This window comes from Amblyomma mixtum, chromosome 3, assembly GCF_055824585.1.
Source record: "Amblyomma mixtum isolate Tamu chromosome 3, ASM5582458v1, whole genome shotgun sequence".
NCBI classification, from domain to species: domain Eukaryota; kingdom Metazoa; phylum Arthropoda; class Arachnida; order Ixodida; family Ixodidae; genus Amblyomma; species Amblyomma mixtum.
In genome coordinates, this window is record NC_143014.1 from 403,144,911 (window position 1) to 403,216,010 (window position 71,100).

At 49.6% G+C, this 71,100-nt stretch overlaps 2 protein-coding genes and 1 pseudogene across 2 annotated transcripts; 2 read left to right on the top strand and 1 right to left on the bottom strand.

Annotated features, from left to right (window-relative positions):
* Positions 1 to 3,209: 3,209 nt before the first annotated feature.
* Positions 3,210 to 20,234, top strand: LOC149357417 (uncharacterized). The gene is made up of 8 exons (XM_089576585.1): positions 3,210 to 4,889; positions 4,973 to 5,014; positions 7,138 to 7,224; positions 8,926 to 9,173; positions 11,283 to 11,442; positions 11,995 to 12,063; positions 15,058 to 15,288; positions 19,311 to 20,234. Exons 4-8 carry the CDS (start codon positions 8,949 to 8,951, stop codon positions 20,180 to 20,182), a joined length of 1,557 nt encoding a protein of 518 aa, XP_089432711.1. The 5' UTR covers positions 3,210 to 4,889; positions 4,973 to 5,014; positions 7,138 to 7,224; positions 8,926 to 8,948; the 3' UTR covers positions 20,183 to 20,234.
* A 3,343-nt stretch (positions 20,235 to 23,577) lies between these two features.
* On the top strand, positions 23,578 to 25,249 carry LOC149357418 (uncharacterized). The gene is made up of 2 exons (XM_089576586.1): positions 23,578 to 24,991; positions 25,173 to 25,249. The coding sequence occupies exons 1-2, from the start codon at positions 23,740 to 23,742 to the stop codon at positions 25,247 to 25,249; spliced, it is 1,329 nt and encodes a 442-aa protein (XP_089432712.1). The 5' UTR covers positions 23,578 to 23,739.
* Positions 25,250 to 33,777: 8,528 nt separating this feature from the next.
* On the bottom strand, positions 33,778 to 36,922 carry LOC149357419 (uncharacterized; annotated as a pseudogene).
* Positions 36,923 to 71,100: the final 34,178 nt, after the last annotated feature.

Consider the following 71,100-nt stretch of genomic DNA (forward strand, 5'->3'; position numbering starts at 1 on the left):
CAGTGGTGTAGTGGGTAGTGTAGTGAGCTGTAGATCTCTAGGTCAGTGGTTCGAATCCGGAACGGCGCGTAGTTTTTTTTTTCGCGTCCGAATTTTTTTTTTACTTTCTTTAGTTTACTAACTTCAATGGAAGCTATTTTATTGTTAATTGCCTTATAATTCCACCCCAGCCCTTCCCTTTCCTTTCCCAAAAATTGTAAACCAGACACATATGACACATATGTGTCATATGACACATACGAGATATTCCATAATCATACGAGATATTCCATAATCTCGTATGAACCAGACACATATGACACATATATACGAGATTTTTCGATAGGGACGTATTAATCGCTATCGGTTAATCGTCTTCATATTGATTACGGTCATAGATTTCAATCACGCGTCTTCAGCGCGCACTTCGCTTCTGCGTCGCGTGGTTGCTTCGGACGGTAGCAAGAGTTGGGGGGTGCGTACGTCGACTGATGTTTCGGAGTGCGATCGTTTCCTGCCGCCTTGATCCAAGCTTGAAGACGTAGATGCGACCGGCCGTTGTGAAATACCGAGATCTTGCAAGATCTCACGGTATTCTTTTTCAACGATACGGTACTTGCGTTGCTTTGCATTCATGGCGAAATGCAGAAGCTTTGCGGTGAAAGACGAGGACCGCAACAGCCGCACAAAGGGACAGCAGACAGGCAGTACGACCAACACCTCCACACCACAAAAGAAAAACAAGCGCGAGCACTCGCGGCATGACTCGCGGGCAGGGTTGCCGTTGGGAACATTTTAAAAGGAGCCAAAACTTGAGCTGAAAGTAGTCAAAAGTAGCCATGCCATTCCATCTTAGCTGTCGCGTAAAATACGATGTTTTGCTCATTAATAAATTGAAGTGTAAAAAAATTGATAAAAATTATTCTTGGCGGTGTTGTCAACACTAAGCTTCAAAGAAATTTTCCGAAACTAAACGTGTGTTTATCCACCGCTTTACGCATAAACGTAGGCATCCGCTCTCGCTCCCACGTGCGTTCCAAGCCAATCCCAATCCATAGCTTGTGGTCATTTCGTTTGGACGTTTGGCAGCAAAGCGCTCGCTTGTGAATTTTTATTTCTTCAAGCTTTTTGAAGTTTGGTGGCGGCACGCGTCAGTCACCGAGGGGAACCAGGAGGCACTGCTTGCGTAAGTATACATTCTGTCCTTTTTTCCCTTTCATGTTAGTTGTCAGCTAATATTTACTTGTGAACTTGTCAAGAGTGAGGACAATGAGCACGCCTCGTGTGTCGCCCCTTTATCTAACTTGTCTGTAGGCATCTGTCAGCAGTTGTCTTTTGATTAACTCAGCGGCGCATTGCAAGGTGTAACTGCGTGTAAGGGTTGGGGTAATGTGAAGTAACACACACGTACACGAAGGGAAGCGCTTCTAAATGTCGTGTGTGTTTGTGTGTTCCTTCATCAGGGTGAACGCACTATCCCGGCAAATCTTGTTGGCGCATTGCTTCTGAGAGGGTTTGTTTCTCACGGCACATCGTACATTTATGTATGTGTATAGATATTATGATCATGATCGCAATGACAGTCGTCACGTGGTTACGGCGCTCGGCTGCTGACTCGAAATAGGCGGGTTCGATCCCGGCTGCGGCGGTCGAATTTCGATGGAGGCGAAATTCTAGAGGCCCGTGTACTGTGCGCGATATCGGTGCACTCTAAAGAACCCCAGGTGGTCGAAATTTCCGGAGCCGTTCTCTGCGGCGCCCCCCATGACCAACCAGTTGCCACGTGCGATGCAGTTGAGTGTTTTTCATCGCCAATTTTTGCTTTTGTGTGGCTAATCGCTTGGTTCAGGCATGCATGTCAGACGTCATAGAGTCGCAGCCTGCATGCCTTGTGCTTGATTGACAAATGCTTCCATGGCAGTGTTGACATTGTTGCGTTGCGAGTCTCCGTGCGATGAGAGAAATGTGACAAGAACAGGATGAATGAACACAATTCTTCTGTACTGCCAGAAGTAATGCTGCTCCTGCCAGTGATCGGTTACAGAAAAAAAATTGAGAGTACTTTTTATTTATGTGTGTCCCTTCCCGCTACTGAGAGCCTTGTATTACAAAGTCTAGATCAGTGTGACTCTACATATAGCGAGTGCTAGTTTCGAGCTCGCTAATTGAACGCGCTTGTTTTCTCTCTTCCTCATTTGGTCAATCTTGCGTTTTACTGGTTTCTTTTTTCATCACTATGCTCCTGGTAGACTGCACTCAGTTTGATGTTCAATGCAGTGAAGTTGCACGCCACTATTGCTGGCTGTTATTTGGTTCACATGACAGCAGGCACAGAAATATTGTTTAAATAAGTCCCAAATTGCAGGCGCTCGTGACACTTGTAACTCTCAACTCATGAAAGTTCAGAAGTGCGTTGCGAAGTAGAACGAGATGGTTGTAAGAGTACCTGTCAGTTGTCATGGTAGTGTGAAGTTTTCGGCACCCAAACAGGCAAATGCCAGTAGAGTATGGCACAGACAGTGTCTGGTAAAAATCTTTGTTTCCCCATTAATCTTTTGTCGTGTTTCCTCTGTGCAGCATGTCGAAACCATTCGCTGTGGTGAAGTTTCCTCTTGAGGACGACTGCCTTGCAGTCATTCCTGTCGGATGGCTCACAGAGACAAAAGAAGAGTGCTACTGGCCTGTGGCCAGGAGCTCGGAGGTGACGCGGCTCGCAAAAGCTGAGGCCGAGCCAGCTCTCGGAGGGGAGTGGATGCGTTGCCCAGTGGTCGTCGTTACCACTTGCCATAAGTGGTCTTATTGCAGACATATTGATGGTAGCTTCATCAGCGATTGTAAAGGCCTCTTTGCTAGATTCTGTGAGTCTGCACCTCTGCATGGCTAAATTACGACTAAGAAGTCATGTTGATAGCCACCGCTTAGCCAGCTGTCAAAAAGAGGAGCAGAATGAACTGTTAGCTATTGCACTTGTAAGCTGATGAACTACTTCTGAAACTCATTAGTGCCTTGTTTTTGAAGACCTGTAGTTCCCAGAATTAGTGCTGCACTCAGTATGCTTAATAATATTTAGTACAGAAAGGTTTAGTATGGTCATTTTTTTTTTGCATTATGAAACATTTTTTGGCACACAAAAAGCACAGACAAGGAAAGAGCACACAATACAAATGCCAGACATCAATTGATGCTTTGCGTTGTGTGCTCTTTCCTCATCCATGTTTGTTGTGCACTGAGACAGTGTTTCATAATGAAAATTCAGAACCAACTCATCCAGCTGTTTACATTTAGTTCAGTTTGAATTGTTAGCCTGTCGCAGTGGCTGAGTGGTCCATGCTGCTGAGCCGAGGGCCCAGGTTACATCCTGTCTGTGGTGAAATAGAGCAGTGCAGAATGCGCTTGTGCTCTGTAATATCAGTGCATGTTAAACAACCCCATGTGGTCTAAATTAATCTGGAGTCTTCCGCTACGTCATTCTTCATAGCTTAAAGCTGCTAAATCCTAGAAACCAGAATCACACTTTTAATTGTAAACAAAACAATGCCTCTGCCACATGAGTGTTTCACAGGCTTTCAAACTGATAGTCTGTTGGCCTGAGTGTTGCTATACAGGCAGCTGAACGGGCATCAAGTCAGCAAAGCAGCCCTCGGACATATTTTGTAGTGACAATTCTGTTAAGTATGGATATGTGTTTAATTATGAGGAATTATGTGAGTTAGTTTTTGAAACCCATAGTTTGTACGAGATTTTGGTGCATGGTATTGAGGGTGCCTAAGACTGTATGCTGTTTGGGCAATTAAATATGTGCTCTCGAAAGTCTGCCAGTTTCCTTTCATAAGGTTTCTGATATAAACAGCAAGCTTCTTGTGGTAAGCGGCCGTGATGGTTAGCAGTCTATGGTTGAGGAAGGAAGGACCCGTGCTCTCACTGTAATGTAAGTTATCAATTGCTCGTACAGCTCTTTTTTGTAAAGTAAGTACTTTCACAAAATTGGTTGAGGTAGTCGTTCCCCAGATCAACAAACAATATTGTACATGCGAAAAGACTAGAGAGAAATAAATTTGTAGTTTGAATTTTCGAGGCAGTATTGTGCGAAATTTATTTAGGATACCAACAGAGCGAGCCATTTTAGTGCAAATGTAGTTTACACGATCTGTCCAGAGTAAATGTTCTTCAAAAATGACTCCAAGGAACATTGTAGAGCTGACACGAGTTATAGGAGCTTGCTCGAAGTGAATTTGGAAGTTGTTCGGAACTTCCTTATTTTTGGCTCTAAACAGTATGTACTTTGTTTTCCTGACATTAAGTTCTAACCTATTTGATTTTAACCAAACAGACAATTGGGATAACCAACTATTGGAGGCTGCTTGCAAAATATTACTATCTTGCCCTGAAAAAAATACGTTAGTATCGTCTGCATAGATTATAATGTTGTCTGCTGGATGAAGGTTGACGATATCATTAATATATAATAAGAACAACGGTGGTCCTAGAACGGAGCCCTGTGGCACACCAGACACAATCTGACCGATCCCAGATGAAATACCGTTAATGATAGTTGTTTGAGATCGGTTGTCAAGGTAGCTAGCAAATAAGGTTAAAGGAACGCCGCGTATTCCATAACACTGCATTTTTTCAAGCAATATCTTATGGTTAACCGAGTCAAACGCTTTCCTCATATCAAGGAATATGCCAACTGTTAGCAGTTTATTTTCTATGTTTTCAATTAGCTTTTCTTTGATTTCCAGTAAGGCGGCCTCAGTTGTTTTGTTTTTTTTTAAATCCGTACTGTTGCTTGGAGATGACATGGTTTTTGTCGAGATATTGAGAATGTTTGCAGGATCCTACAAGAGCGCCGAAAAAAAAGGTGCGGCGCTACGAGTTCACTTCAGCCCTAGAAAGCTCGGCAGTTTCTGGTAATTGAAATTCTCATATTTCTTTATTGATGAGAAATTATTTTGCATACTCAACAAGACGTTCATGTGCAATTCTTTTTTAGGAAATGAGGGCCACAACGATGTTGTACAGCTGCCGTCACCACGTAAGACATGAATTCTCATTTGTTAAGCCGCCGCGGTGGCTCAGTGGTTACGGCGCTCGGCTGCTTACCGGAAAGACGCGGGTTCGATCCCGGCCAAGGCGGTCGAATTTTGATGGAGGCGAAATTCTAGAGGCCCGTGTGCTGTGCGATGTCAGTGCACGTTGAAGAACCCCAGGTGGTCGAAATTTCCGGAGCCCTTCACTACGGCGTCCCTCATAGCCTGAGTCGCCTTTGTATGTTAACCGCCTTAAAACTAAAACACCATTTCTCATTTCTATTTAATGTAAGGTCGACATTGTGTTAGTTTTGATTGGGGATTTATGGTAGTATGCTTGCAAAATCTGGGAAAAAAACTCCACCGTAGCTAATTGCACTTGCAGAGAAATGGAACGTGCTCAGACTTGGCATCAGCTTTTTACATTTGCCATGCTCTCAGATCAGCAGTGAATCTGCCAGTAACCATTTCGTGGCAAACTCTCTTACCCACGTTAACAGTACTGCGAACAGGTTTCTATTCACATGACATATATTCCGCTCTCTGTTTTTGGTTTCGCCATGACAGTTTCTTTTGTGTCCTTAAATGTACCGCATTTTCCAGTGTATAAGACGCACCCGCCATATATGCAGGCTGTAATTGAAAAAGTTGCTATATAAGACGCACCCTTATATAAGACGCACCCCAGTTTTCCCAGTTGGGCTAGTGAGGATCAATTAAACACGCTTGCGCAACCATCACGAAATTCACCGTACTTGTGAGAAATTCTTAAGCAACGCTAAGTGGTCGAAAAAGGCAACACTCACGCCATTCCTGCCCACGTTTTGGAAAAAAAGAAAGAAAAACGAAAAAACTCTCCCACATGTCCATAAGAACATTTTATTTCTACTTAAAACCTTCGAAGTCTTCACCTTCGGATGCGCTATCAAAAAGTTCGCCCATTTCTGGTGGCAACGCGACTGAAATATTCTCTTCGCACTACGTACATGGAGCAAACAAAGTGGCAAAGGGTGGCTGAAAAAAGAACGCCGGCTTGTCCTGGCTTGTCTTGACAATGGCGAGAAGCGTGATTGTCGTCATCTTTTGGCATTTCACATTACTTTTGCTTGGGGCCTCCGAAACGGTGGTGTGTTTGTGATCCCGGAAGTCGTCATCCCCGTCGTTTCATGATAAAGTTCACCTAAAAAAAGTTGCGCACGGTGGTCCCCGTATTGAAGTATTAACCGTGTTACAACCGCTTCATTGCTAGTGATATTTTTTCGGTAAAAAAGGCTTGAACATGAACCTGAGTAATTTCTGAACTCTCTAAAAAAAAACGAAAAATTCGCATATAAGACGCACCCTTGTATAGGACGCACCAGCAAGATTTTTGAAAAAAGCCGCGTCTTATACACCGGAAAATACGGTACCAATGCACCATGCTGGTGCATGAGAAATGTAATTATTGAAGTACTATAGACACATATTTAAAAAATTGAAAACTGATTTTTCAGGAAAGAAAGTGGTGCAGTAATTCTCTCGCATTTCGGTGGACATTCATAAGAGAAGGGATAAAGGAGGGAGTGTGAGAAGAAAGGAAGAAAGAGGTGCCGTAGCGCCCTGGGATAATTTCAGCCGACTGGGGATCTTTAACGTGCACTGACATCGCACAGCACACGGGCACCTCTTGCGTTTCGCCTCCATCGAAACGCGCCGCCGCAGTCGGATCACAATGTTCTTTTATGTGTCATAGGTATCTGCATGATGTGACATTGTTTGTCACGTCAACTACTTGTCATGGAGGTGTCGGTTTTGATGGGTTTTGAATTATGAAGTCTTTGTACAGCCTGTGATTGAAACCAAATTAAAATATCTTTTCGGCCAAAGGAAGTGTTACTATTGCCTGGGGGGCATCTCTATATAACCAGGAATTTGTTTCTGAACTTCGTAATTTTGTGTCTATTGTGTTTTAAAAAGATCACCTGTATGCAAAACAGCCTGGCCATGCAACTGTTCTGTCCCTTCTCCAAAAATATCCTGAAGTAGCATTTCTGCATTCAATTAGGATAGAAATGTGACATTGTGGTTGTACACAGTAGTGTGTTCTGTACTTCCTGGATTGCCATCAATGACGCATGTTCATCTCCAGCCCCACTGAATCACGCTGGGGAGAGCGTGAACGAAAACAGTGCGCCACCCAGCAAGCTGGAGGGGTCGACAGCTGGGACTGTTGATGGTGAGATTTTCACTTTGTTTACTTTTGTGCAAAAAGAGAAATGCAAGCCAAACATGGGGACACAGTGAGAGGACAGAACAAATGCTGCTTGTCCCGTCTTTTCACTGTGTTCCTTTCTTTTAATTGCACTCCTATTTTGTCTAGTATCAAGTGACACAACAAAATATAGAAGCTAGATCTGCTTTGCCTTAAAGAAAAACAGCAAATTTTAAATTTCTCATTGTACCTGCTGCTGCCGAGCAGCAGTCAACGGGCCCAGAAAGACCTAGAGAATATACTTATTCAGGAAGATATTTGCACGGAGTTCTCCTCAGTGGCTCTTGAAACGGTGCTAGGAGCACATTTCTAGTTTCAAACTATGTGCTTTGAAAGGGGTCACTCTGAAAATCATCACATGTATTTCTCAAAAACGATTGTATTGAACTGAAGTGGTACTGGAATTTACAACCTAGTACTTCCATTGCTTTCTCCTCTTGTGATTCATAGTGGAGTGGTTGTTGTGTGCCCTTCCCAAGAGCTGTATGTTGTGCTTTTGTTGGGTTCTTTTGGATCCTTGCATTTCTGTTGCCTCTCTCGGCCTACATCACCACCAGGAAGCCACTCCTACGAATTGCACTCTACACAGTAGTCCCATGTTCTGTGCATTTGTTTCCTTACCAGCATAATTTGGTCGCTTGGTCGCGGTTGGTCAGCAAGGCCCATATTGTAATTTTTCAATGTCTTTCAAAGTATTTTAAAAGTTTACTGGTTGGAAGTCAATGCAGTGCCTTGGATGCAGCGAAATGTGCTGAAAAAAAATTAATTGCGCTATCACAAAGCTCCCATAAAGGGTGCTGAAGGAGATAAGCAGCCAATAATAGTGGCATGCTCTGAAGGAGGACCTCTTGCTTAGGAAAGAACTGAACAGCCTAACTGCCTTGTGGAGCACATCAGCTGGCTCCTAGTCTTGTCTTGCCTGCAGCAAAATGGATGCGTGGTAAGAGATAAATGTGACCTTGTTTTATGTCTCAACGGTTTGGCACCTCCTGTGCCTAGCAAGAAACATTTGGTCCATCTCTTTGTTGCATTTCGCCTGTCAGCTAAGGGCTATAATTCCATAAGGGCTATCTTTGTTGCAGTTTTAATGCATTGATCCCTGCCAGCACTTGCAGTTAGAACAGATGTCTACCTCCAGCATTTTGGCCAATGTGGGTTTTGCCGTGAGCAATACTTTCCAAATGGTGCAATGCTATATTAAGGGCACAGGCCTGCTCTGCTTTCTCGCTTCTATTAGCACATGCTTCTCATGACACTGGAAGAATCCATTTGCGACTAACTGCTGCCATCTCTGCCATGGTGCAATAGCAGTGGAAATGCCCATGAAGCAATGTAAAAATTGGCGAAGCTCATAGACTGAGAAGTCCTTTACACAACAAGGCTGCAGGTTCTGTGCTAGCTATCACACATAGAGCAGCTCCATTTCACCTAGGGGTTTGTCAGTGCATGGTGACATTTATGGCATTTAAATTAGGCTAGCAAGGAATATAACATGAATTAGAAGTGTCCTGGAGGATAAAAACTGGTGGAAGTTTAGGAGCATAGTACAGAGTGTGTTGCTGCCTACTGTTAGCCTCATACTGTTCTTTATTGTACCTCAGTGCGCAAATGATATTATTGCGCCCAGGTTAACCCTGCTCTCACTGAAATTGTTGATTGCTTCAGTTTCAGCTACCCTGCTGAAGCTGATGTGCCTGGTGCTGGAGATCCGACAGCAGCAGCGCGACTTAATGCAGCGGTTACAAAGGCTGGAGGATCATGTGCTGCTGCGGTCGGACCGGCAGCTGGAGCAGAGGACTCGGCCAGTGTCCCCCTCGCCACCGCCTCCCACCCTTGCACTGCCCGCATTCTCCCCCGAGGAGTTGGACACTGTGGAAGCTGCCGTCCAGGACGACAGCGTGGCTGCTGGACTGGTGATTTAATGTTTCTGATAATTCGTGTCTGGAAAAAATGAATGCCTACTAACGATTTGCATGCATAATGTAATTCCGAGGTTTGTGAAGAAATCTTGAGCTCCAAGAGTATTTGCATGCCGTGCTCTGTGAATAACATGCTCTTCATAGATATAATTCCTACTGTTGTGCTGGAGTGTGCTGTCACAGTGTGTTTTGTTAATGTAAATGTCTTGTTCATGAAAGTTGCTTGCTGATATACACACTGGCTGTTTCAGTGAACATTTTCAGGAATTCCTAAGAATAGGGAGTTCAAAATAGAAGAAATATTTGCAGGTACACACGCACAGTTATGCAGTAAATTATGTCCACCACTGCTGAGAGATCGTTCCTCCAAAAAAAAAAATTGTTTTCCCATATCGAACTTGCGCTTCTTTAGGAATTTTTGAGAGTGTTCACTGGAACGCCCTGTCGATTCCTTGTGTGGTGAGATTTACTGTTGGAAGCAAAAGTGGTACGCAATGCCCAGCCGGTAGCAGAGCTTGCAAAAACTGCATCACGTGTCGGGACAGCTGTTAGGGGACTCTTTATCTGCTCTTTGGCTCCTATCAATTTGTTGGGCTCAGTAGCAGTGCTGAACATGTGGCGCTCGCAATATTGCTTACGGCAAGTGCCAGTTGTCACATCATGTTTCAGCCACGCAATGCAAAGAAAATGCCACCTGCGAGACTGCTGTCGCATCAGAGCGTTTAGGCGAGAAGGAGCGCTAAACAGCAAACCAAGCTACTGATGCTGGTTCTGTGCGAAGCATTGCACCTGTCACATCTTGTAGTAGCTTGGTATTTGGCGGTGCAGTCACAGGCTTTTTTGGGGCAGTTGCTCTCAGATGGTGTCACTAAATGTCATTCGATATAGTTTTCCAGAGCTCTGCCGGTGGCCGGTCGTTGCATAACAGACTTGGTTCCAACAAACTTTTTTTCTCAGTCAAATATTTCTGTGATTACATTATTGTTTTACATCGATCAACAGCAAAAAAAAATCCCCTATGCTTTTGTTGCCTGTGGCTGCCTTTCTTCGTAGGTGTCTCATAACGAGCCCCTCATTTTCCTTACATTTGTCATTTATTGTTGTGCTGTTTTAATTTAGTTCAGCAGTGGACTTTGTAGCTAACATTAAGGATGTTGTAAGGTCTGTTTTACAGGAAGCTGAGCTTTCGGTTAATATACTGTTGCATGAACTGCTGTGAACACAGCTGGAAGTTGGTCCTCTCTCAGCGCGTCTTAATTTCGGCTAGGTTTCCCAAATAATGGGGCAGCTTTAACCCACCTCTTCCCTGTCTTTTGCTCACATTATGCACATTTCATTACTTAATCTGCTGCCAAAAACAAGCAACATCGTTTAATGAAATGTGGTTGCTAAGCACGCAGCTTTACTCAGGTGCTTGGGGATTTAAATAAGCGCCCTTTGTATAGCATTAATTAGACTGCTCAATTTCAGGGTAGTGAGCCCCGCCATGGTGGCTGAGTGGTTAGGGCACTCGACTGCTGAACCCAAAGACTCAGGTTCAAACCCAGCCGTGATGGCCAGTTTTCCATGGAGGCGAAAAGCAAGGCGCCCGTGTGCACTGTGATGTCAGTGGCGCATGTTAAAGACCCCACGTGGTCGAAACTTCCGGAGCCCTCCACTATGGTGTCCCTCATCATAGCCTGAGTCACTTTGGAACTTTAAGTTCTACAAACCAAATCAATTTTAGCGTAACGGCTGTGCAGAGAAAACACATCCAGCACATAGATATCTGCAAAAAGCATTATAGTTATAATATAATAATGTCCAAGATGCAAAGCATAATGGGTAGGAGTTGGCCACCTTTGCTTAATCGCTAAAGTTTCCCTGCTCTTAGTAAACTGGGAAAAAAAAGAATGTCCATATTGGTGGTGGTGCTTTCTGCTGATAGCAACTAGTCAAGCTATTGTATCATACAGAAATTATGCATTATGATTGTAGGTACTCGCATGGGCTGTTGACAGGTAGTCACACAATTGTCTTAGCTATTCGATTCTGCTAAACTAAATGAAATTATAATTGATGTTTGTGCCTAATAGCTTGTGCACCTGTGGTGTTTCTTTTCAGCGAAAGCAGCTGGTCCGCCTGGGGGGCAAGGGCCTGAGGGAGGTGGGCTCCAACATAATGACCGCCATCATGGGGGTGGCTGTACAGAGGATGTACAGCCTCCATGGCCGCAAGGGCAAGTGGTCATTTATTGCCCTGAAGTTATGCAAGGTGGCAACAGGTATGTTGTTGCAGTAGCTTTTAACTGAATTTTAAAAGATGAGTGGAAGAACATGCACCAGGTTCTGCTGCGCTTTGTTTTCTTTTCTTCTTTTCAGTTGATACTTTACCAGTTTTCTTTTTCATTACAGGTGAATATTTTGTTACTGTTTTTATGGGGGTAGTCATCTGCAGTTTTCTTCCATGTGCATCTGAAGATATATGAGTCAGCAGATGCCTTTCAAAGAAAGCCCTCCCACCAGTCACATCCATCTCTTGTCATGGATCGTAGTCGTGCCTTGTATCTGCCAGCCATTTGTGCTCCCATATGTTAGTAGTGCAAAGTGGTCGTCCGTGATGTCGCAGCAGCTTTATACAGTTGGTTAGAAGAGCTTTCAGGTGGATTTTCTCCTCAAGTTGTATTTGGATACTGTAGGCCTTTCATTTTGGCACGCACTTTGAGTTAACATGTACTTGTGGCCTTTTCTGTTTTCTCTGTTGCTGAAATAATCTTGATTTCTGTTAACGAGCAAAGTTTTTCTGCTGGCCTAAAATGAACGCTTATCTTATGCAGATGCCATCTGTGAGAAGACGGGGGCGGATGTGGTGGAAGCACAGGGGTTTATTAGGAAGTGGTTGCCAGGTTCGGTGGACCGTGGCGGCGGACGCAAAAGGCGTTTTGCCGAAGCGTTTCTGCCAAGTACCGCTGCCGGCCTGGCAACCACTGCGAGCCCCTGTGCTTCAGCCCCCAGCACAGTGCCCTCCCTTCTCCAAGCGGCCCCCACCTCCCAGAAATCCTCCTCCCGCGCGGCCTTGGCTCCTTCCCAAGGTCCCGCCTCCTGCGCGGCCCTCGCTGCCTCGCAGGACTCGCGCAACCGCGCGCCCCCAGCCACGGTGCCTAATTATTTAATAAATTGTTTCTCAGTTGGATTCTTTCGTTGCCTCATTTTGTTGTGCATGTGTATAGAAGAGATGATTGCAGCTTTGCAATGCCAAAACCCATGGCTTTCCCAATGCGAACATTAACTGGAATGTGAATATTCGCTGAACTGGAAATGCAATGGCATAAACTTCGGGCAAGCGTTAGCAGAAAGGCTGAACAGTGGCCTAATTGTGGTATGTCAAGCCGGTGTTGGTAGAGCGGCTGAAAGTGGGTACAATAGCGGCATGAATGTCGGTTCAGTGTTGGTAGAGCGGCTGAACAGTGGTCTGATAGTGGCATGAATGTCGGCTCAGTGTTGGTAGAGTGGCTGAAAGTGGGTACAATAGCGGTGTGAATATCGGTTCAGTGTTGGTAGAGCGGCTGAACAGTGGTCTGAGAGTGGCATGAATGTCGGTTCAGTGTTGGTAGAGCGGCTGAACAGTGGTCTGATAGTGGCATGAATGTCGGTTCAATGTTGGTCCGCACATCAGGCCAAGGTTGGAAAAAGTAACTTTTTGCCCCAATGCCGACGTCGGTACGACTTTCGAGCCGTTTTTGACCAGCATTATGCCAGCGTCGGTCCATTGTTGGTGTGCTGCTTGGGCCTCTCGCGCTTTGCCGTGGTGACTTCTAGGATGTCAAAGTCCGCGTCTTGCTGTTCTCGCACTTCACTGACCCCGGCTGACGCGCAGCAATTTGCGAAATGGTTCAGCTTGTGACACAAACGACACTTCTTTCCAAAAGCTGGGCATTGCTTAGGTTTGTGCCAGCGGTTGCACTTACGACAACGAAACTGTTTTTTTGCTTCTTTCCCCTCTTTCGAGGGAGCCGCGCGCCTCGAAATCGCGTCGACACTGTCGTCCCCTCTGTGCCAAACTTCATTCCGCTGTGCTAGCGTCTCTGCTGCTCTGCACATTTCCTCTGCTTTTTTCAACGTCAGCTGGTTGTCCCGCAGCATCTTCTCACGTAGTCGAGGATTACACGTGCCAAATACAATCTGGTCCCTTATCATCGATTCTTGCAGCGTGCCAAAGTTGCACTGTGCCGCTTGCTTTTTCAAGTCACGAACAAATTTTTCAAAAGGTTCTCCCTCCGCTTGCTTTCTTGAACGGAATACGTATCTTTCATGTACTTCATTGCTAACTTCGGCACAATAAGCATCAAACTTGCTCACCAAGGTGCTGTAGTTCGTCTTGTCTTCATTGTCGCCAAACTGGAAGTTGTTGAAGACGTCCAAAGCGTCGTCGCCAGCGATGCTCAACAGGAGTGCCGCCTTGGATGCATCCGATCTGGGCTGGTCCTTAGTCTCCGTCGCCTGCAGAAATAACTCGAATTTCTGCTTAAAACGCTTCCAGTTTTCTGTTACGTTACCAGTCAGCCGCAATGGCTCTGGTGTCTTCAGCAGGTCCATAGCACGCCGGACGCAGGGTCGATTTCCATAGGCCTCAAAGGGCCACTTCTGACACCATGTAACCAGCCGGAGGGACGACGCTTGCCGGCGTTCTGGGCCAGCCGAGTGGGACGCGCGCCGGCGTTCTGGGCGAGCCGAGCGGGACGCGTCCCACTCGGCTGGCCCAGAACGCCGGCAAGCGTCGTCCCTCCGGCTGGTTACAATTTATCACTCCAGATTTTTTCTTTTGTTAAAATACTGGAATGAATAGCAGACACTTTACGCGGAATTTATTTTGAGGCACTAGCCGCAAACCATCCGAGCAAAGGTTTTTTAAGCACCTCTATCGCATTGCGCTCTCTCAGTAGATGTTTTTCTTTATGCATTACTTGAAATGAATTTGCCATTGTTTAAAACTTTACCTTTTTTCACCTAGTTTTATGAACCACAGTGATAATGAAGAATTAAACACTCTCAATTAGCTTCACAACTGCGTATGTGTATTTTTATTGGAGATACATGCATTTGTTCTAAGATCATATTTTAAATGAATACGATCCCTTGAGGTGCTTGGCTTAGAAGTATAAGACGGGCATCCCGGAAACTTTGATGGGATTGCGCCTGGGCGAAGGCGCAGATGCGAAAGTGGTGCAGTGGTGGTGCGCCCTGTAACCTCGTCGATGTCGGAGGCCTCTCGCACGGTGTCAGACTCAATGAAGTGAAGCTGGCAAGCCTAGAAGGACGTGTAATTTTAGTTTAGCAGCTGTAACTTGGAAAGAGAGTTTTCTTGAAAGGCTGCATTCGCTACCTGCAATGCTAACCAGCGGCTTAGTTTAAATACACTATTTTTTACAGTACATGCGCTTAAGCTTATCGTATTTTGCAAAAGTAACTATTCTTTGAAGAAGCTTCGAACATCTAAGCCCCGTTTCACATGCTGCGACTAGAACGAAAATAGTCGTCCTAGTCGGTGACGCCGCAGTGCGATTTTCGGTCAGTGCCTTCACATGCAACGCTGTACTCAACGAATTCGGTCGGCGTGACAAGCAGGGTTGCTAGATGTCTGCTTATGCAACCCGTGAATAAACACGACTGTAATGCAACATGGAATGTGTTTATATTATATTATTCATGCGTACTTTTAGATACCAGGTAACATTTCATATGTTTTTAGTAAAGTAAACAGTTTTGAATTATTCAAAAAGTACGGTGGTGCGCTGAATGAAACCCTTGAGACGTGAAAATAGTGCGGGCCACCAAGGCGTCGATATAACGCTTGGGCTCGCGCTGCTCGGGCTCTCCCCGCAATTTGGCAATGGCGACAGTCGGAATGTACGATCCCGAAGGCGTGCGCCTTTTGATACTCGAGGAGTACTACCTCCTCGAGAAAAAAAAGTTGCTGATTGCCATGGACCCAGACAGCGTCTGTGAAGCGGAAGACGTCGACACGCCGGCGCTTTCCGCTTCCTTCGATGCCGAAAATCGCCGGCTCCTGTTGCTCGAGGAGCACTGCCTCCTCGAGAAGAAGTTGTTGGAGGGCCTGCCGACACCGAGGCGTTGGTGGGTGCGGCCAGTCTGGGAGAACAGGAAGGCGGAGTCTGAATTTTACACAGCCGTGAGTTGAGAACTTTTAATGCCGCCTTGTGTGTTTTTTCGCATATTTGCTGCTTGCTGAGTCTAGCCATAATCGTGGTGTGCAGATGCCACTCCTGATCTCGGGAGACCGAGATTACTTTCGGGGCAATTTCCTCGCTGGCGTCCCAGAACCCTCCTCGCATCGCCGCCCGTCCTCCTCCGCTCCCCTCCTCGTCCTCTTTTTTTCTTTCACGGCTGTTGCGCTCTTAGGTCTATTCCTCCGGCGAGTCTGCCTCCGCGCACCGCCGCCACGAATCTGCGCGTCTTCTGGACCACGCGGTCTGTGTTTAATATTTTTCATGTTTTATAGTTTAATTTCTTTATTATTTTGTTTCTTTTCATATTTGCATTTTTTTATTTGTTTTATTTCACTCACGAAACCCGTGCGTTCACTAGATGTGCCTTTTCTCTAATATTTTTCGTGTTTTATGATCTAATTTATTATATTTTTGTTTCTTTTCATACTCGCAATTTTTTCATTTGTTTCATTTCACTCACGAAACCCGCGCGTTCACTAGATCTGCCTTTATTCTTGCTCAAACCGTGTTCGTGGCGGCGACTACCATTGAACTGCCAAACGCCCTGGTTCGATTCCCAGTCTCAATAAAGTTTTTTTTTTTGTTTTCTTCGCCGGAACTCGAACACACTTGCTAGCATTCCCTGCTCACGGCGGTATGAGGCATTAAAGGCTTTCGCCTTAATAAAGCGATTCTGCTCGTATTTTCTTTCACAGGTGTTCTGCTCCTGGCGAGCTTCTAGGGCGTCTGGCTCGCGATTTTCGCGTTGCCCTTCGAGCCATTTGTGTGGCCGGCACGTTCCTCGCGCAAAGAAGGCGACTGCGCACGTACTTAAAATGGCGTTAAAGGGCGATTCACACGACGGTCCGTTCGCCCGCGGCCCGCGCACTACCTGGTCTCCTTCCGTGATATTCTCTCGTATTACCGAGACAAACGAATGGAATACGCGCCCCCCGCTCCGTCCCTCACCATAGCGCAGGCTGCACATTGGCGACAACTACAAACCCGGACTGCTCAATACCCAATACTGCTGCATGCCCGATACCCAGACCAATTCTCGTCATCATGCAAACTTTTGCGGCAAACCAGGCGCCCCTACGATTTACATCATTGGCAATAAACGTTTCCACCACCACCTACGTGTTCATGCGTCAGCACATTGAGAGGCGCGCTGACCAGGCCGCGGTCCAGAAGACGCGCAGATTCGCGGTGCGCGGAGGCATAGCCTCCTCTATTTTTTCTGTGCCTGGTCAAAGGCTGCTGAAGCGCCGTCTGACTCCGCCGTGTTTCTCCGCGGGGCGGCGCTGCCATCCCAGGATGGATAGAGTTCCTGTATATGCTCCCGCAGGGAGCAGAGTTGCGCGAAGGTCCGCCATCATGTTCTAAGCTGTGCGGGAAAGCCACTTCTCGTACGTACAGGGGCTGCGTAGCTCGCTGTGTAGGGCGCTTGGGCTTTTTTTTTCTCCTTTAAATAGATTGACTTGATGGCAAGTTTCTAAACGTAACGCTGAAAACTGATCTGTGATTTGGCCAGGGTGTGCATACAGCACGAAAAAAAAATCGCCAAAGGTTAACAGCAAATCGTAATCATGACAAACTGACGAAAAAAGACTGGAAACGGCCTACGAGTTTTTTTTTTCTTTCTGGAACTAGTAATTTCAGAAGAACAAGCAGTTCTGTTCCAGATGAGACAGCGTCTGTCCCATCCTGTCTTCCTGCGTGCACGTCTTAAGAACAAAAAGAGTATAGCGATGAATTACTTTTTTTCACAACTAGCACAGCCGTGTCTGTACGAGTTATACGCGGAAAATACGAAAACGCATCTCTCTAGAATCACATTAAAATAATTGTGGAACTTGTTGTAGGCAAGCAGACTAAAGCAATGGGAATGCATTGAACAAGGCGAGTCTGACATAACGAAAAAATTAACACTCAATTGCTTGCCCAACACATTTCACAAAATGTATCCCGTTGGTAAATGCAGTGATAGTTCGGATCTTTAAAGGACCTTGAAAGTACTCTTACACGTGGATCTTATTTAACTTTCCTCATTTTTTATCGAAAAGCACTATCGTTTCACCTTAGTTATTAAATTGCAATAGTTGTTGATTCCTGTGGTAGGTTTTCGTGCCTGCTTCATCCTTATTGTTCGGAAAAACTAATTTAATGTTCCGCTTTGCATTTTTGTGCTCCTTCTTCGTAGATTCGGCTTAGTTCGCAGTATCAAGACATTTCGGGACTCCTGGGTTTTTTTAAAGCCGGGGTTATAGGCTGATTTGCTGTCTTCTAGCTGAAATTATTCGCGGCATCAAGATTTGCGACACTTGTTTACATGCCATTTTCGCCTATCCTATCGTCACATCTCTCACTTAATCCTTTTTTAGATGGTTTTTAAGGGCATTTTTACTAAGAACAATACTTTATAGCGTAGGCAGACAAATGGTTTAGGGGGTTATAACTGCCCAAAGCGACTCACGCTATGACAGGGAACAGTACATGGCCTCTAGAATTTCGGCTCCATCGAAATTCGACAGCCGCGGCCGGGATCGAACCCGCGTCATTCGGGTCAGCAGCCGAGAGCTATAACCACTAAGCCACCGCAGCGGCTGCATAGGCAAATTAAATGTTTATGCAGGTGAGACTGGCATCGAAATGTAGCAAAACTTTGCATGGAATTTGCTTCTCAAACATTCATTGTCCCTTATATTTCACCTCGAACCATCACTACAGAAGGCTCGAAGCAGCAGTAGAGTAAGCAGAGCCTGCCCTAGTGAAGGGCCAAAGAGTTGCAGATGCAGACTGTAAATTCTGTACAATTTTAATGCAGTGATATGCTACAAATACTTCTTCGAGGGACAGGTATAGGCTCAAACTAGTATCCATAAAAGGACACTAAGTGAAAGATATAGACAAACAAGATTTTCGTTGCCTGTTCCTTATTTGATAATGTGTGTAAGAAAAAAAAAACTAGTGATTTGTTCAAGGTAAACAAATGTCGACAGATGAAAAATGTTTCTACCAATACAATTCTGATCTCGCTGTCGAAACAGGCAAATGTTGGTTGTGATGGCACTGGTAGATCGTGAAACATGTTACAAATTTTTATTTATTCATCAGTACTGTAAGCCTTTCAAAGCCGCAAACAGGAGAGGTTCATTCTCAAGAGCCACTTGAGGCGCCGACGCACTTCGGCCGCCGACCTTCCACATGGCACTGCGTAAAACGCTTTGCCGTTTCCCTGTGCGGTTGCTGCAGTTTGGCGCACTGCACCCAGTCATAGCTGACGAGTGCATCCGTCACTGCCACTTCAGAACACCAAACCTGACGCCACAGGTGTGCACGGAAAACAAATGAATGTAGCCGACGGCGCGGGCACACTGAGGCGTCGAGCTGACAGCTCGCTCGGCGCTGCACCTGTGAAGTCAGCTTCTCCGCGGAGGGTAGAACACATGACGTCACGAAAATCATGTGACCGCCTCTCGGCGAATGGCGTTCGGAGCGGCGAGGGAAAACAGACGCGCAACTCTGCTACCTTAGGTAGCATATACAGGAACTCTAAGGATGGATGGGCGTGCGCGTAGTTGCGGCCGGCTGCAGGGGCTTCGGCGGCCGCGGAATAAATGTGGCCTTTGCCTACTCCACAAACGACCAACTCGTCCTAAGCCATTACCAAAAGTATATAAAAGCAAACATTCGACAACACAAAAACGACGTCCGCAACTATGCAAGAAAGCGCGCAGTCCTCTAACCGAACATTCCTAAGACACACAATCAACATCGACGAAACCAGCACACTCAGAGCCGGAACAAGTTAGCAAAAACGCGCCTAATCCTTGTGCACTGAAATGCGCAGCAACCCGGAATAAAGCGGCGCTAAAAACAGATTTCGAATTAGCTGAATGAAGCCCGGCCGGCGACCGAAGCAGACGGCCTGTACAAGGCGCCGAAGAAAAACAACAACACAAGCAAAGCGACAAAATCAAACGTTGAATGCGTCAAATACCTCATTGCTAAAGAGGGGTTCAAGTTTGTTCTGACCAGAAAGTTTTCTTCGGACCCCATAGAGTCGTTTTTTGGCTGGTTAAGGCGGTCTGCAGGAAGCAATGATCAGACAGATGCTAGAGCGGTACTCGCTGGCGTAGAGGCCTTAAAAACTGGGTTAGTGTCTGCTTCCCAACACAGCAACGTAATAGAAGCGGAAAGGCAAGCACTTGGAGCACTGAACAGTGCACAGAAACTTGCAGTCACCCAGCGCGCGGACGACTTTCCACCGGAGGCGAAAAGTCTCCTTGAAGACCTTCTCAGGACACAGAAAACGTTGCTGCCAGCGCCAGACACTGCAGCACTTGCGATGTTAGGAGGTTATTTGGCTCGCGTCGTTCAAGAAAAAATTGATTGCAGCAGCTGCAATGCTCTTCTCACGCGACCAGCCTCATCTGCGCCCAGTGACAGTTTGATCCGTCTTCAGGACAGAGGAGGCCTCCTTTATCCTTCAACGCAGTTTTTGTATGTTCTGTACGCCCTCAAGAGCTACGTCGAGGTGTTGCTCAACAAAAGACGGTTCTTATCAAAACCCCTGCAAGCTGCAGTCAACAATGCAGTTGAGGCTCTTGCAGAACATGGAGCACTGAAATGCGAGCTTGCGTCCAATGACCACCACAGCCAGCTTCTGAAACTCATCTGCGGAAAGTTTTTCCGCCCTGTTTTTGCGAACTATGCCTTATCGGTGACGGACAGGAACGATGTAGTGAAACCGCTGACATCAAAGCCTCTATCTAGAAAGATTTTGAAGTTGTGAAAACATTTTTGCATGTATGTTTTATTCTATATACGACAGTAAAATTTTTTCCATTCACTCATCTGCTTATATATTGGGTCAGATACGACCTATGCTAAGAATACGTGTTTTGTACAAAGAGGCACAGTAACAATTACCGTCGATATAGCTGTAAACTTAGGCATTCATCTCGGTACTGGAGCAACGTTCGATATGTATGCCCGGCCGCCGATTTCATATTTTCCTTGATGAGCAGCTTTTACTGAAGTACATGTGCACATGGCTTAACAAAAACAATTTAGCACTTTAACCATCGTGTCCGCACATCAATCTTACTAAACGGAGAGTAGTATACACAGTAGCAGAATTGCGCGCCGTCTTTTACGCTGCGTGCAACTCCTGCCGCGTCGTCTGCTCCATCCTTAAAGCCCCTCGATAATTTGAAAGTAGCGACACTCTCCTCCACTCCGGCGTTTTCCTCCTCGAATATCCTCGCCCGCCGGCTGCGCGCGCTGCACACGGCACGCTTTTTTGGCCATCGCTCGCTCGCCGTCCGGGCAGTTGGCTGACACATGCGCGCGCTCTTAAGTTCGCGCTTTTTCCACGCTCTGTTATTGAATAAAAACAGGAGAAAGACATGCGACACGCGTGACTACCACGAGCCACATAAATCAGCGTCTCGTACGCGCAATGAAAGTGCCAATTACGAGCGCTTGCGGCCCGAACAAAACCACTTGCTGCATACATCTCACATTCTTTTTGACTTTTCAATACCGTAAGTTTCAACACGTCATAGTATATGAAGCATAATATTTACAATATATGTGAACATTCCTGAATATTTTCAGCATACCAATGTTTAGTTAAATGTATATTCACTTCGAACTAATTATCGCGAAGTACAGTTTATGAAGTTGTTCACGCCGGCGCATTTGCTTCAATGGCCGTCCTAAAATTTTTCATTAAGGTTCAGAATGAGTTTGGCACCGCGCAGTGCACATGCAACGGCTTAATGGTTTTTGTAGTTGAGAATTTTCGCGGTGGCTTAAAAACGAATATGAACTTTTCATATAAGCATGAAACGACTTCAGCTCCCGCTGTCGGCGACCTTGAGGTGATGTCGAGCCGAAGATGAGAACCAAAGATCCGCGCACCGATTTTCCGTCATCCAAGGAAAGTGTCCGCACCCCAAAATTTGGCCCCCTCAACCACCGAAATTTGACCTTGTCCGAATTTCACCAAAATTGGTGTCAAGCCTAATTTTAATATGACCAATTCAATGGTGAGCTCCAAAATTAGGTGGGCTATCCCCAAAATTTGTCTCTCTGGACCCCATAAATTTGACGTCGTCCATATTTGACCAACATTGGGGTCCACCCTAATTTGACTATGGGAAACTCAGTGTTGGCTTCCAAATTTAGGTAGACCACCCCCAAAGTTTGGCACACTTGGGCATTTTCCGCCCACATTCTATTCCTTTTTAAATCCGCTTAGAGATGTTTCGTTAGGAAAGAAAAAAAACTGATAGCAACGACCGTGACAAAACCCAAGAGAAAGTTATAGGGTGTTAGCAATTTGGTCAGCCACAGTCAAGGCTATCCTAAAGCAAGTGCCTGACTAATATAAGCCTTGAGTATACAGTCACAATATGACGCACAGTTTTTAAGATGCAATGTTTTTTACAGATGAGTCGTGTAGTTTTACGCCGAAAATATTCATAAAAACCACGAATAAGCCAGCTGTGGACATCTGTCACCCGTTGGGTGCAGTTCTCAAAACAAAACACAGAAAACAAAAACATAATTAGGGAAATGAAACAGCTCAGATGTAGGCCTATAGTTTTTGAGCGGATGATGTATTCAACAAAAGGCTACGCGACCATGCTCAACTAAAGCAAATGATCACAAATTGTAGCAATGAATATACAAAAATGGCATGCATTGGATATTTACAATACTTGAGTAGATTCAGGCAAAGATGGAAAGCACTGAAGTTATTAAAAAAATGAATTATTTATGTGAATGCAATATGAGGTCTTTTCCGAGAATGTGGCATTGATAATCTCACCTGGTAGAAGCGTAACGGTTCAGCAAAACAACAAATAAGCGTAGATCGTTAGACAAGTTGCATTCATAAAAAAATCTAGGTTAAATCTCGCTCGGGACATGCGCCGCATTACTGCGATTGTGCACCATTACCAGGGGTTCGAAAAATTTACCGCACCGCGGATATCGCAGCACGCATACCAACACTTTTGCTTCCACACTTGCTAACACATGCACACACATTGTATGCATCAGCCTCCGCTATTATAGCACGTTGAACGGAACCATGAAGTGACAACAAAAACACGCATAACGACGCAAAATGATCAGTGAATCAAGTGAGGTTGTTGGCTTTGTGATGCGCATGCATGCAGTTTCAGTATACACAGTTGCTTGGAAGAAATGCACAGTTGCTCGCAGAGGTGGGCAGTCTTCGTCGGGGTAAAGTTCTTGCGGCCGATGTTGAGCAGCCGCTTTTTTCTTCTAATGGTGTCTTTCTTGCCGCTCGGAATCGCGAAAAGAACAAAGGCTTTTTCATGCCGGCTTGTGCACTGAAATGCGCAGCAACTCGGCATAGCGCTGCTCTAAAAGAGCGCGAATAACGCGAAGTGCAAGCGCACAATGCCAGGGAGCTCGGTCGTAGCAGCGGCGGCTGGCCAAAAAATGGCGCCGACAAAAAATGAAAACACAAAAAGAGCGAACTTTCCGCGCGCTTTTCCCGGAGACCGCCCGCGGAGCCAATCACCGTTGAGAAAAGCGCCGATGGGAGAGGTGAGAGAGGAGGATCGGCGAGGGTGCGCGGCGCGGCGGCATAGTTCACAGAAAGACGCTACTTTCAAATTATCGAGGGGCTTTACTCCATCCTGGGCTGCGCGCACCACTCCTTCGCGTACTAGCACGAACGGCGCCTAACAAGTAACAACGGCGTTTCCCGCGATTGAGCGGGCACGAAAAAAATAGAGGAGGCTATGGCGGAGGCAGATTCGCCGGAGGAATAGACCGAAGAGCGCAACAGCCGTGAAAGAAAAAAAGAGGAGAAGGGAGAAAAACAGGAGGAGGAAGGGCGGCGCTGCGAGGAGGGTTCTGGGACGCCAGCGAGGAAATTGCCACTTTCGGAAGTTCTACCGGATGACGCCGGAGCGTTTCGAGGAACTCTATGCGCTGTTGGAGGATGCACTCACAAAAGATTACGTGACACGTGAGCCACTTCCTTCACGAATGAGGCTCGCGATCACCCTCAGGTTAGTGGCCATGGTGTTAGAATAGGTTAGGTGTGTGAACGGGCCGTCCCGCGTCGGAGAGCAAGTGGCGAGAGCGAGGAACGAGTTTCCGCCAGCCGCCGAGAGATGGCGCGGACCGTTGGTGGCTCAGTGGCTGCGAGCCCGCGGCACCCGCGTGTGTCAATGCTTGTCCGTCGTGTGCGTCTTTCATTTTTCTCGCTGTGCACGTGGCTTTCGCTGCTTCTTCTTCTTCTTCTCCACATGCTGCTATCCACGCATCGTTTTCTTCGATGGTGTATTCTGCGTTTGCGTGATGGGGAAAAAGTGCTTTGTGACCCGTTGCAATACGGGCTACAAATCCTGCAAGGAGAAGTTTTCGCTTTTTTCGGCGCCGAAAGACGACGAACGGCTGCAGCTGTGGCGGCGGGCCATACCAATAAAGGACCGAGCTCTGCAAACAACAGATTACGTTTGTGAACGACATTTTGAGCCGAGTTGTGTGTCCAAAACCTGGACGGCAGAGTACAATGGGCATGTGCTGCAAAGCGCACCACGACGTGCGTTGTTAGCAAAGGACGCGGTGCCCACGAAATTCCCTGACTGTCCTGCCTACCTTTCGAAGACTTCAAAAAGCAGAAAGCGACCCGCCGAAAGACAACCGCTAGAACCGAAAAAACTGAAGAGCGCCGAACCTTGCGCAGAAGTCTCAGAAGAAGGTAGCATGCGCTCCTCGTCGATTACAGCTGAGGCGTACAACGTGACAGCGGTTGAAGAAGAATCTGATTCCAACTCACCAACAGCGACGATATCAGTATTCGCAAGCTTGTTCGAAAACCCTCCACTCCATGCTCCACTCTCGTGCCTACCGTCTAAAGGCTGGAGTTTTCACCGACTCGAAATGGACAAAGTCAAAAGTGTTGTCTTTCTTCAACTAAAACGCTCCAGGAGATCTGCCAGCCAGTTGTCGTCGGATACCTCACGTGCTGCATCGGCGGACGACGTCACGTCAGACACGAATGAAGCAACGTGCTCGTGGGGCGCCATCTGTCCTGCTGCTTCTCTGATGGCTGCCAAGCTCGTCGAAATTAATGACAAAATGGAGGTGAGAGTAGTGGTGATGGGCAAAGTCGTTTCCTTAGAGGATTTGAAATGTGCAAGCTCTGTGAGATCTTTGGAGGACGTTAAAACTATTCTGGAGCAGGTAGACAAAGTAAGGCTTTGTACTGGAGGACCAAGCGCCAAAGAGTATCCTAAGGCTGAGCCGCAAAGTGCGTTTCTTGATTACGATAATAAATGGCGCCACAAGATATGTCCACTAATCCTCAATGCTGCTGAATCGGTTTGCCAGAAGTGCTCCAGTCTCTCAGACACATTCCGAATTCGCCAGAAGAGGCTAATGGACAAGCAACGCAAGTTGAAGCCTGGTGGTGCTCTTTTTTCTGCGAAAAACTTGCAAAACGGCGAAAAACTTGCAACGCTCAGGCGTGCGAACTATGCCCTCAAAAGATCCAAGAATCGCCTTTGTAACCGGCTGAAGATCCTCACTGCCGAGCTTAAGCAAGCTCGTGAGCGCCTGCAGACAATTTCTGGAGAAGACCTTGAAACGAAGCTTTCCGAAGCTGAGCTACCAGGAATACAGCTGACAGCAGTGAAAGAGTGTTTGGCAGCTGCCAAACTGGCAAATAAAAAGAGCAGGCGCTACACCGAAGACTGGCTTTTGCTGTGTCTGTTACTGCACATTCGCAGCCCATCGGCTTACTCCTTCCTTCGAGAAAATGATGTTCTACCGCTTCCTTGCGTCACCGCAGTGCCAAAGTACTTAAGTTTGGTGAGGGTGAAGTGCGTATTTGACACGCGATTTTTTGCCGCATTTAAGAAAAAAATGGCAACCAAAGACGAGTTCCAGCGACATGGGATTTTGGTGCTCGATGAAATGCAAGTGAGAAAGGAGATGAGAGTGCACTCGAAGTCAATGACTTATTGTGGATTCAGCGATTTTGGGGACAGTTCGCCGACCAGCGATGACCTCGCCGACTGTGGACTGGTCTTCACTTTTCGAGCATTTGGGGACCACTACTCACAGCCAGTTGCTGTCTTTGCGAGCAAGGGTCCTACAAAAGGGACGAAACTTGCACAGCTCATACTAAAAGCGATATTTCTCCTGGAGGAAGCAGGTGCGTTGGTCGATGGAATAGTGTGTGACGGAGCAGCTACTAATCGCCTAATGTGGAAAGAGTTTGGAGTGAGTGGGGCTCTTCGGCACACCAAACACTTCTTTACTCATCCTGTTGACAACAAACGCAGTGTTTTTGTTTTTTTCCGATGTGCCTCACCTCCTCAAATGTGTGCGGAACCGCTTGCATCGACAAAAGGTTTTGGTTGTTAACGGTGAACGGGTGCACTGGGAGCACTATGACAGACTGTTTGTTGAAGATTCCAAGCAACCCGGTCTGGCACGTGTATGTCCTAAAATAACATTTTCCCATATCAATCCAACGAACACTGAAAAAATGCGTGTCAAGCTGGCGACCCAGTTGTTCAGCCGTAGTGTAGCAAAAGGGTTGGAGTTTTATTCGAGGAGAGGCACGCAACGATTAGAAAACGTGAAAGGAACGATGGAGTTTACCATGAAACTCAATGACCTCTTTGACGCCCTCAATCGAAACTGCCCGCAAGAAGGTATTACTGTAGGGAGCAAAGATCTGCGAGTTTTAGCTTCTTCATTGCATTGGCTAAACAGGTGGGAGCAAGATGTACTATCTGGAAAGATTTCCCGTGCAAATTGCCTCACCGAGCAGACCGCAGAGGGTCTGCGCGTGTCAATTTTATCTGCACTGGAGCTGTCTCGGTATATGCTTAAGGAATGTGGGTTCAGCTATGTCTTGACGGGCAAGTTCAACCAGGACGTGCTTGAACGTTTCTTAGGAATAATTCGCCAGGCAGGCGGCCAAAATGACCACCCCTCTATGCCCACTTTCCTGCAATTGTATAACATGCTCTCGGTGTACAGTTTGCTCAAGCCGCCAAAGTTTGGCAATTGCGAAGTCCAAAGCGCCAGTAATGCACATGCACTAACACTGAATGATATTAAGCTTGCGTTCAAGGCTGACACCGAAGAAAAGACACAGCTTCAGCAACTAAAACAAAAGCTGGATGGCTTAGTCGACGCGGAAGCTGAGTGTGAAGACGTTTTTGATCATGTGTGTACAGAGCCAGAGGTTATTGACTGTATAATTTATTACCTCGCTGGTTTTATGTGCCGAAAACTTACGAAGAGTACAACATGCTCAAAATGTAGAGAGTGCCTTATAGGAGAAGCTACTGCACAGTCTCTAAAAGAAAGTGCTCTAGTTCAGTGCAAAACTCGAGGTGGACTGTTGCACCCGAGTAGGACCATCTTCCACCTTCTGCAAGCAGCCGAGGCTGAATTTCAGAAGAATACTTTTCATAGAAATGTCTATGAATTGACAGTAGAAAGCATGCTAGAAAGCTACCATTTTTCTTTTCCCTGTCCGGAACACAAAGAAGAAATTATGGCAGGCCTTCTGCATCACTATATAGCAATGCGAATGCGACAGGTCTGCAAGCAAAGAAAAGCTGATGCGAAAAACAAAACGCAGCAGCTGCGAAAGCTTGCTAAACTTGTTTAATGCGTGATTTTTTACTTATCTGTGTTTTTTGTGTGCCAGATCTTTTTTTGTGAACTAAACAGAAGATAGCATAATGTAGCCGGATCTCATGCAAACTTTTGATGCCAAAATTTGCGCAAACCTGTAGAATGTGGCCTTTTTTTGTGATTGCAGATATGTGTGTGAAATAAATGTTCACGTAGCATTGTGTTTTTTTTTCAGAGCATGAACGCAATATTCGGCGCTCGAAAGCTACGCAGAAATTCGCACATATAACAGCTGCAAGCGAAAACACGAGAAACTCGTTTCCGGACGCCAACTTCCAGAAGTGCCGACAGTGTTTTGCATAATCAAGCGCAACACCGCTCGCATTATAGCTTAATATGAGGACAGGCTATTAGGAGCACTTTCAGACGTATCGCAGAGTAGGTGCTCTTACAGCCCGCATCAATTCGAAATTTCAGTGCGAGCGAGAGCGAACAGCCCTTATTTAGTGGCGTACGATTTTCACGGCGAGCATTTAATACAAAGCGCCAAAAGGGGTTAGGTTTATTCCGACTAAGGCAGAATTGGCTGTGATAAAATAATGCAAGTAGCCAGCAGTGCGCGCGTTCACCCTGTCCGTGCTATACTCGAATCCACGCAAGTCTACCCGCGCGTTTACGGGCGCTGCGCCGCTGCGCCGTCGAGGGCCCTAAGGCCCCTAAGGCCCCAAGTTTGGCGCGCCGCCTGCCGGAGTGCAGGCACACTACGAGCGCCGGCGCGCCGCGCCGGCGAGACTCGTTCGTACACCTAACCTATTCTAACACCCTGTTAGTGGCTTTACTGCGTACAAGTTCGTGGGGTGTCTGTACGTCTGCGGCCGATTTATGATGTCAAATTCTTGTTCGCATCCCAATAATTCTGTCATTCCTGCAATCAGTAGTTGTGGACTTGGAAGTCTGAAAAGTCACCGCACATACCAGAACGGGCAAGCGGTCATGTCTCTTACCTTGTTGCCACATGGCATTCGTAAAACTGAGCTGCAATATCGGGGCAAAAACTGTGTTTTTGACAATCGCTTCGGTAGGCTAACTATTTCATTGGAGCGACACAGTTTTGAGAAAAAGAATGTGGAAAGTTTTTCTAAATTTGGAGGGACTGCTCAGTGCCATAAATCTTGCATTAACTTTCTTCACCTTCTCTTCCACTTTTGTCTTTTAGGTACTTGGCATCGGGGATGCATATGCAGGAGGTGGCCTTGTCCTTCAGGGTAGGCATCTCCACAGTAGCCGGGATCATTCACTTCACATGTCGGCTCCTGTGGAAGGTGTTGCAACCTCTCTGCTTAAAGGTATGCTTTATGGCATGTATACCTGAAGACTGTAGTACATGCTTTCGTGATCATGCATGCATATTTTGGGGGATGATGGCCACATGACCCATGCTTTCTTCCTTCATTTCGTGAGGAAATTGGCAAGTAATTACTGCAGACATAATTCAGTGGTTCCAGTTGTACAAAAGCTCCCAGGAATGTGTGATGAGGGGTCAGTGGGCATGGTGTGAATAAAAACAAACTAAAGAGTGCCAGATGAGCGTAGGCTTTTAACTGAGAAACCGGAATGCAACGCTCGTCCTGTCTACTCTGCCTTTGTTTAGCCTCGTACAGCAGTTTTGTTTTCAGTTCTACAGTACTGCTATGGGAAGTGCCAGAAGCCTATGCAGCTATGAGTGTTTACGCATTGCATGTCTATTCACTTTTTTAAAACATACAAATTTTAAGATACACTGAAAGTATTAAATAAAACAGCATTAATGAACTTGTGTAATGCAGATGAACAGTGTCGTTATAATGCTGGTGCAAGAAAACTGTTTAGTCTTGCTGTGTTAACTTGAGATCTGTATTCAATATACCCTTGAAAGCTCCATTAGCACTTGAATTTATAAATATACCATCACTGCCTCCATGTAACAATCTGATCTCTTACACCACCCCCGCTCATAAATGTGCATCTGATGGCATGGCAAATTTTTATTTCAGATGCCAACAACTGAAAAGTGGTGCGAAATTGCGAATGGTTTCCACCAAAAGTGGAATTTTCCCCACTGCGTGGGCGCAGTGGATGGAAAGCATGTACAAATACAGGCGCCACCCAATTCTGGAAGCCTGTACTACAACTACAAGGTACTACCAGTGCTTTGATAGGTTTCAGCAATAATGCTTATTGTTTTGGTTCCTTGCAGGGCACATACTCCATTGTGCTGATGGCGGTTGCCGACAGCAACCTTAAATTTATTATGGTTGACGTCGGTGGCTACGGTCGGCTGAGTGACGGCGGCACACTAAGTGCATGCAGGTTCGGAAAGAGCCTGGAGCGAGGTGTTCTTGGCTTGCCAGCCCCAAAGCAACTTCCCGGCTCTGCAGTTGCCGCACCCCACGTATTTATTGGGGACGAAGCCTTTCAGCTTCGACCTGATTTCCTCAGGCCCTACTCTGGCAGGTGCCAGGAAGAAGAAAAAAGGGTCTTCAATTATCGCCTGAGCCGGGCAAGGTAAATTATGGTCTGAAATGCTGTTCTCAGAACATCTATCAATATATGCTATTTATTTCCAGGAGGTGCGTCGAAAGTGCATTTGGTGTGATGGCCTCGCGTTTCCGCATTTTTCGGCGTGTCATCAACCTTAAGCCGGAAAATGCGGATTTTGTGGTGTTGGCAACATGTGCATTGCACAACTTCCTCACCGAGGACGCCTACTACATCGATGGACAGTACGTGGACCACGAGGACCACTTCGGTAACGTAACCGAAGGACAATGGCGCTCTACGCTGGCAGCTGATGGAGGCTCAGCGATGCTGGGCCTGCAGCCTCCTGCTGGCCATAATTTCTCTAGGGCAGCAGCTGAAGTGCGAGACATTTTTTGCTCTTATTTTTCTAGTGCTGCCGGTTCTGTACCATGGCAGCGTGCATTTGCCGGGTTGCGGCCATAAATAAGATCTTGTTAACAATAAAATTTCGATGGAGGCGAAATTCTAGAGGCCCATCTACTGTGCAATGTCAATGCATGTTAAAGGGCACCTGCCCACCCCATGGTCGCAAACACTCTCTACCTCACTTTGAGCGAGCCTCCTCTCCTTCCATTCCCTCCTCGAAATTTTCCCTCCCGCTCCTCGTCGAGTAGGATCGGCAAGGCAAAATCACCCCTTCTTTCTCCAATGTAAGCCGGAGGCGTGGTGTCTGTGGAGTGCGTCACAGGGCTACGTCATGGCCCCGCCTTCAATAGAATTCTTTTCTTGGTTTTTCCTGCTGGGTCTGTTCGAGGGGAGGGGGGGGGGCGCTGCGGGCGCGCACACTGAACGATCGAGAGGCGCGATCGGCTCGACCACCTAGACTTGTTAGCAAGCGCATCCTTTCATACATCTGTTTGTCATTCCCAGTTAGCGAGCCACCTTTTCATTTTTTTAGGCCTCCCCATCGCTTCACGAGCGGAGGGGCGGAAGTCGGTTCTGTTCGAAACACACGGCGAAGTGCGGGCCCGGCAACCGCCCGTTTGCTTTTCATGTGTGTTTGTGTTCTGTGTGTTTGTGTCTTTTCTCCGCTTCGAAGCCCATGTCGTTCATTGGAGTCAAGGCGTATGCAAGATGCATGAAGGATAAGCGGTGTCTGTGCGGAGCGGTCAAGTGGGCGAGCGAGGGAAAGGCTCTGCTGCACTACTAATTAAAACCTTGTTTTGGGGGGCTTGCATAGAAGAAAAAAAACTGAGAAGGGAGCGCGCACGCAGAGCGTCTCGTGACGTGATCACGGCGGGGGGAGGGGGGGGGGCGAACCAACTCCCTCAGTTTTACTATTTTTTACTTTTTATGGCTAGGGTTCAAGGCTGTCGCCGCACGCTCCCTCCGCAGTTTTTTTTTGTTCCTTCATGCGGGTTTGTAGGCATGAGCCAGAACAGAAGGCGCTGCGGAAAGCGTTGTGCAGACGACGCGACGCCAAGGCTACGCCCAACCTTCTCCCGTCAGTCAGAACGATGCACCAATGGAGTGCCTTTAGCGAAAGTAACCCCCATGACGTCAACGGGGTTCAGAGTAGTGGGACGGGCCGTTTTTGTTGAAGGAAAGAACGAGCGGGCTTTGATTTGAATTTTCGCAGCTTTTCGGGGCGCGCATGGCTCTAGTATTTTGCAGAGGTTATCTTCGATGCCTCATCTATGCAGCGGGCTTGTTTTTCAAAAATGTCCGGACCCTGGGCAGTGGCCCTTTAAGAGAACCCCAGGTGGTTTAAATTTCCAGAGCCCTTTCACTATGGTGTCCCTCATAGACCGAGTTGCTTTGGGACGTTAAACCCCCATAAACCTTTTTAATGAGGATCTCTCTCTCGGGTTTTATACTTTCGAGTGATGTACTGGTGGATGGCCGGCATCGTACCAGTAAAAGGGGGACAACCTAACTCTTTAACTATCGACCAATTTCTATCTCCTCTTCCTGTTACAAGTTACTTGAACACATAGTTTCTATCTTGCTGAAAATAATATTTTGTCACCTGTGCAGCAAGGTTTTCGAAAAGGTTTATTGGGGGTTTAACGTCTCAAAGCAACTCAGGTGATCAAGGGACGCCATAGTGAAGGGCTCAGTAAATTTCGGCCTCCTGGGGGTCTCTAATGTGCACTGACATCGCACACTACATGGGCCTCTAGAATTTTGCCCCCATCGAAATTCGACCGCCACGACTGAGATCGAACCTGCACCTTTTGGGTCAGCAGCCGAGCACCATAACCACTGAGCCACCGTGACAGTCTGTGTTGTAAAGTGTAGAGTTCATCACAGCAATCTCGTGTCTGTACAAGGGCAATAAGGAGCACTGGCGTGCACACGTTCTCAATATGATCCTTTTATCAGGAGTAATGCCATGGTGCTTTCTTGAACTTTCATTTTTTAAGCTATGGCTATGACCAATGCCAATAACATGGCTACATTTTTGTCTGAGCCCTGCGTTCAAATGTGGGACCTGTTTTGGTTGCTTTGTAGACGTCTGCTTGCTCAGTACTCATTCATTGTGACTGCTGTATAACACAATGGTAGATGTGCTCGTGTATATAGTGTATATAATGTGTACTTATGCATGTTCGCATTATTTGTCTGACATGTGTGAAGGGAGCGACGATTTGTTTGTTTTGTGAATATTTGTATGCATATAGATTATACTTGTGGAGTTGTACCTATTCTCTATCCAGTGTTTGCCTATTCCTTGTATTCCCGTACCACTTAAGTTGAGTCTGTCATTGCCTCTATCTATAAGGAGATGCGAGCTTGTCAAGCCGCCCATGAGGTATATGTGTTAACAAAACCCGCATGTCGACCACCAAAAACCAAACTCTTGGGCAGCAGACCATAAAGGGGCTCTTTATGAGCTCTGCCTAGCCAACAATGATGTCCTGAATGCTAGCGGTGCAGGCAGATCATTTTATCCTTTGTTGCTGTGGGAGCAAAGCAACGAAAGGAATTTTACAGCATTTCATTAATAATGTGCACTGTCATCAAGGGCTCCAATGCAAAGAGCCATGGGCAGCTTACCTCTGATGACAGTGAAGTTGCACTGTACAATTAGACCGAAAATAGTGTTTGTTTTTTTGTCAGAAAGAAATAAATGCCTCGAATTATCCCCCACTATTCCTCGGAAATAAACGAACACTGCAAAAAGCACAGCCTAGTTAAATGTGAGCAACACCTCATTGTGCTCCTCAATAGCATAATCAGAAACCATGGCTAGGCTACGTAAATGCAGTGGGCAGTCTCTTCTCTTTTTAAGCAATTGAAACAAGATGTTTGTGACTGTAATGTCCTGGTAGCTCGGTTTTCTTTGTCTTTGTCATCAGTGTGCCACGTGTGGTCACCAGGTCTCATTCATGCGTCTTTTGTACCAAAAAGAGGAAGTGCTACTGTGTTTTTCTCTCTTTTCCAGTGCAGATAATATTGTCTTGAAATAGGTTGCAACACAGGCATAATATGCGAAAAAAAACAAAGCCTGTTTCAGCTGTTCCCCCTGAACACACGGCATTGAGTAAAGCACATTCATACTATTGTTCTGTGAGCCCTACAAGGTAATAACTTGCCATGGCTTCTTTGCTCCATCTTTTCTTTTCAGAACTGCAGCACAGTGAAATAAATGTGGTGCCATACATACTGCATCTCTTGACACTTATATATATTCTGATGTATCAAATGTTTAGGGGAATTCCCCAAGGTGGAGTAAATTTGTAATAAGGGAGTAATTACTCATTGACATCCACCTGAGCGCAGCCATAGAGCTACAAAGGAAAGCTATACAGCTTTCCTTTGTAGCCGTATGGCTGCGCTTGGGTGGATGTCAGTGAGTAATTACACCCTTAACACTTATTTATTCTGTCGTTATCATCAAGTAGTAAAATGAGTAATAAATAATCAGTAATAATGGTAATAAATAAAAAAATAAATAACGTAATAAATAAGTAATAAGGGTGTAATTACTCACTGACATCCACCCAAGCGCAGCCATACGGCTACAAAGGAAAGCTGCATAGCTTTCCTTTGTAGACGTATGGCTGTGCTTGGGTGGATCTCAATGAGTAATTACACCCTTATTACTTATTTATTCTGGATTTATCATCAGGTGAGTGGGATATACTCCCTGACTGTACTGCCCTACAATGTTCAGAAGTTCCATTTGCATATGGTGTCTCATATTGTTTGGTACAGTTGCCACATATGGCTTTAACGACAGCAAGAAGTGTTCGTCTGCATCTGCTGGCCTGTGCGCCAGTAATGCACTGCGAACAGTCGTAAGCTGTGCATTCACGACATCGAGCTCTTCCCGTGCTTTCCTCCGCTTTTTGGGCTGCGGCGGGCCATTCCCTGCAGACTGGCTCGTCGTGCCTTCATCTTCATCCACAGCCACAGACTGAGAGGTGCTGGGCTGCGGCACTTCAGGGCACAAAAAAAATGTCCTGGAAAGAGCCTGCTGGTGCTGAATCTGCAGCTGGAGACCCTAGTCGTGGGTGGTCTTCGAGCGCTTCTTGCACGGCCACCACCTCCATGCTGCTGTGTCCTCTGCAGGATGGTCACATTACGTAAACATTGAGCACTAAGAGAATGTAGTGATAGATTTTCACAGCAGCACTGCGAATACACCTGTGACTCTACTGATCACTATGTCGCAAACCTGGCATTCACGAAATCGAAGCTGCAATGAAACTGCACAAACTAAATTGAGGCATTACATTGAACAGTTATTGTGGTGGATGAACAATACACCCTGAGAAGCAGTACATGCAACATTAATTTTTTTCTGTGAAAATGATGCCTAAATGTTTCCGCTCGAAACTATCGCAAACAAGTAAAATGAAATGTGGGTGGGAAAGTTGCACTGGAGTAATACTTACTGACGTACTTCCATCTGGTCTTTTAAAAATCGCATCCTTTCAAGGTGCACCCCGCACCTGCTCTTCGGCAACGCTCCAGCGCCACTCCTTGAATCACATTCGAGGTCTCTGAGCTTCCTCCTATATCTGTCTTTCGAATTTCTCCATCTCTCCTGGGCACAATCAACTGTAACTGAAAAATGTATGAAAGTTAGCTACAAATGAAACTAGTTATCTGATTTGAAGTATGAACGCTTTCCCACATGCTCCAGAAATTGTCTAGTACGTTCCCAAGTTGTTTGTGTAAAACAAAACTGACAGAACTACACTCTATTAAAAGCAGCAAAATGAGCCAAGTATGACTTAGAAACATTCCCATATCCGTTTCTTGGTTTCGGCGAGTGCTTGGTTCCTTCATATTTTGAATGAATATTCAGTGATATTCCCCTGAACGTGCCTTCACTTCAGCGAGTGAAAATGCATACCACAATAAATAGTGACAGCACAAGACAAAACTTGGACGGGTTTGGTGCCGGGATAAGGCTATTTCGACGTTTGAGCACACAAATGTTGGCAAAGCTGCCACAGTAACTTCAAAGGTCCAGAATGATCCCGGTCACTTGAGTGCCTTTATAGTGAACCGACAGTCCACAGCACGCGACTATTTTTCCATTTCGCCGCCACCTGAAGCCGTAACACAAACTCGGAGGCATTCGTCTCGCGCTGAGCGGCAAAATTTACGGTACTTAACCGGGCACAGTCGTGTAGTCCCAATTCGTGAACAAGACTGGGTGTCATTACGCTTACTGTCAGTTTTCTTGTTTAAGGATTAGAAATTTTACTGAAATGAGAGCCCACTCTGTGCACGTGGTTGGCCTTCGCAGTGTGTAAACAATTATAAGGCCTGAAAAAATATGCGAGCAAAAGACGTTTTCGATATTTTTTTTTTTTGAGCAGGGCACAGTATACTATGGTTCAATGGCGTTTTTATGTTCCCGTTAAACAAAGCAGTGCAGAGTACCACTGTTTAAAACGCCGAGAATCCGCACGTGCAGCTGCGTGCATTGAACATGTTGCCTGCGTTGACCTTCCGAGCCGGCTATCGTTTATTGTCAAACAAAGGGCGGTGCAATCACTCATGATCAGAACTTCGACATTACAATTAACAGCGCTAAGAAAAAACATACTAAAATAAAAATGGACCAAAAGAAGTGGTACTCACCGTTGGGGTCGATTGATCGCAAGGCGTCTCTAACCTCTCCCACAGCCCAGTTTTGTTTGAATTCTTTCTGTACTCATTCGATTTCACGTTCCACAAAAGTGGCCGCCTCTCCACTTCATCGATGAGAAGTTCATTACAACACGCGCGCGTGCCTTCAACACCTCGAGGAGCAGAAATGTTCTTGTGCCCACGTGCGCGCGCAACAACCAAAACACACTGTGTTTGCCGCTGCATCCGTTCTGCTACACGTGACCGCACGTGACATGACGTCACGATGCTTCCCATTGGTCAGTCGCAGCGCGATCACATGACGCTGCGTAAGGATTCCAACCGGACGGAACCGCTGCACGGAATGTGTTGATGATGTTATGACCCGCGTGTTTTTAGATGCAAGGCAATATTTCGTACGTTCTGATTAGAATAAACAGTTTTGCTTACGCCGCGGGAACAGCTCCCACGTGACCCCACGCCGAGACGGCGCGTGACGTCACGTCACGTGCCGTCTCGGCGCTGCCCATTGGTCAGTCGCAGAGCGACGCTGCGACTGAATTCCAACCGGACGGAACTTGGTCGCAGGCCGTCTGCGGCTAGACCGACGGCCCTCTCCAGTCGCAGACCGACCGAATTCGCAGCGTCGCAGGCGAGAATCGCATGCATGTGAAACGGCCCTTACCCTGGAGTGCGGTGATACAACGAAGTTCTCTCGTAGTATTGCCCTTATCCAGGTGTTCTGTTCTTCTTCATCCCGGTGAAACTTGAAAACGTGGTTTTTGGGACACGATTTGTAGTTAATCCGGCAACTGGGCACGCAGCACCTGTTAGGCATATCACGGCAGAAGCGTAATCCATGTTCCACTCTAGCGATGGTAGCGATGGCATTAGAACACCGTCTCGGACACAACCGCACGCGCAGCAGGAGGTGTAGGCACAGTCAACGTCTAGAAAAAAATTGCGTTCGGAAGCATGTCGCGACATGCCGTGACTTTCCCCGAGGCAATGAAAGGAGTGCCACGTGTTTCCAGAACCGATCGCATTGTCGTCTCCTTCGTCCCCCACTCTGACTTCTCGGTACAGGTGGGGTTAACCATTGTGTACCTTCCAGGCCTCATCTTCAACGCGAGTGCGCCGCTCGTAGCTTCGAGACGTGCTGCACGGAACTTCTATGTGGGCCTCTTTCGCGTGACGTAGCTCAAGGGGGGGGGGGGGGGGGAACGAACAGCCAGCAGGCCTTAAGTTATGCCTGCCACGGCTTACTGGCTACGGCGGGGTTTTCCATAACGAGCCAAGTACCTTTATCACACGCATGTTTAGCGACGCTTTCTCGAAGTGCACTTTTCTTGAACGAATGACACTTTCGGTTCGCGCTGTCGCACGACAATCAAGTGTCATTTGGAAATGATGGCAGTGGCGAAGGATGCTGTAGTACCTTTGAGAAATTAATTTGCGCGTAAATACCTAGAAAATACAATTGTTCGCAAATCTAATTACTCCAACTTAATTTTCAGACTTATTTCGACACCTGATTAAGTGTTAACTACAAAAAACGTCACGATCCGGGACAAGTAATGCCCCTGCCACACGGGCGTTTCGAATGCCTTCCAACCGAATGTCATTCTACTCGACTGCCGCCTTGTGGTGCTAGACGAATTTTTTAACAGCATTCGACTGAGACACATTCCAATTGGTGGCGCTACGCAAATACATTCGAATTCTTGTGGGTGCATCCCAGAAACGAACCCAGCCCGCACTATTCGCTCTGACACACAGCCGTCGCCATCGCTTCGCCCCCTCCAGAGAAACGCCGGACTGTTTTGGTTTTGAGAATGTTGATTTTAATAATAATATAATGCCTTCATTCGTGTCATACACAGTATATAGCACTCAACGCCGGTTGTAGAAGCTGTCATAAATGTCAGCTTGAGAGAGCCGCAGGCCACCAAGCACTAGACAGCGCGGTACAGTGATATTGCTCCTTCAAAAAAAAACACAATATGATGCAGTACACAATACACCCTGACCAACGAAATTCTTATCTTCTATAGTGGACTGTCATTCGGAAATGTAACATTTTCATGTGTATTGGTAACTTTTTTTGCTTCTTTTTTAGGAAATATTTTTTGTACACCCTAAGTGAGTGCTTGAGGATCATAGTACACCACTGAACATTTACCGCGTAAGCGCAAAGATTCCCCGCGAATGCACCGATGAGGACGAGTGCACTCCTTCAGAAAGTCACCTGCGGATATCCCACTCTCAGGCAAGGCACTCCATGGTACTCTTGTTTGCATCGCTGTGTGCAAACTGCTAGTGGTCGTTTGCATGACATGAAACGCAAGCTGCACATTAGTTACCTTAAATAATCTCAATTTTGTACCGGTTGTACCCTTGCTTGTTTACACAGCGTGAACACTCTGCAGGAAGCGCCGATGCGACAGCGCGCCTTCGAAACCCTTGGTATCTGGGTTGCGGACATCGCGTAGGACCGGCGCTTCTCGCTAATCGTCCCTCCTTTCTCCTGTGAGTTGAATACTTCATTTTGAATCAGTTTATCAAGAAGCATGTTCGGTGACCGTTCGCATTCATTGAAACAGCGTTATTTGTTATCCACAAGCGACGGCGACGACTGCTGCTGGCTGCTTTAAACACTGAGCGGCAGTCTGGGTCCTACCTGGCGCTTCCCGTTCAGCGCATGCGTGCGCTCTAAAGTAAGCAATTCGATTTCAGGTCACTCTTTTACTTTAAATTATAATTGAACAAAGAAACGCAAACAATGGTATATGCACTTGTTTGATAACTACGTGAAAGAACCAAGAAACTATCCTAATTATCCACTGCACTACTTATTGGGAGAGCTGTGGTGGCGGTGTCTTATGTACGGGTGGGATTATCCTTACTGTGGTCTGTCGGCAATTGCTCCACCTGAGTCCCTTAATTTAGACAATATATGTCTGTCACTGTCCCGTAAAGCCAGTGCTCTCGAAAAACATCGAGGGCTTTTATCACTGCTGGCCCCTCAGTTCATGAACGCTCAGGCAACACGATGTTAGAGACTGCGTCCAACAGAACCTTCAGACTCCTCAGAGTGCACAGGAGTGTCACTCCCGTCATAAAAAAAAAGCGCGGAGAGTGCCACTATTCGTGGTCGCGCAAGTTCATGTAAGATACATTAAGTTCCGGATACGAAGTCCGTCATTTAGTTTATTTATTTATTTACGCAATAATGCAGACCATTTCCTTGGGTCCAAACAGGAAAGGCACAAAGATATAAAATACAATGCAAGAGCAATCTGTGAGGAGTAAAAAATGTGCACAACAAACAACATTGGAGAATATGCCCATACAGTACTTAAAGGGACCATGAAAAGAATTAAAAGACGCTTGTAAATGTTAGAAGTTATGCTCAGAAGCACTGACACCAAGTATGAGTCTTCGGAACTGAGCCGGCAATTTATTATGGCTTTTTAAAAATCGCGTTTTTTAAAATTCGCGGGCCGATTGGTGTCTTCGTAGGGAGCGATTTTGAAACCAAAACCGGGAAAACAGACGTCACTAGTCCCATGACGTCGGTAGGCCACCACACGCTGTCATTCGCTCGAGCCGCGGCAGCTACGACGTCACGGGCACACTTCCGGTAGCGGTGAAAATCGTCTGCTCGAGGCGCCGCGCGACCCCCTCGGGCAAGCGCGGGCCAGGGCATTGCCTTCACGCATATGTTTCCAATTTACCTCTGCCGCCTCTTTCTGCCGGGAGTTCGGGAGCAAAGAAAGCGCCGAGACCGGAGAGACGCTGCCGACGCACGCTGCTCCTCGGGAGTGCGACAACCGGAAGCCGTAAACCGAACGTCAGCGAATGACGTATTCATGGGCGGAGCCCAGTCCCGGAGCTGTTTTCTTTATTTTTTCTTGGTGCTCCGCGTGTATGAGTTGAGAAGGGAGAGGAGGAGCGTGATTTTTAATCGTCTATAACTTCGTTGTTATTCATGCTAGCTCGAAAATTCTTTCGCGGGGGTGACGAGTGATGGATTGCCTATCTTTACGTAATCTCAATTAATTTGTTTCATAGTCCCTTTAAAATACGTCATGAATTGCCTTCAGAAAGTCACCTGCGGATATCACACTCTCAGGCAAGGCATTCCTGTCGGTAACTGTCCTCGGAAAAAATAATGCTTTCACGGCGTATGACGCTCAGCTGTGATCGCGGGGGTGAATTCGACGCGTTTGTAAAAACTGCACATAGCGTAGCGCCGATAAAAGAGCTAGTTCATTGATTTACCGCAAAGATAGGCGACAGCAATTACGGCACCAAGGCGGCACCTTCACTACGGCGTCCCTCACAGCCTAAGTAGCTTTGGGACGCTAAACCCCCATAAACCATAGACCTTGTAACGCCCCAAATGATTGTTGAGATTGGCCTTTTGGACACTTCCATTTCTTTCGCCCAAAAATTCTTCTCCAAGCATCCCATATCCCTGCTTTTGGCGTCCTTGACTATTAACTTCTTTGTATAAATTTTAATTTGGCTTCTAATCACGGGTCTAAATCCTGAGTTGACTAAGGTGGCACTCGGTGCTTGTTGGCATGACACAGAGACAAGATACGGCGCCTAAGAGACACGGCACACTGTTTATCACTGCGACATGTTTCTCCCGGAATGTACCTTTCTTCTACATCCTGGACGTTGCAAAGCTTACAACTTGTCAAAAAGAATCACCGAAAGCATTCTCGCATCCTTCCCAAGGGCCGCTGTCTTGCTAGCGTTTTCAATCGACACAGCCTACTCGCCCCCTCAAGCGACTTCAACAAACCCCTCAACCACCTAGCCTTTTCCGTCCCCTCTTTCTCTTCTCACTAGGCGCCTTTCTCAGTACACGACTACTGAACATGATTTCGTCAGGCACAGAGAAGGCTTCCCGCCGCATTGATACTTTTCTCTCTCCCACAAAGCCCTTCCTGCTCCCCTCTCCTCCCACAGTGTTGAAGCTAATCCTGACAACGGTTAACCCGACCGCCCAACCCCGCCGCGGTGCTCCCTCCGTCTACCCGCGTGCGGATATGCGGGGAAGGAAAGGGGAAAAGAGGAAGGAGGAGTTCAGGGTGAAGCAACCCGCGCTGGCAGTTTGCCGAACTAAACGGCCATGTGCCGGAAAACTATGCCCCATAAGGCGCTTGAACCAACAGTTCTCTGTCACGCTAGTGCAACGCGGCCACTAGCTGCGTGCTTTGTAGAAAGAATTTGTATATAGGCCGTTTCTGTATACACACACATCCTCGTGCATCAACTAGCACATTGGAAAGAACGGAAAAAAAGGCCCCTCGTGGCGTATGCGTTGCGAGCCCGCCTGGCACACAGAGGGCCTGGGTTCGAACCGCCATGCCGGCTGATGTCTTCTTTCGAATGGTGATTTTCGTGCTCACACGCACTGCCGACAGGCCCTGTATACGCCACTCATGTGAGAGCAAACGCCTACGCATTAGTAATTTCTAGCACCACTGGTTTCTGTCACAATTATCGCTCGTCAACTGGCTGCCTGGCGCAAACCGCTGAGGTACAGGAGCCGCTTTACGTTTCCCTGTGGACTAAAAGCGAGCGTTGGACAGCATTGATTTGTTAAGGTCGGTGAGCCCGTGCGTGGTGCGCGTGTGTCGATGGGTCGGTCATCGAGAAGGGACTCAAAGGGTTGATGGGTTAAAACAAGTATTTACTTAAAGGCAGAGAAAAACACAAAAAAGGTAAAAACGAACAGCAGGAGTAGCAGAAACTGTACACAACACGAAACGCGACAAGCAGGAGACGGCAATACAAAAATACAGTCATCCAACTGTAGCGAACAACAAGAAGGCGTACAGAGCATTAAAAGTAGGAATATACAAAGCGTTACAGAGGTAGGAAAAGGAAAAAGTCCGGCGGACAATTCACATACGGGGCCGAGGCGATGACACAGGTTCGGGTAGCTGTCGATGCGGCGATGTCTGGAAGGCGGCGGGCCTTGCACGATGGAACGCGCGTGCCTCGGCGCGGTAATTCGGCCCTCCACGCCCGCAGGCACACCACCCAACCTGTTTAGCTGCCTGTCTCCTCCCGACTGTCCTCAGCTCCCTGCAACCCGGACGGGCCTCATTTCTCAACGCGGCGACGACGGGGCAGAGGGGTCGCATTAACCCGCGAAGCTCCACCGGAGCGCCGCGCGGTACGGGAGGACAAGAGGGACAGCCGTCGCCGAGTCGGCCAGGCCTGCACTCTCCACTTTCAAAAAACAGCATACCCGCACCACCACCCGGAGACCGGTTCTGACCTTTGACCGAGTCGGACGTGTTTTTTGACGCTCCTTCGACTTCGGCCGGGCCTAGCTACGCCGTGCAGCAACCGGGTTGGGCCCGCATCGCCTGCACGTACGACCCGCAGGCAACGGACCTGGACCTAGGATAACCACCTCCCGTGGCCCCCCGGCCATGGAGCCCCACCAGGAGGCCCGCGGCCGCGGAATGCGCAAGCCTAGGACTGTGCCGGACGGACCTCGTTCGCAGAGCGCACGCCGCGACCGGTCTATCGATTCATCTCCGCTGCTAGAGAGATGGATAGAGTGCGTGCAACGCGCAACACAGCGCGCTGCCCTGACTCCGGAGACGGCGAAGGCAACGCTACGCACCTTGGCCCTTCCGCCACGTGCTGCTGCGATGGCGGCGCGCGCGGACCAACACGTGGGAGCCGCCATTGCCAGCCCGGTCCTGCAGCCACCACTCGGCGGCGGCTACATTCCAGCAGCGGTGGAAGCAGCTGTAGAAGAGCCAGAGGGGGACGACGCCTTGGATCAAAGCACCCATCGCAAGCGGCGCCGTTCCACCCACTCTGAAGAGGGGGAGGGGAACAAAGGCAGAGGAGGCGAGGAATCTGCTGCCAAGCGCGAAGCGCTGCAGCTAACTGCACCTGTCTCACCTCCCCCTCCGCGTCCTGAGGGAGCGACCACAGGACAAAGAGCCAGGGAGGTGACAGCCGACAATGGCGTGTCTGCCAGTGCTGGCTGCTTTCCCCCTGCTCTCGCCGGAACGCAAGCCCCCACCCTAAGGGACCAGCTGCCGGTGACGACATCGGCTGACGCGGCGCAGCAGAAGACAGCAAACCCGGCACGTGACCCAGAGGCCGCAGCTGCGGCTCTCAGACGGAGCGCGGCGCATGCTGCCAGCGTGCCTGACAGCAACGAACGCCACGCCCCCCTGGCATCCTCATGCACACTGGAGACCGCCAGCCTGATCCCCTGGCGCCAGGCTTCAACCCGAGCACAGCGAAGGCGCAAGGCTGCCCTGCAGAGAGCTGCTGCTGCTGTGGCGGTCCATGAGGAGCTCCACTGGACAGTCCTGTTCCGGCCAGCGGAACGCGGCGTGGCCATAAGCAGGGAACAAGGCTGGGAGATTGCTGAGGAGCTGGGCCCGCGCCCTGGCGTGCTGGCGGTTCGCGTTAACACGCGGCGGAACGTCGTGGCGGTGGACACCGGCTGCGCAGCTACCGTCGGCTCGCTTCTGGCCACGACTGTCATCCGTGGCCTGGCTGTGTGCGCCAGGGAGCCAGCTCCTCGCAACCAGTCCAGTGGGCTCGTGTTCGGCGTGGACGCGCGCCGCTCAGCGGACCAGCTGCTTGCCGCAGTGGAGTCGGCGGTGGCAGTGACGTCGGCGTCGCTGTCGGGAAGCACGCTGCTTCTCCGATTTGCGGCGCCGATCCCGCCGCCGCATGTGTTCATTTACAGGCGGCGCCTCGCTGTCCGGCCCTGCCGCCCGCGCCCACTGCAGTGTTCCCGCTGTTCCAGCCTGGGCCATGCCACCGAGGCCTGCAGAGCTGCTGCCCGCTGTGCCCGCTGCGGTGCGCCACACGACACTGGAGCGTGCACCAGCGGAAAATCGCGCTGCTCAAATTGCGGCGGTCGACACCCTGCCACGGACCCTTCATGCCCCCACTGGCAACGAGAGAGGCACGTCGCCACGATTTTGGCTTCGTCAGAGGTGCCTCTCTCACGACGGGCCGTGCGCGCGGTTGTACGCGAAGAAACGGCTCCGCAGGCTGCACAGCAGCAACCAAGCAAGCGCAGCTATGCGCAGGTTGCGGGCCACAGCAAGCAGCAGCAGCAGCCTTCTCAGCAGCTCCGGCCTCAGAAGCAGCGGGGGCAGCATCCCAAGCAGCAGGCCGGTTCCCGCACCGCACCAGTGAGGCCCGCACCGACTACCTCCGGTGGCTCCCCTCTGGACGCACGCGACGCCTTAATCGAGCGCCTGCAGGCCGCGCTGCGAGCACTAAGCGTGCTCCTGCCAGAGGGCTCCGAGGGTCGCCGCATCTGTGAGGAAGCGACAGCCCCTCCTGCACTAAACAGCCAACAACATGGCTAGTCGCCGGGCAGTACCCCGCATTCCCACAGTCCTGCAATGGAACGTCCGCTCCCTTGCAGCGCGATACGCTGAGCTCCGCTCACGCATAACATCCGAACAACCAGAGGTGATCGCGCTGCAGGAAACTTATGTCCGGCTGCGGGATGGGGAGCCCCAAAGGCGGCTGCCCGGCTACATCGGTTACCATTCACCAACGAAGTGTGAGGAGGAGTCATGTGCATCGATCCCCTGCGGCGACCCAGCCCATCGACCCGGGAAATCGCGGGCCTCCATTTATGTGCGACGCGACGTCCAGCACGCGCTCGTCGGCACGGCGGCGGCGACGAGTGACGTTCAGGAGTGCGTGGCAGTGACAGTGCGCGTCGGGGGTGTTGACACATCAGTGGCCAGTGTTTATGTGCGCCCAGCTGTGGCGTGGAACGCGCTGTGTTTTCGTGCAGTGTCGTCGTGTTGTGCCCCGCGCCAGCTCATAGTTGGAGACTTCAACGCCCATCATTGTGCGTGGGGCAGTGCGCGCAACGACCGGCGCGGCGACGACCTGCATGACACAGCAACGCAGCTGGGACTCACTCCTCTCAACACTGGCCAGCCCACCTTCCGACGGCGTGGATCGTCAGGCTCCTGCATCGACGTTGCGTTCGCGTCCAGCGGCATCGAGGCGACCTGGCGTCGTGCACCATCACTCTGGGGCTCGGATCACTTCTCCATCACCATAGAGCCCACTGCTAAAGAGGCGCGCCCCATGCGTACGTACGCAGTCGTGAATTGGGGCCGCTTCCGCCAAGAGGTGGACGCCGCCGCTGCGTCCGGCGCCGATTACTTCACCAGTCTTGTCCGGAGCGCCCTCGCAGCCACGCGTCGCGCAGAGGTGCGGGCAGGTCAGCCAACACCCGACAATAAGCTGCTCGATCTGCGCGACAAAAGGGACAAGGCGGAGCGCAGGGCGCGACGGACGGACAAGCCAGAAGACTGGACGGTCTACAATCGGCTGGACGCAGCGGCAAGGCGTCACTCCAACAAGCTTTATCGACGGCAGTGGGCTTCTCTCTGCAACACGATGGAGAAGGATCGCAGCTCGCGGCGGCTCTTCACCACCCTGCGGCGCATCACTACACCTCAGGCGAACCCTCAGCCCCTGGCCGCTCTCGCCATCTCGAGCGGCCAAACAAACCAACAGCTGGCTGAGCAGTTCGCTGACCGATTTGCGCCACAGCGTCCCGCGAGCAGTGCAGTGACGACATCGGGCCCCAGTTTTGACGCCAGGTACTCTTCGCCCGCCCCGGATGACGGCCCGTGCAACGCGCTCTTCACAGCGGCGGAACTGAACGACGCGCTGCACCACTGCACCCGCCGCTCATCGCCCGGGCCAGACGGGGTTACGTACCAGATGCTGCGCAACCTGGACGCGGACCAACGTCAAGTCCTCCTGCGGCAGCTCAACCTGGTGTGGGAACGCGGGGTGCTACCTGAGGAGTGGCGCACAGCGGTCGTCTGCCCGATACCGAAGCCAGGCCGCCCACCCACGGAGCTCAGCGGATACCGGCCAGTGGCGCTAACGTCGGCGGCATGCAAGCTGATGGAGCATATGGCGCTCCAACGCCTGCATGCGCGGGCCGCGGAGGCAGACTTGTTCGACGAGCGTCAGACAGGGTTTCGCGGGATGCGCTGCGCGGCAGATTCAATCGCGGACGTTGTCTCCGCACTCGAGCACGCCGTGGCGGCGCGGCAGGTAGCACTGCTCTTGCTGCTCGACGTGTCGAGTGCGTTTGACAACGTCCACCGTGCGGTAATTCTCGCGAGGCTGGAAGAGGCGGGCGTGGCCGGTCGTCTGTTGCGTTATGTGCAGGGGTTCCTCAACGCGCGCACTATTCGCGTGCGCGTGGGAGCGGCTCTCTCTCAGCCCCGCCCGGTGGATCTAGGCGTGCCGCAGGGGTCGGTGTTGTCCCCGTTCCTGTTCAATGTGGCGATGTCGGCGGTGCCGGGCTGTCTGCCCACAGGCAACCGGCACCGCGTGTACATCTCCATATACGCGGACGACATCGCTCTGTGGTGCTTGGGACCTCCGGGCGAGGCTTCCCGCGTGAGAGACTGTCTCCAGGGGTCCCTTGACGCTATCGGCGACCGGTTGCGGGGCCTCGGCCTGGCGCTTTGCGCGGAGAAGACTGCAGCCATGGCCTGCGCAGCTCGCAGATGCGCCCGCCTGGCGCCGCTGACGTTGGCTGGGACGCCGCTGCCGTGGAAGAGCTCCGTGCGGTACCTCGGCCTGGAAATCGACCAGCGCCTCTCCTTCCGCCCCGCGGCGACCAGGGCCTGCCAGCAGATGAAGAGGACTACAGCCGCTGTGCACAAGCTCACCGCCCGGGGCCAGGGGATTTCTCAGCAGGCTGCGCTGCGCCTCTACAACGCCGCAGCCTTAGGGGCGATACTCTACGCGCTGCCCCTCGTCACGGTGCGCAAACCATCATGGAAGGCACTGGAGGTGCAGCATCGCAAAGCGCTGCGGACCTGCCTCGGTCTACCCGGAAACTCGCAATGCGAGGCGACACTGGCCGAGGCGGGCGCGTGGCCGCTGCAGCTACAGGCCACGCAGCGCTCGCTGCACCACATTGACCGCCTTCACCGCGCACCAGACGGCGCGGAACTCCTGCAGCGCCTTCGTCACTACCCGCGCTCAAGAATGGGCGCGGCACTGCAGGAATATGACCAGCTGACGCGCGCCACGCCCCCCTACGGCCTCTGCTCCCCCTGGCCCCTCACGACGGAGGTACAGCGAGAGATCGTCGGCATCGCGGGAAAACGCAGCACACCACTATGTGCAGTGCAGCAGCTAGCCGGAGCCGTCATCTACGAGCAACTGCGCGACCATCTGCTTGTGTTCACTGACGGCTCCGTGGTGAGCGAAAACTGCTCGCTCGCCGCAGCGGCCACCATCCCCGCCCTGCAGCTGCACCGCCAGCAAAGAGTGGCTTACCTGGCCTCTTCGACCACGGCGGAGCTACTGGGTCTTCGCCTGGGCTTGGACCTGGTGCTCACCCTTACTCCGCCGCCACCCAGGTGTGCTCTGCTGTGTGATTCCCGTGCCGCCCTTAGCCGCCTGCAGACTCACGGCCGTGGCACCCCGTTGCTGTGCGCGTTACGCGAGCGCATTGAGCGCCTTGCGGAGCGCAGATGCAGTATTCGCGTGCAGTGGGTGCCCGGTCACTGCGGCATCCGCGGCAACGAGCAAGCCGACGAGCTCGCCACCGCCGCACATCAGCTTCCTCCCAGCGACGAACCGCTCGCCCTGGAAGACGTGCGTGCGGTGATCTATGACCACCTCCGTCAGCAACACCCGGACCCTCGCATCGCGCGAGGAGAGCGCATTTCTCTCGTCGGCGCGCGCTCACTGTCGCGCCTCCAGCGGGCGATGATCATCCGAGTGCGCGTCGGCTGCGTGTGGCCCGGGGAAAGACGGGTGCGCCACGGACTTTCGTCGAGCGACGCGTGCGCTGACTGCGGCGCAGTGGAGACATTGGAGCACATGCTCCTTCGCTGTACCGCTTCTACAGTGCCGCGTCGCGAGATGCTCGCGGTCTACAGGGCGCTGGGAATCATCCCGGACAGTCTCGAAGCGCTCCTGTGGCCGCGCGGCAGTGCGCGCACCCGTGACAGAACAATGGTGAGCCTCTGTGCGTTCATCGAGCAGGCGGATTTGACTTCCCGCTTGCTCTACGCCAGGTAGTGCACGCGTGACACGAACGCTCCGTGGGTGCTACCTCGGACGGTATACGCGGTCGGGCGCCCCACCCCGGCCGCTAGTGCAGTGTGCCGCGCGCGCGATTAGTCCGAGACAGGACGCTACGTGCGCGCGGCTATGTACATACAGTTTACTTCTTGTGTAAGTAATTGTGCGCAGTGGCCGCTCGCGCGCACTTATTTTCGGACAATGTTTGGACATTAGCGCGCGAGCGGCGCGAACTTGATTACTTTTGTATTTTGTAAATAGTGTACAAAGCTCTCCCCTGTCCTTTCTTGCTGTCGCTCCCCTCTATACTTCTCCTCACTATCATCTCCCTTTCCCTTTCGTTTCCGCCGGCTGCAGCTCGGGTGCTTAAGATATTAGATAGCAATTGCCGCGGCCGGCAACACTCTTTTGCTTCACTTTTTTATTTATTTATTTATTTTTTAAATAAACCACTACCACCGCACCACCACCCTTGAACTTTCCAGGCTTCCTGGAACTCCAGTGTCGGCTTCGTTCGCCGATGGCCGAGCTCCGAGAAAGACCTTGACGGACCCCCAGCAACAGCCACGGGCCTGTTACTGCGCTATCTGAACGCTCCCTCTGCTCTCTCCTGATGAGACACGTCCCGCTGGTCTCTGACAGTTTCGCACTGCTTCGGGAACTGAGTCTCTGTCACATCTTTTGCGTTGCAGTTCTTTCGAGCACAACAGTGCGTGTTCTTCAGTGGACACGCAGTTCGGCAGAATCCACCGAGGCGGCTGGTTGCGGATTTTTTTTTCTCGCCTGCCACAAAATGTACTCGAATTAAATTTACAGTTTACAAGCAACGAAGTTGGTGTGTTTTATGCGCCATTTTATATATTTTTATGCGGACGACCTTGATCCTTAATTTAGGTGTGAATCTGAGCAAAAAGTCACTTTCTGCGAAATTTGGAAGTAATTTTTTCAAGTAAATTTAATTTATTTCTAGGGCAAGCTGCAGGGAAGCGTACAAATTATTGTGGCTGAAGCTTTAGCGACGTTTATGTAAAATTTTTCTTTAAGTGCGGCATTTTTGCGTTTTAATTAATTAAGAAAACACGGAAAATTCTTGCATGGCTTCATTCACAAATTATGATGAAAGAACAAATCAAGAGAAATATTCTCAAAATCTCTCATTGTACCCTGGTTCACATATCATTTAAATATTTTATACTCCAACTTCTCCTTTTCGCCGAAACTTCAAATAGCGCTCACGAAAGGAAAACATTTTTTTCGAGAAAAATACTTCACTCAAACTGCATTCGCATAACAGCCAACATGCCCAATTTGTTTCTTCAAAACAATCGCCGGTGGTCACTTTTGCGGTCACCGACGTTTCGCGTGGAATGACACCAAATCTTATGAACGGACGACTGCGTGAGTGACGCAACGCGGTCTTCGCCGGAGCACGTCGCATCGCGGACGGCCGGTGAACGAGGCGTCCAGCTACTCCGTCGAAAAGGTGATACGACAGCCATTGACAATAGAGCGGGCGTTGCGCAAACAAGAGTTTCACACCCTCGCCGGTGCTAAGCTCTTCATCCTATCGCATCCTTGCCGCCAATTCATGCTGAGCCCAGCGCTCATGGTGTGCGCCGTGCTAAACTGTGTGTTCATGGGGCCACGCCAGATTGCTGTCCGACGGCCTTCCCAGAACAGTTTTCGCTGTAGAACACACTCCTGCCGCGCACTTGTCTGCCGCCAGCTCTTTCCTTTCCGCGTGGAAGTACACCAGGAGACACAGCACCCAGAAATGGCACGGCTACCCAATAAACAGTCTTTCCACCAGCGCTTATTCATGAACGCTGCATCATCGAGCGCTTCAGTCAGCGAAACGCACGATTTCCAGCAAGTTTTGAGGCGGTTGCACGTACACGGCGGCGTCAGCGACGAAGAACAGGGCCACTATACTTTTTTAAGACTGGTTTATTTATTTTTGCTTTTAAATCTCATTGATTCGCTGGCTGTTCAATCTAACGTAAATAGCGGCCATCCAGCCCCATTGTGGCCAGGCATGTACTTCTGGCAGTACGATCATCCCGCACGTCCCCATGCTCGGCGCCAGTAGCGCTGCACCGCGGCTGACAGGGCTGGACGGTGGGAGAACCAGCATGCGTATTCAAAATCTAGAACACAACGCGGGTTTCGCGACGAGCGCGGAAACGCTCGACCAATCGGCACCAGTTCCATAACAATATGACACACGCGAACGCAAGGATGCAGCCAAACACGCGCTTCCGACGCCAAAGAAACGCACGCGAACGCCGCGCTAAACACGTATACAACCTGCCCCAGGCCGACAGAGTGTGCTGCGGCTGGCGGAATGTAGGCTACGATTCTACCTAAAATGCGCTCTACGCCGGTCCTGGAAAGCGTTTCATGCTGCGCCTCCCCTCTCGGTGACAGCATAGAGCGCAAGCTTGTTTCTTCTTGAACCATTGCCGTCTTCCAGATCAACAAGGCAAGCTTGCTTTTCTTTTACAGCAGTAGTTATACGATGGACTTCCTCAGGGTCGACGGCATTACCGATGCGCAACATGACGCGCGTCGAAATGAACACATGTGGAGCAAGCCCATAAGGACAATACTTTTCACCAGTGAGTTGCCACCACCGCGGAGGAGGAATAAACTATTTAAATAAAGCACTATAAAAAACTGAAATCGCTCCGCCAAGGCCTGTCGCCGTCCGCCGAGTTCGAAGCACTCCAGGAGGATGAGAGTAGTGTAAGGGAAAAAAGAGGTGCTAATAACAGCATTACACCAACTTAAAATGTCTTCTGTATCTACATGTCCTCATCCCCCCCCCCGCCCCGAAAAAAAAAGTTTTGCGCCAGCCTGTAGGGCAGCCAGGACAGCGAGCTGCATCACCCCATGCAGCGGGAGACACCGTAACACACCACAGAAGATGGCCAAACACTTAACACATCTGGGATCTGCACCCCTTACTCTGCAAAGAGCAGTGCACAACGCCCCCAAAGTTCAGAAGACCACTCATCCAACTAATGACTCACCGAAACATGAAGCTTCGAAGCTTGTGAAAGCTGGAGCCAACGTAATACTCCGCTGCGCACACGAACGGAAGAAAAAATTAGCTTCGACGCAACTATGCAAAAAAAGCACCCCTGCGTGCACACATGCACGGAAAAATCGCGCGTGGGCAACCAGCTGTAACAACGTTGAAACACAACAAAACTTGTCAGACTTCACCACACTTGTACGAAATCATCCGCAGTATTCCCTTACAAAAATGACTTTTGAGCTTCAGTTGACGCCTTGTTGAGCTCCTGTTGAATCAACTGGAAACCAACATGAACTCAATGTATGTTGAGCCTACTCAACACCTGCTACACGGTGATTTTTGTTGAGCATAGTCAAGAGATTTACTGTTGAGCAATTTCTGTTGAATTTAAGTTCAATCATCTCAAGGCAGCCGTTTCTAAGCCTAACTAAATGAAATCATTTCGACATGCATCGTGTAAACAGAACCTGATCCCATTACACATATTAAGAATGCATGCAGCACCCGTTAAAACTCTCATAAACAGCTCAAAGTCATTTTCTTGCATAGAAAAAAGTGCAATATGCTCATTCAGGCATATCTACTTTGGAGGATTCGTATGTGCTCTCACAAAAAAGGGCGCTTAATTAATGCTTTATTTAAGTTGTTTATTAATGAATCAAGGTTATCAAATAATAGACCGTTGCATATGAACTTGATTACTTCTACTACACATAAAATAAATAAATATTAATAGTAATAACTGACATAACTTTGCTGATCGGCAGGCCACAACCTGGGCAGGTCCGGACACCCCTGAGTATGACTATGTAAGGGCGAAGCCGAGGTTGCACTTAAGATCGTAAGATGAACTCTGTCAGTTCTTCCTATAGCCTCGTGTGCAGTACTGTCCCATGCTCTTTATCTGATGGATGTGTAGGGGTAGGGTGTATGTATGTATGTATGTATATGCACACACGTGTTTGTGCGTATGTGTGGAGCACTACGGCACAGGGGATGACGGCTTCACGTTAACGAGAAATTGCAGCTTTAAATATGAAAATACCGCCGAAAATTGCATTGGTAGTCGGTCCATCTGGCGCAATACGAATGTATTCCCAGGATTTTTTTGCTTTTTTTTTCAGAATGACGTGTTGATTCACTCCCGCAATTCCAACATGAATTCAACATGAACGCAAATCAGAAATTTCATTGAGAATGCTCAACTCTAGCACAGTGGCCACTTTTCCAATGAGTTTCAACTCGGCCTCAACAATTCACCAACACTAGCCCATCCTGGTCACAACAAAAATTCAACATGGCGTGTTGAGTCTGCTCATGAGAACTTCAACATTGTCTCAAGAAGCATTTTTGTAAGGGTTAACAGAGAATCAGGAACCGAGCGCCTACGTTTAAATTAACAGAGTGTCTAGCGTTCCGTCCAGACGGAACATTTTCTGCCGCTGCAGTTCCGTCCAGACGGAATATTTAATGCACCTAGAGTTCCGTCCATACAATAGACAGTTTTAGTTTGACATAAGTAGAAGCTATATGTACGTAGAGTGCTTACGGGTCACCGGTGCGCATGCGCAGAGCGCAAAGTGTCTGCGTGAGTCGCATGGACGTACGTGAGATTCGGATCTTTGCGTTGCGGTCTTCACGTTGCTTGCGTACGTGGCGTTGGCAAGATGGCGGCGCCCTGCCCGCCCGCTTCTCAACGATAACAGCTTCGTCGCTGATCCCTCGACGTGGTATCGTGTTGTAAACTGCTGTATTTGCCTTCAGTTGGTCCATTCTTGCTCTCGCATGAAGTTTTAGGTGAGAACTGGCTTTTGTTTTCCAGTTAGAAATCCATTTCAGCAGCTATTAAGCCTGACTGAGAAGCGTTTGTGGTCGTCATAGCAACGAGTGTGAAACAAAATTAGTTTTATTTATCTGTACTAGATGGCGCAACATGCTAGCGCATTTTTTAGGTTCTATGGCAGATCTACAGTTTGCGTCCCGTACGTGTAGCTAAAACAGTACGAAGCGACACGAGCGTACGCTACGTAGACGGCTCACGTTTACGTACGTGAAGGTTCTACGTACGTAAAACTAAAACTGTCTTATGTCCGTACTGTCCAGACTATACGCCTAGTGCATACCGTCATAAAGTGTACAAACATTTTTTGCTGCACGCTTTTATTGCTTTTATTTTGGTTCAGTCGACGCTAGAAGCGCTGTCACACACCAGGCGGAACAGGATTGCCACTTTTTTAAACGGACATTCAAAAGTCTGCAAGCAAACTGGGTTCCCAATCCCTAACACCAACTTTAAGACCGTCTGGACATAACTCTTGTGGCAGATAATGCTGGACGGAACTGTATACGGTGTCAGATACAGTTCCGTCTGCACGGAACCGCATCGCTATAAGCAGTTCGAACTTTAGCGCAAATTGTAGTTCCGTCTGGACAGAACTCTAGCGCAAATTGTAGTTCCGTCCGGACGGAACTCTAGTGCAAATTGTAGTTCCGTCTGGACGGGACTCTAGCCACAGCCTTAAATTAAGATTAATTGATTAACATAAACGAACACGCATCGGCAAGCCAGGGAACTACACAGTAGAGGGTGCCCAATTTGTACCCTACAATAAAGCATGAAATGCAACATCCGGTTGAAAACACCACTCAGAAGTGACCACAACAAACTCCGTCAAGTGTAAAACGCGCTAAAAGGCAGCGGCTGCATAAAGAAATGAAAAAGTCATCTGGCTCGCGCTCACAATTTTCGATGACACGGACCGAGGTAACGACCCTACCGCAGGTCATAGACGATCGACGAAATACCAGAAGCAGTGGTACCATAACGGACAATCACTTTGCAGAGCGGCGATGCGGGCGCTAGAGTTGCGGTTTACTCCATCCACTCTCTCGGAGTGCCTATAGAGGGCGCTAGCGGGTGCCAGCCCCTAGAGTTACCAGCGCCTAGCGATGACGACTAGCTGTCCTGTGTCTATTCACATATTTTCACGTGATAGCTTGCTTCGTGCGTCCAGTCATGCATTTCTTCGCTCACGTTTGGACGCCGGAGCACGTGTCATGGGCTGAGCGACATTGTGAGCTCTCCCGCACAGATTTTAAAGAGCAGCAGACCTGCGGCGCTCAGCGTTCCTCGCTGCTGGACGCTCCGCCGCGCTCGCACGCTGTTTTTCGGCTTTAGCGGCGCGCTCAGCCGCCTAGGCCACCCTACCTTCTTGTAACGTGGCGACAGAGTCGCGTTTATCTAACCTGTCCGGCTCCACTGCACGGCCACGGCTGTAGAACTAGTGTTCCCAAGCGTTTGGAAACGCAGATTCAACGGATGAAGCATGATCGCGGTTTGGTCGCTAAGAGATGTTATATGGCAATCAGAACACAGAGCAGTGTAGTGACGGTCGAGTGGCATCCAGCGTCGGTTAACAAAGCTCGAAGTGCAGTTCAGTCGGTGTTGTTTCGAATACCGCTCGAGGAGCTGTAGCGGTGAAGTTTTTTTCCGCGCTGAAAACCATCCGGACGGATGGTTCCTACTTGATTTTTGTTGTCGGCTATGGTTTTATTGGAACGCTGATGGGTAGTTCATTTCATGCTTGAAGCCCCCGTGTGATGTGCACTAGTCAGCGCAGGAACCCAAGGAACAGTGCACGAACCCAAGATGGTCTGATTAGAAGTGGAGCCCTTCACGACGGTGTCGCTCTCAGTCTACGTCCAACTTTGGGTCGTTAAACGCTACTCCTTTGCTACGTTGCGGGGCCGAACCACTACAACCATGGTCACAAGGGATTCTGTCTCGCGGTTGTGCAGAGCCTATACTCCGTTTCATACATAGCAGTCAACGCAGCCAAGGCTGCGGCGCCTGTTTGCGCTCCTCGTCCGCATCGTAATGTAGTGCGTCGAAAGCAAAAATTGTAATGAACTCAAAATTAAAGTAAATGTTGGTTGATATTGCAGTATAATGATAACGGTGTTTTATTTTGCAAAAAGATTGCTTTTTCTTTTATGTTCTACAAAACAGAGTGCCTTAGTTTTTTGGGTTTTTTTCGGTCCCTCCTGTATCAGGTTTTCGCAGCTAGGCCGGCCGCGCAGGCCGGCCGGTCATGTCGTCTGCTTGAGTTGTTCACATGAAGTATTTCCTTCCTCCGAGACCTGGTGCGCTGTTCTCTTTTCTGTAAAAATCACCGACCGTACAACCGCTGTAGGCCACTCACATGATACGCGTAGCAAGTGTTATATATACCATTCCATAACCTACAACACCAGTTTCTACACTCTCGTGAGTTGTGGCAGTAGTGAAAAACAACGATAGTAGATTACGATCGAGCGAATGGACAACTTTAGTTAAAAAGATGATATTTACAAAGGTTAAAAACATGAGAGCGGATGTCAACAATTAAATGCCAGCCACAACGTTCACTCACGCTGCGCTTACATCTCATTGGTGTGCAAGAAGCCCGAATTTTTACTCGTTACCGCGAGAGGACGATGACGAGCTACTGTGTGGAGAACGAACAGCGAGCTTCGTCAACCTCTTTGTGCGCCCTATTCAGGAACCATGGAACCTGGTCGTCGGCTTCTCGCAATACAGAAATACAGAAATGGTACTCCGACTGGCTCATGCAGCTTAATATTTCGAAATGTAAATGCATGCACATATCACGCAAACGTTCCATTAGTAATTTCCAGTACTCCCTGAACTCTGTGGCGCTGTCAGTACTGAATTCATACAGGTACCTTGGCGTCGAAATAACGAACAAGTTAACATGGTTAGACCACATTATCAAACTTTTCGCAAGCACTACCAGATCACTTGGCTTTATCCAAAGATCACTATCAATGTCCCCTCCATCAATCAGACAACAAGCATACGAAACATTCATTCGCGCTAAAATGGAATATGCCTCAGCAATATGGAACCCTCACCAGGCTTACTTAATACAACTGCTCGAAGCTATCCAGAATCGGGCAGCGCGCTTCATAACGTCGCAATATTCGTCTCGACACAGCGTTACCAACCTAAAATCGTCTCTCGGCCTTGAACCATTAGCACTCCGCAGAAAAATATCAATTCTTTGTCTTTTACACAAACTATACTTTAACTTCCCTGCACTACACTATTAGGATCGGGTGAGCGTGGTCGGACCGGAGAAGGGACGAGGAAGGCGGGAGACGGGGTTACGAGGAGAAAACAAGGAAAAGAGAACTTTATACAGGAATATTTACATTATTTACATAAGAGAGCAACTGAGAGGGACTCTCAGTGTGAGGGAACTTCTTCAGTAGTCAACAGGAGTGCACGAAACAACGCCCGTTAAATAACGCACGGATTCCCCAGATCCCTGTCTGGGGAATAGTTCGAAGAATGACGTGTCCAATCAGACGGACCGTTGTGGATACTGTTGATACCGCCCACGGCAGGGGCGGCGCTGGGCCGTGGGGGGGGGGGGGGGGCACTCTCGCAGCTCGGTTGATGAGAGAGGGTAGAGGCTCAGTAATTAAACACTGCTGTCTTTCACTCAGCACACCACCACACACTGTTCGTTGACCCGAGGGTCGACTCGGCCACGGAACGCCGCCATCGTCGCCGCATCTTCGGCCTTCGGCGGTCTTTGACTTCGCCGCTGCCACCATGGTCCCACAGTCCTGGAAGGTCGCTGCCTAATCCACTTAGGCAGCAGGGGAACCGCGAGCTGCCTTAATCCACAAGGCAGGGGGGGGGGGGGCATCCCAAACCCAACAACACCTAACTTTGTTATCTGCTGCCTTACGCTCATCTCGCCGATTATTCAACTCCCTCAGCATTCAGCGGTTGCACGGTTCATCCAACGCTTTCAACAAATCTTTCCTTCCCATCGCCATAGAAGAATGGAACAATCTTCCTGATACCGTTGTCATCGAAACTAATCCCGCCAGATTTAGGCAGCTAATAACAGACCACTTGAACCAACTATAGCTACTTCCCTCGCGATGCTCTGCCTACAATTTGAACTGCTTGTGCCATTGCGACCCCCCCCCCCCGTCCCCCCCCCCCCCACAAGTGTTTTCCCACTTATTTAATTTCCGTACATTTTAATGTTTAATTTTATATACTACTGCTTTGCCTTATATATTCTGTACTATTTGAATTACCTGACGCCAATTGCACATCAAACTTGTTATTCTTGTTATTTTTTGTTATGCTTTTCTATGTTTACATGCCTTTGTATGACCGTTTCACACCACTGTCTTCCCCCCCCCCCTTATGTAATGTCCCAGACAGGACCTTTAAGGGTTCAATAAATGATGATGATGATGATGATGAACTGCAGCGGCAAGTGCGCTAATATACGACACCACTTGTTGCGTTCGATGACCTGCGCAGCGGAATCTCTGCTCACGGCCCAAATACACAGCTTTCAACAATCCCCATCTCACCGCACTAGCTCACACCCATAACACACCAAATCCAACATCTAATATAAAACATTGCTACGAGCGGAAGCACTTCAAAGAATTTTCCTTGTGACAACAGCTCAAAAGTGGAGACTTCCCGAATCAGACGCCGCTCACTTTAAAGCCGCTGGATACGCCGATCAATGCCGGGTTGCCGCTAGCCGAGGCTGCTCGGAATAATCGACGCCGCACTGAATTCTATCACCACACAATTAATGATTCATTGTGTGCCGCATGCAAAAAAGTCACTGAACGCCCGAGAACAGCACTTCGCAATCACATCCGTCGCCAATACACTACACTGCTTTTTCCCTTCGAAACAAGTAAGCAGCGCAAGTAAATAGCGCAGTGTTTTTTAAAGTACGCACTAGAGTTTGACAGTTTCGACTTTCTACCTAATGATAATTATGAGAAAAATACAAAAAAAATGAAAAAAAAACAACCAAGCCGAGAGTCGAACTTCGGCCCTTTGTAAAATGAACACAGAGGCGCGAGTTTCGTACCACCACGACGTGAGGCGGACGGATACATTTTGCTTGTTTTTTGCAGCGGACTACTTTTGTACCTTTGGCAGCGTTGATAGCTCTGTATGAAACAGAGCCTACAGTACGTACCGTTTTTGCCAAAGGTAATCAGGCTGAATTGTTTGGTTCCCAGTAGTATTGTGGAGCACTCAAGCTCCCCCCCACCCACAATTCAAACTAGAAATCTCTGCGAGGTAAGAAGCACCTTTTTCCGCACCTTTCAAGACCTTTTGATCCTCGAGCTCGGAGGAAGTGCCTATGCCGTATGAGAGCCCATGCATATGGTTGCCACAGTGTTATCGCCGACGGTGGTGGCTTGAGCGATTGCCAGTGCTAGGGAAATGCACTAGGCTTCTGCTCGGTCCTTGGTGCGTTCAGGCACGCACATAATTAACACGAATGACGGAAAGCGTGCCTTGGAGTGCCGCCAGAGCCGCGAAGCGATACCCATCGGGTGCGAGATAATGCTGTCGGTATGTCTACGACGGCTGACGATAGCTGATGCGCAGATCGCTTCGACTGCTTTTTCGCCTCTGCCTGATCGCCGTGTTGATAGCGCGCTCGGTACATGGGCGTCACTCCGCTATTTGTTCGCGGATGCGGCCTCGCGTGCCCCGCCACCTGGTGTCGCAGTTTTCTTATCGTAGGAACCAGAAACTTCGCGCTAAGCTGCCTTAGCTCGCTGGCCTTTTGAGTTTGGTCCGAAGGCTGCCGATCTAACAAAATAAATGTTATGATCAATGTCTCGGCACATACAGGTGAACTTGGAAGCGAAGCACAAGGTTCATAGGATTTATTTTGTTAGATCGGCAGCCTTCGGACTGAACTCAAAAGGCGCGCGAGCTGAGGCAGCCTAGCGCTCAATTTCGGATTCCAGCAATAAGACAATTGCAACGCGTCGCCCAGACGTGCGAGAGAAACGCCCAAGTAACGAACGTGCTGTCTGCGCGGCGATCGGGCACAGGTGAACAAGCAGTCACAGCGAGTTGCGCACCAGCTATCGTCAGCCGCCGTAAGTGTACCCGGAGCATAATCTCGCACCCGATGACTATCTCTCCGCGGCGCTGCTGCGCAGCCGGCGGCGGTTGTTCTCAACGCACGTCGACGTCCTCTGCCGTACGTCTAGTGACGAGCATTTCTTCACTGGTCAAGCACGGGGTCTCAATGGCAAAGGGGTGCAGAAGGCCCTCGGGAAAAGAGCTCAAGTTCTCCATCTCTCTGCAAGCACGATCTTGCAACAGAAGTTACTTCGGAATGCAAAGCGTTCCTTTCTCTCGCAGCAGACTGCCGAGACACCGGATCAGACGTGCGGCTGCGCTGCGTTACTATATGGAGTCAATCGCGCCTTCCAAGCAATAGAGAGATACCTGTGGCATTCGGCCGCAGCCTTCGGGCTGCGGCCGTGTATATGCGGCCATGTATATTTTTTCAGCCAGCGTCCGTCCCGGCGGACGCGGTTGTTGCGCCGCGCGTCTTTACTATCTTTTACTCTGTCCTCTTATCTTCCAACTCTCTTCTATCTGCACGTGGCAGCGGTGGTCGCTCGGCTTGAGCCAGTTGGCAGGCCCGTGCTCTTTCCTTTTCATCCTTCTCTCAGTCGCAACCAACCTTCCAAGCGCGGGTATTTCAAGGCGAATAGACACGAGCCACACGCACATTGTCAAGCGTTGAAACAAATTTGGGCGGCTGAAGCGAACGGCACCGCTCACACAAGCACTACCGAAGAAACACACGCCATTCGTGTTTAGGCGTTTGCGACTGCTTCGGTGGACTGCCCTTGAATTAACAACAGCTTGAATTAGCCGCTCTCTCTGCCGGCTTTTTTATGCCCGTGCGTGTGCGTGTGTGTGCTTGTGTGTGTGTGTGTGTGTGTGCGTGCGCGTGCGTGCGCGCGTGCGTGCGTGCGCGCGCGTGTGTGTGCGTGTGTGTGCGTGTGTGTGCGTGTGTGTGCGTGCGTGTGTGTGTGTGTGTGTGTGTGTGTGTGTGTGTGTGTGTGTGTGTGTGTGCGTGTGTGCGCGCGCGTGCGTATGGGGGAGAGAGAGAGATGTAAAGATCGTAGTACACGGGCCTGTAAAGAATTACTATCAGACGTGGATCGTCGTTAAGCAAGGTACGGCGAAGGCTAAGTCTCGCCGGGTGGCCGCCAGCACGCCTGCTTCTACTGCGTATGGCTGCGAGCAGAGTGTGATTACCTTCGGGCCTGCCGCCAAGGACCGCACGCACTGGGAGGACCCAGGTGACAGCTGGCTTCAATTACGGAGTTTGCACGGTTGGAGTACAGGACCAAAACCAGACCCCCTTCACAAAGTGCCTGCACGTGTAGAACGCCGCCGCCGCCTCGGGGAGACGAACGTTATCTTCCCCATTTGCCGTGACCGTGCCAGGGAACAAAGGGCCTCGTCTCCGGCTGCTCTTTGTTGTGCCAAGCACCGCGACAAGCTGGCGGGCATCATCTCCGACCCAAGCACGAGAAACCACTTACGGCGTTTTCGTGACCTTGCGTCCGGCCTCGAGCGGCGGGTGTCTTTGATTATCAGCAGATGTCGGTGACCCGCAGAAACCTTCGACTGGCCGGAGGCCATCACCTACCAGTCAACGCTACCTCGACGACAACCTTCTCTCCCTCAGACTCAACATGTGACGTGGGCGTGGCCCTAAGTGCAGTGGTGTGTTTGTGCGCACAAGTTTGTGTTGTTTGTGATCTGGGCCCCTCCCACCCCGGCGTGGGCGTCCTCAACCTAGGGACTTTGGGGAACGAGAAGGCTATAAATGTCGAGAACGAATGCGGCAGATCAGCTCACTTCGCCTCATTTTGAGCTCACTTCAACCCTCTCTTGGAGCCTCACTTCAGTCTCTAACCATGTTGTAAAAAGATGTAAATAAACCCTCTTGTAATCTTCCTTCCATCACTTAACTCTTTGACATGGCGGCACTCCTGTCCTGGTGGTGGTGGGAACGGGTGGTGGGAGGCACAGCACCAGGAGCGTATGGAGAAGCTAGCAGCGGAGCTAGAAGAGCTTAAACTCGAGGCTGAGAAAAGGCGGCTCGCAATGCTCAGTGGTCTTAATGGAAACGAAGTAGCAATGAGTGACGCTATCTCCATCCAGACATGGCCTTCAATGTTCCAGTCCATCGCCGAGTTAGATAGACATGACGCCATAATACAGGATTGCGAAATGGCGCAAAACCGGCATGGATGGCACACGACAGAGCACGGCAAAAATAGAGAGGCCACAGAGACCGTCTCCGAGTTAGCTAAGTGTAACTCCGCGAGAGCTCGTTCAGAAAACGAGTGGAGAGGGCATGGATGGCGTCGGACAAAGCCGAGCCAAGAGAGACCTCCCAAGCTAGCTAAACAGACCGTCGCCCAGTCAGGTAGTCGCAAACCTGCGAATAAGGGGCGAGAAACGGAGTCTAACCGGCACCCGCGGTTTAGTATAGAGAGAGCTCCGAAGAGAGGCTGTGCAGTGAGAGTAGAAACCGTGGCCGATTTGGTTAAGCGTGAGGGCGCTAGAAAGGGGCCTGTACAGGCGACTAACCGGCACGGGTGTGAAAGGGATAACTTCCCCAAAGGTAGACGTTTCGAAAAGGAAACAAAGGGAAGCCCTTTAGTGATTGAGAATCGTGGCGACTGTGAGTTAAAGAGTCACTGCGGCGTCAGTGAACAAGCCAATGTTGTGGCTACCTCGGCGAAGCTGGCGAATAAAGAGTGTGGAGCTGCTGTTGGGTTAAAACGCAGTATTGAACGCCATGCTGAGAAAAAGTACGAGAGCCCGATTCTAGATGAGCAGTGCGTTTCAGAGGAAACCACTCAGAGCGTGAGGGACCAAGTCAGTGTTGTGGATATCTCAGCGAAGCTGGCGTATCAAGAGTGCGAAGCTGCTGTTGAGTTAAAACGCAGTATTGAAAGCCAGGCTGAGACACAGGAAGAGAGCCCGATTCGAAAAGAGCAGTGCGTTTCGGAGGAAAGCACTGAGAGCGATAAGCCAGCTGCAGAGGACTACCCTCAGGGGAGCGAACTGCTCATTTCCGGGGCAGCTGAAGGTCCGTCTGTCAGCTCTGTGGAGATGACCATCTGTTGCGAAGGCAAAGAGGTCGATTTTGTGACTAAGGAAGGATCACGCGATGCATGTCAAGGGCTGGAGGAAACAGTCTTGGCTCATGCGGTGCACGCGGAAAGTCCAAAGCGAAAAAGGAAGAGGGCGAGGACAAAAAGGAAACGGATGAAATGTCAGGCCCTAAATTCACGTGTGCGGACAGCTGCTAGTGTTAGCACAGATGAAAATGCGGCAGAAGGGAAAGAGAAGCCTTCCCGCATTAGAGCTCGCAAGCTTGCGGCCAAAGTTACTGGTCAGGCGACACGCGTGGATTGTTGTAAACCTGACCGCAGTAACAGAAAGGGAAGACCGCATCTTCCAAACAGAGCAGGAGGGGGGTTTTTCAAAGGGCATCGGCCTGCGGGAAAGCCCAGACAACCCGTACCTGACAAGAAGGCGGAAACGGAAAAGGCAAAGCGGCCCGAGAGACCGGAGGGCGCTAGGTTGCGCGACCCTCAGCGCGTGCGAACACAGGGATTTAGCAACAGAGGCCACGCACGCAGGCGGGTTCACCGCGCGCAATTGAAAAGAAGGATGCGTCCTTCACTTTCGGCACTGGATTCCGGGAAGCGCGCAGGGCGAAAAGGTAGCCGAGCTTCGTGCTGGGGGCGAGAACAAAGAACAGCTTCTCGCGCTGGTCGCTGTGCGTCGCCAAGAGCCGGTTCTCGACTTTGCATGCCCTACCAAGGCTTTCTGAGCGTGTCGAGGGGCGCGGAGACGACAGAGGGAGTCGTAGATGGCTTTTTTCAGTGGCCTTTTGTAGCGAAATGACCGCAGTGTCATCAGTCAAAGCGCGACCCCAGAGGGCGCGTCTGAAGGGCTAATCACTTCGACACGGCGGAGGTGAGTCAGCTTTCACCCCCGCGCAGCCATTCGAAGTAGCGTTTTTTTTTTGTTCCCTTTTTTTTGTGTGCGAAATCGAAAAAGGGAAAGGCTACTTTGTTTTGAGCTAAAGATTTAGAGTGATCGGACGTTACTGTGTTTTCTCTTAAAATTGAGATAAAGATTAAAGTCTGAGTTAGAAATGAGAGTTCAGTTTGCCATGCTACTGAGAAATAAGGGCACATAAAGGAGTGTAGCGAAGATTCCTGAGTAGACCCTGTGCTGTTTACATCAATGGAACCGTTCTGAGCATTCAAGTTTTGCTGTGTTTGAAGGTTGGCACAGGTTTCCTTTGTATCGATATTAGACTCAGACGTGTCAGACTTGGTTGAGGTACCTGGCGGTTGTTGCTACATTAACGGCAGTGTAGCTAATGCCTTGCAACGGCCAAGAAAGTGCGCATGGCTGTGCATATCTGCGTACTCTTGTTTACTGGCGAGTGGTTAATCAGCCGATTGTGGTATTCGGAGATTAACGGAATGAAGTGAAGGCGCAGAATTTTGTAGAGAACAGCTGTGGCAGCTTTGTGTATAGGTTATGGTGCCTGACACAATGAGTTTAAGAGAAGTTTTGCGTCAGTACTGGAAGGAGTACGGATTCTGATGAGCAGTCGCATTTTTGTGAGTTTAACTGGAGCAGTTGATTCTCAGTCTCGAGCGATCAAGGTTCGTTGAGAAGAGCCAGAGGATTAAACTGAGCGTGGGCCAAATTTTAAGCAGACTTTCGATATTCGGGTGGTATTGGGGATCAGAGCTTGATTGATAAGGAATGGAGTTTCTATTCAAAATTTGTAGGCTTTGACATACCACCGCTTGTCGTACAACGTGGCAGTCTGTCTTTGGCGACCTCAGATGTGACGCGGACGCTCGCTTTGACCCTAAATTCGGGCAAAATTGAGGGGTCAGTATTCTGGAGCAGGATTTTGTTTGGAATTAAAAGGAAGCCTGGTGGGTCTTGAGTGAATTCCAAGCGCTTGAGCGTGGAGCGGTGCTTTGTTGTTTGGAACGTCCCATCTGTGCTTTCCTTTGTTGGTGGTTTGGTGTTTTGGGTTGCCTTGGGAGTTGATGTTGCAAGCCAAGATATCAACGTGGACGCGAGCCCATCTCTTCCTGCCCAGCGGTGGGGAACGCTGGCCATTCGAGATTTTCCGGGCCGCGGAGGAGCTGTAAAGATCGTAGTACACGGGCCTGGAAAGAATTACTATCAGACGTGGATCGTCGTTAAGCAAGGTACGGCGAAGGCTAAGTCTCGCCGGGTGGCCGCCAGCACGCCTGCTTCTACTGCGTATGGCTGCGAGCAGAGTGTGATTACCTTCGGGCCTGCCGCCAAGGACCGCACGCACTGGGAGGACCCAGGTGACAGCTGGCTTCAATTACGGAGTTTGCACGGTTGGAGTACAGGACCAAAACCAGACCCCCTTCACAAAGTGCCTGCACGTGTAGAACGCCGCCGCCGCCTCGGGGAGACGAACGTTATCTTCCCCATTTGCCGTGACCGTGCCAGGGAACAAAGGGCCTCGTCTCCGGCTGCTCTTTGTTGTGCCAAGCACCGCGACAAGCTGGCAGGCATCATCTCCGACCCAAGCACGAGGAACCACTTACGGCGTTTTCGTGACCTTGCGTCCGGCCTCGAGCGGCGGGTGTCTTTGATTATCAGCAGATGTCGGTGACCCGCAGAAACCTTCGACTGGCCGGAGGCCATCACCTACCAGTCAACGCTACCTCGACGACAACCTTCTCTCCCTCAGACTCAACATGTGACGTGGGCGTGGCCCTAAGTGCAGTGGTGTGTTTGTGCGCACAAGTTTGTGTTGTTTGTGATCTGGGCCCCTCCCACCCCGGCGTGGGCGTCCTCAACCTAGGGACTTTGGGGAACGAGAAGGCTATAAATGTCGAGAACGAATGCGGCAGATCAGCTCACTTCGCCTCATTTTGAGCTCACTTCAACCCTCTCTTGGAGCCTCACATCAGTCTCTAACCATGTTGTAAAAAGATGTAAATAAACCCTCTTGTAATCTTCCTTCCATCACTTAACTCTTTGACATGGCGGCACTCCTGTCCTGGTGGTGGTGGGAACGGGTGTCGAAGCTTGACCACGGTTCCGTCAAGCGAGCAGCAGCAGCAGCAGCGAGCTGGCAACGACCCCGAACCGAACGACCCATCATCACCAACAACTGGTGGCAGCGCTAACAGAGATCTCATCATTTTCCTGCCTCCTTGCAACTCGACAGCAGCGGCTGGGCGCTCACTTAGCCTTCAGTCAGCTTAGCTTTCAGTTGATAAAAATTTGCCGCGTATTAAGAAAAATTTAGTGTTTATTCGTTAGGCAATCATTTCTCGTAAACTGGAACTTAGGCACTGAGTTCCAGGATTTCTTGCGTGTCACTGTACTGAAGTGACGCGATATGGGTGGCGGAGTTATCAGGTCCGGCAACGCTTCAGCACTGGTCAACTGCATCGTTTTTCAAAGTCTGTGCTCGCATAAGCTTTCTCGTCATCAGTGGCTCATGGCTTTTGGGGCGTCCCAAAGCGACTCAGGCTATGAGGGACGCTGTAGTGAAGGGCTCCGGAAATTTCTACCACCTGGGGTTCTTTAACGGGCGCTGACATCGCACACTATACACGGACCTCTAGAATTTCGCCTGCGTTGAAATTCGTCCGCCGCGGCCGGTATCGAAGCCGCATCTTTCGGGTCAGCAGCCGGGCGCCGTAACCACTGAGCAACCGCGGCGGCCTCGTCATCAAAGGGTGAGTGCGTATCGTATAATGGCACCTTCCGTTTTGTTTTTTCGTACCGTATATTTTTATGATAAGACGGAATGGTGCCGCACAGAAACGTGCGGGACATTATTGCGACAACTTAATAGGCAACTCCGGCGTTTTTTGTACCTGCTTCCCTGAACATCTCGGCTTGTTCGCTGAGGCTCTTGTTAATCATATGATCACACGATTTTGATAAGGCCGACAACAAAGATGAAACAATTCCGGTTTTTATTGTCTTAGAATGATGCAACTTGTAGTTCAACAATACTTTTCTGCCTTAGTAGGTAGTTCCAGCCAGTATGCCCCGTCTCAACTATCAAGTTGAAATCTAAAAACTGTAGGCTGGTATCGACCGTGATCTCAGTGGCGAACTGCAGACCGAGAGTATTTTCTTTCAATATCTTTGTACATCAGTCATCTGTCTAGAAAAGTTCGTTTTTTACACAAAGAGAAGTCATCGACACAACGAAAACGTAACGTAACGACATAAGGACGAGTCTGTGCTTGTCCCGTGTTTCCTCGGGTTTCAGTCTCTACGTATTTCGCGCTGTTTACCTTAAAAAATGTATAACCAACTCGCCCGTTTGGCCAGAGTGATCTTACATTGTTGTAGAAGAGATTCCAAGACCTCGGACAGAAAGACGCACCCGCGGTCGCTCAACAGTTCCCGGGGTGTTCCATTGCAAAGAATGAAGTGATGCAAGATGAAAGACGCAACGTTGGGCACCGTAGAACTAGGGCGGGCCGTGGTGTCAGCCTATACCGTGTCAGGGGCTCGATGGCTACAACAACCCAGAGGTTGCCAGCAGCCATGTGAGGAGGTGGTCCGCAGAGGTCAATTGCAATGCGGTCAGAAGGCCAGGGAAGGGCAAGGGAGAGGCTGCATCAAGCCCACTGAGTGGTGACGACCGGGCTTGCGGCGTTGACTGCCATGGCGCGAGCGGACGTACTTGCGGACGAAGGTGAACATACCGTGCCAATAATTGCGGAGCCGGAATCGTGTGTATGTTATAAAGGCACCGGCATGAGTAGACTAACGGCTTGACGGAACGGTTTAACTGCACCTTGGGCGGCATGCTGTCCATGTATGTCTTCCGACCATTCCGACAAAGTCCGCAGCGGTGGCTCAGTGGTTATGGTGCTCGGCTGCTGACCCGAAAAACGCGGGTTCGATCCCGGCCGCGGCGGTCGAATTTCGATGGAGGCGAAATTCTAGAGGCCCGTGTACTGTGCGATGTCAGTGCACGTTAGAGAAACCCAGGTGGCTGAAATTTCCGGAGCCCTTCACTACGGCGTTTCTCATAGCCTCAGTCGCTTTGGGACGTTAAACCCCATAAACCATAAACCAAACAATTCCGACAAAGACAGGACCCTGCCCTCAATCACCTAGAGTGAAAACAGACTGATTTACAGGGCAAACAGCCTGAGGAGAGCTAGCCAAAATGGCGCTCTGAGTTCTGAATACCATGTCCGACCGTCAACGCAACCATCGTGCGCTGGCGGTGCCGCTGCTTCCGCTGCCCGTCTTCCTTTATAACAGCAACAGATAGTGAGGATATTGATGGCGTGTTTTACTGAAATTCGTTCCACTCAAGACAGTCAGTGGAGAATGGACGAATGGCGACATTACGCGACAAATCAAAGCGAAACGCTGGAGGGGTGGCGGGGGGGGGGGGCAACCTGCGCTTCTGCTTGACGACATTACGCCTTATCACATGCCTCGGCAATAACAAGTTGATATCTGGGAATGCGCTCCATGGAGATTTACCATTCACCCTGCAGTTCAAACCTGGGTCCCATGGATTCTATGTCCTTCATAACCACAAGAAATTTCGTCGCGGGCAACGACTTCGTGATGGTATTGCCTTCAAGGGATTGGTAACAGGCTCCCTGTGGCAACGAAAAGTTCCTTCGGTTGATAAGCAGTTGGCTGTAATTATATCAGAAAGTTTTGTTTTCATATTCAGGTAGAAAATTTGATAACTGAACCCTCCTCGGATTATCCTCATCAGGAACGAACGGGTGTAAAAATGAGGGGAAAGGAGGGGGGCACTTGGTAAACGCATACAGTTACTCTGATTGTGTATGGCAGTAAAAAAAATCTTTTTTAAATGTGAAAGCACCCTATCACGGTGGCTCACTTGCTTTGGCGCTCGACTGCTGATCTCAAGGTCGCGGGTTCAATATCGTTCGTGGCCGCTGCATTTCGATGAAGCCGAAATACAAAAACACCCTTGCGGTGTGCGATGTTATAGTGCCATGTGTACCCTTTTGTAGCTTCGGTACGTTAGGCCTCACAAAAATTTTAGGCGCTTGACACCACCGTTGTTTTACACTTTTTATAAAATCCCGCACAAAAGAGTTTTCAATACCTTATGTTTGGCGCATGATAGCCTTAGATGTTTATGCTACAGTAAACCCAACACAGCACAACGCAAAGGTGCAGATTGTTTTTCAACGTCGGTGCATTTTGATGTCAAGTAGTTTCTCGTAGTTTTCAAAGTACAGCAAGCCTTCCCCCCTCCTTCCACCCCCCCCCCCCCCCCTCTAATGATGGCAAAGACAGGCATATCGGCAGAAATATTTGCAGGTCTTGTGAAAAGGTGCTGTGAGGCAATAAATTCCCACTGAGTTATGAATGTGACTAAGTCCTATGCGAAACAATGCTTGGTCACTTTGAGGTCAATGCCTGCCTTTTTTAAGTGTCTCCGCAGGCAAGTTATTTCGACGAAAAGTGCCTTCTCGGACTGTAGTTATAGAAGGCTGGGAGTTTCGGAATATAACCCTTCAGTTCATTCCGAGCTAAATAAGGCGCTTCGGGAAGCGCAGCGTGCCCGCCACGGTCAGTGCTCTCGCCCATCCTCCTCCTCTGCTGGAGCTGCGCCCCCTTGAGCTTTGCGCCCGGTTGTCACCATGCACCGTCGTGACGCCGCTGAGCACACAGTCTGCAACGCGGCACCCCGACACTAGTGGGGCAAGGTACAGCTAAGCACAACGCACGCTTCGCCTTTCGACTGTTGAGAACAGCGTCAGCAAGTCATAATAAGGTGTGGGTGCGGGCTTTGTGATCGATAGCAAACGCAAAGCGCGGTAAACACAGGGACGTAAGAAAGACGACGAAGCTCGTAAAAAGGAGCATCATGCAAACCTGCCTTTCGAATGTCCTCGGAAAGTCTTGCCTCCCCCCCCCCCCCCCTTGATTAACGAATGTTTCTGAAGGCAGATTTGAAGTCGAGCGGCTATCCCATCCATCTGCTTTGTGCTGTAGCTGAGGATATCCTCAAAAAAACAGAAGGTTCACAGTGACAAGGTGATCAAGAAAAATCAGAAAAAAAGGGTTGTAGATTTGCCATGCTTCCTTTCTTTGTCTCACAACATCATGAAGTTAACTCGGATTGTGGAAGTAAAAGTCCTGTCAGCACCTCATAAACTAAGCAGGCTTTGCAGGCTGACGAGCCCTTCGGGAAGTGAAAATGTAGGCTGTCAGGCACGACATGCCAACAAGTATGTTTATTGTGCTGAGGCTCTCGTCTATGAGGTACCGTTGTCATGCAGCTGTTTCTTCGTGGGCCAGAGCGGACGATTTGAGTACGAGCGTCTGCGAGAGGATGCCAACAGTGTGCGTCAGATGCGTGGAACGCTTTCAGTTCACTGCCGCTACTGTGACTTCGAGGGTGGCGGTCACTGTGCTCCGGATTTCGCACATTCTGTGTTGACAGCCATCCTAGGAAGCTATGGAGATGGACAGGACAAAGAGTGGCTGCGTAAGTGCACCATCAGCCACACTTCCGAAAAAAGGAGGTTATGTATGTCAGCATAAACCATTAAAATGACTTTCGTTTCGCATTGTACTTTATCTGTGATGGTGTCTTTTTTGTTCCCCTTTCATGTCTTTATATATTCTGACCTATCTTTGTAATAAGATTGAGGTGGAAGTTTGCGCTTGTCCGTCGTCTTTCTAACGTCCCTGTGTTCACCGCGCTTTACGTTTACTCAGCAAGTCTCCTGCGGATTCAGCCAGCTTAGCGTATACTGAAGCACACGGAGAGGACACATGTGTCATTTGGTTTTGTCGTGTCCGGTCGCTGTGTTGAATGCAGCGAAAAACGCACACGGTACTTTTAGACTTCGTTTATTTAAGGCCGATGAGGGTGCGACCAGCGTCGACCGAGGCAGGAGCCGAACTGGCCGCCCGAAGAAAGGAGGGAGCGGAGAATCGTCCACGGGAGGGAGTGGCTTCCCAGAACAGGAGGAGGGTGCGGGGGCGCACCGTGGGGGGGCCTCTGGCGACAGCGTGCGACGAAGGGCAAGTAGTCGTTAGGAGGAGGATTGAGTGGTCGTTAGGAGGAGGATGCGAACTGTCGTTAGGAGGGGAATGCGAGTGGTCGTTAGGAGGGGGCGCACACACACAAAAGCAATAAGGGGACACAACACTTCCTTCCCCCTTAGAAAGTTGCCTGGTATCGTGCAGGGGGTCGGCGCTCACGCGTGGAGGCGCGCTGGCTTTGTGCGCTCGGGGGAGAAACACTTGTAGGCTGGCTGTTGTTCGCTGTGTCTCCTAGGTCTGTCCTGGGCGAAGTCTCTTCTTCCGGGAAGAGGTGCCAGGCTATGTGGGAAAATGGTGCACGTGTTCTCTCCGCTGGCGGACAGCTCTCAGACGGCGTCGTAAATCTACGCAGCTGGTTGAGATGTCGGCGTGCTACTGTGCCATGTATGTTGACGAGCCAAGAGCGCAGGCCTATGCGTCTGACAATTGTAGCTTCCTCCCAGCGTGGCTTTTTCAGAAACTGTCGGGCGAGGACGCGCTGCCCCTCATTAAGCGTGCCGCAGCGCGGAATTGCTTTTTCTTCCCGGAACGTCTCTGCCTTTGGCTCGGGGAGGATGGCTGTGAGCTGGGTTCGCATTTCACGCTCGAACATCATTTTCGAGGGGGTCTCGCCTGTTGTGCTCTGAACCGTCGTGTGCTGCTTGAAGAGAAAGCGCGCAAGGCGGCGCTGCAGCGAGCCTGTCTGATCTCTTTCAAGGGCGCGTTTTAGCTCGGCTACGTAGCGCTCGGCTTGTCCGTTTGTCGCTGGGTGGTAGGGGGCCGATGTAACTGATGAGATCCCGTTGTCGCGATAAAACTTGAGGATCTCCGCAGACACAAACGGTGTTCCGTTGTCCGACACTACCTTGCGCGGCAGGCCGAACGTTGCAAATAGTGATCGGAGGTTGTCAATGACTGCTGCCGAAGTCGTCTGTCCCATTTGCCTTATCTCAAGCCACTTTGTGTAGGCATCTACGACCACAAGGAAAGTGCAGCCCTCAATTGGTCCTGCAAAATCAATGTGCAGTGTGTGCCATGGTGTGTCTGGCTTTTCCCATTCTGGGACAGGAGCTTTCGGCGGGGCGCTCCGGCTGCTCTGGCAAGGCTTGCATTCTCGCACCACTGTTTCGATGTCGTTGTCAATTCCAGGCCACCACATGTAGCTTCTGGCACACTTTTTCATTGCAACGATGCCCCGATGTCCGGCGTGGATGAGAGACATAGCTTGTGCGCGTAGTTCTCTCGGCATCACAACTCGGGACCCAAATATGATGCAGCCGCGATGGGTGCTCAACTCTGTAGCTCGCCTGCGGTAAGCGTCGAA

Bases quoted from the DNA above. Each gene is read 5' to 3' on its own strand.
- LOC149357417 (XM_089576585.1), top strand. From the start codon at position 8,949: ATGTGCCTGGTGCTGGAGATCCGACAGCAGCAGCGCGACTTAATGCAG. The intron at 9,174-11,282 runs GTGATTTAATGT...GTTTCTTTTCAG, and splicing joins ACAGCGTGGCTGCTGGACTG to CGAAAGCAGCTGGTCCGCCT. The intron at 15,289-19,310 runs GTTGGTGGGTGC...CGACCGAAGCAG, and splicing joins GGGCCTGCCGACACCGAGGC to ACGGCCTGTACAAGGCGCCG.
- LOC149357418 (XM_089576586.1), top strand. From the start codon at position 23,740: ATGGGGAAAAAGTGCTTTGTGACCCGTTGCAATACGGGCTACAAATCC. The intron at 24,992-25,172 runs GTGAGCGCCTGC...GCACATTCGCAG, and splicing joins TGCCGAGCTTAAGCAAGCTC to CCCATCGGCTTACTCCTTCC.